The sequence below is a fragment of the Apium graveolens genome, chromosome 9, assembly GCF_009905375.1.
Source record: "Apium graveolens cultivar Ventura chromosome 9, ASM990537v1, whole genome shotgun sequence".
Lineage (NCBI taxonomy): Eukaryota > Viridiplantae > Streptophyta > Magnoliopsida > Apiales > Apiaceae > Apium > Apium graveolens.
Window position 1 is genome coordinate 187,531,243 of NC_133655.1, and position 72,089 is coordinate 187,603,331.

Below are 72,089 nucleotides of genomic sequence, written 5' to 3' on the forward strand. Positions count from 1 at the left end.
CAATGTCATCATTGAAGAGGTTGCCCTAGTGGATGGTCTCAAGCATAATTTGTTGAGCATCAGCCAGCTTTGTGATAAGGGCAATTCAGTAACCTTCAATTCAGAAGCCTGTGTTGTGACAAACAAAAGGAGCAACAAAGTGGTTCTCACTGGAGTGAGAAAAGGAAATGTGTATCTAGCTGACTTCAACTCATCTAATGCAGAATCTATCACTTGTCTTCTCAATAAAGCAAGTCTAGATGAAAGTTGGCTATGGCACAAGAAGCTATCCCATCTAAACTTCAAGACCATAAATGAGCTTGTCAAGAAAGAACTAGTTAGAGGTATTCCTCAAGTGGAGTTTACTAAGGATGGATTGTATGATGCCTGCTAGAAAGGAAAATAGATCAAAGCATCATTCAGAAAGAAGCTTGATTCAACAATTGAAGAACCTTTGTAATTGCTACACATGGATCTATTTGGACCAGTCAATGTGTTGTCCATCTCAAGGAAAAGATTTTTCCTAGTAATTGTGGATGATTTCTCAAAGTTCTCTTGGACATATTTCCTAAAGTCTAAAGATGAAGCTAGTGAAATCATCATCAATCACATAAGGCAAGTCAACAATCATCATGATTTTAAAGTAAGAAGAATTAGGAGTGACAATGGAACTGAGTTCAAGAATTCTGTGATGAGATCATTTTGTGAAGAGAATGGGATTATGCATGAGTTTTCTGTAGGAAGAACTCCACAACAAAATGGAGTAGTGGAAAGAAAGAACATATCTCTTATTGAAGCTGCAAGGATAATGCTTGAAGAATCAAAGTTACCAACATATTTTTGGGCTGAAGCTGTAAATACTGTCTGTTACACTCAGAATATTTCTTTGGTTAATCAAGCAAAGTGTATGACACCCTACCAATTGTTCAAGAATAGAAACCAACTCTAAATTTTAATCATGTCTTTGGCTATAAATGTTATATCTTGAGGAATCAAACTGATCATCATGGGAAGTTTGATGCTAAAGCAGATGAAGGAATTTTTGTTGGATATGCCGTGGGAAAGGCATATAGGGTCTACAATTTAAGAACCAACATTCTTATGGAATCAATACATGTTGTGTTTGATGACAAAAAGATTGAAGGACTGCAAGATGGAGATTGCCATGAAAGCCACAAGTTTGAAAATGTGGAGATGGTTAGTGATGACAGTGATGATGAAAGTGATCAAGAAACAGTGAATAAGGATAATGCAGAAAAATCTACAACTGATGAAGTACATAATTCAACATCTGTCGAGTTGCAAAATGCTTCATCCGTTTAGAGACAATCTGCCTTATCCATCGGGAGACAGTCAGCTTCATCCGTCGGGACACAAAGTGGATCATCCGTCGGAACATTAAGAGAAGCTGAAAGTCAGAATAGATCACCTACAGAAAGTTCCCCTTTCTCAAATCATGGATTCACAAACTCAAGGGAAGTTTCTAATAATCAAAACTCAGTCACAAATCAAGACAACAATGGGGCCTCTTCATCTAGAGCTAATCTACCTCAATAAAGAAAATGGACTAAATATCACCCTTTTGAGCTTATCATTGGTGATGCATTTTCTAGAGTTCAAACAAGGAGAGCAACTCAAGAAGAATGTCTATATAGCAGCTTCCTATCTAAGAAAGAACCAAAGAAGGTAGAAGAAGCTTTGTTGGATCCTGATTGGATTTTAGCTATGCGGGAGGAGCTAAACCAATTTAAAAGGAACAAGGTATGGAAGCTGGTACCCAAGCCAAAATGAAAGAATCCAATTGACACCAATGGGTATTCAGAAATAAGATGGATGAAAATGGCATAGTAGTAAGGAACAAAGTTAGAATGGTTGCTAAGGGCTATTGTCAACAAGAAGGAATAGATTTTGATGAAACTTTTGCTCCTGTTGCAAGACTTGAAGCCATCAGAATTTTCTTAGCCTATGTAGCTCATGCCAATTTCAAGGTCTATCAAATGGATGTCAAAAGTGCTTTTTTGAATGGAGATTTGGAGGAGGAAGTCTATGTTAGTCAGCAACCTGGTTTTGAAGATCCAAATTTCCCAAATCATGTCTACTATCTTTTGAAAGCTCTTTATGGACTGAAGCAAGCACCTAGAGCCTGGTATGACACTTTATCAAAGTTTCTTTTGGAAAACCACTTCACAAGAGGTACTGTTGATAAAATTTTATTCTTTAAAAATGTTAATGGCTCTAGTATACTTGTTCAAATTTATGTAGATGATATTATATTTGGCTCTACAGATGAAAAATGCAAAACGTTTGCCAAATTGATGCGAAGTAAGTATGAAATGAGCATGATGGGAGAACTAACTTACTTTTTTGGTTTACAAGTTAAGCAAGTTAGTGATGGAATATTCATTAGTCAAACTAAATACATTCATGATATTTTAAAGAAGTTTGATATAATGGATTGTACATCTGCAAAAACTCCCATGGCCACTGCAACTAAGCTTGAATTAAACACTACTGAAAAGTCTGTGGATATTTCAAGCTATAGAGGCATGGTTGACTCACTTCTGTACTTAACAGCTAGTAGGTCAGATATAATGTTTACCACTTATCTTTGTATTAGATTTCAGGCTGATCCTAGAGAATCTCACCTAGTAGCTATTAAGAGAATTTTCAAATATCTCAAGGGAACACCAAAACTTGGCATTTGGTACCCTAGAGATTCTGGTTTTGATCTAACTGGTTATTCAGATACAGATTGTTACATATTGAATTCTCAATAATCAGAAGAAGCTCAGGATCTGGTTGTTCGGATGTCATCAGGATCTGATATACCGTTAGGATTTGGTATGTCATCAGGATTTGTATGACATCAGTATTTGAAGATAATCAGCATTAAAGGATTTGTTCAGTTCCTTATAATATGGAACATATATCTGTTACGTCTGAGATATAGGACTTTATCTGTTTAATTTAAGATATGTATCAGTTTCAGTTAGTTTTTGATAATGCATATCTTAGATTAATCTATTGTAGCTGTGTAGTATATAAACACAATTTAGGTCATCACTTAGGGAACAACACTCGAGGATCATTCGACCTAGCAGCTCTCAAGAATATCAGTATTTCTTGAGAGGATTTTGTAACAGTTTTTATCAGATATATAAAAAGCTGTTATATTTTATTACTTGTTCGAAACATTTATGCAATTATATCCAACCCACCTTAAACAATTGTATCTTTACTGGGCAACAATTGGTGTCAGAGCACACTGATAAATTTACAATCAGAAACAATCTAAACATGTCTCTGAACAAGTATGAAAGCACTAAAATTCCCATTCTGAAAAAGAGTGAATATCCAACATGAAAGGTGAAGATGCTCATGTACTTAGAAGCTACTGATCCAGATTATCTAGACGTAATCAATGATGGACCCTTCATGCCAAAAAAACTGGTACCTGCAACTCCTACTATTGTTGAACACTATCAACTGAAGGAGAAGACAGAATGGACACCAGAAGAGAAAGTAGTTGTGCTGAAAGATGCAAATGTAAGAAACATTTTGCATAACAGTCTTGATTCTGTGATGTCAAACAGGTTCATAGCCTACAAGACTGCCAAAGAAATCTGGGATGCTCTTGAAACTTAATGTCAAGGAACCATTGCCATCAAGAAGAACAGAAGGGCTGTTCTGAATCAAGAATGTGAACACTTTGAGGCCAAGCCTGATAAAGTCTCACTGACATCTATGACAGATTTCTGACCCTGCTCACCAATTTATCTTCGGTAGGAAAGGTGTATGATCGAGAGGACTCAAACACCAAGTTTCTGAGAGCCTTGAGTGAAGAATGGGAGACTCAGACTTCAATCATATGACATCAGTATGATCTGGACATAATTACTCTTGATGAAGTCTATGGCACGCTGAGAACTCGTGATTTGGAGGTTCAGCAAAGGAGAGAGGAAAGCAACAAAGGGAAATCTGTTGCTTTGAAAGTGAATGATAAAGCTTCAAAAGAAAAGTCTGGTGGAGCTGTACGAAAGAAGAACAATTTGCCAGAATCAGATACTGATGATTCATCATCAAATCCTGATGATGATACTGATTCTAAAACTGATGAGAACATGACAGATTATGATGTCATGCAAATGGCCGCATTGCTGGTTAAGGGCTTTAGGAGAATGCAATTCAGGAAGTCTAGGAACAACATAAGCTTCAGGAAGAAGTTCACTGGAGGTGAAAAGAAGTCATCTGGGAGAAAAGATGGAAATGACTCTAAAGCTGGGAAGCTAGACATGATAAAGATCAAGTGTTACAACTGTGATGAACCTGGTCACTTTGCCTCAGAGTGTAAGAAAATAAAGCATGATAAAGGGAAGAGCAAAGCCTTGATCACTTCAAGCAAGAATTGGATGGACTCCTTAGACTCTGAAGATGAAAACACATGATATGCACTGATGGCCAGTCTTGATGATCCTGTTGCTTCCGAGCCTAAGGTACAAACTCCTTTCTTCTCTTTTGATACTGAAAATATATCTGAATTGAAATCTATTCTTAAATCTTTGTATGGTAGTTTTAAGAATAAGACCTTAGAAAATGATTGACTTATAACTGAAATTAAGATCTTGAAATCTAGGAATGATCAGTTAAAGTCTGACTTAATTCATCAGATAGATTTGAAGAAAGAATGTGAGAGAGCTAAACATACAGTTAATATTCTTGATTCTAGATACAGTATGATAGAAGAGGATCTAGAAAATGAGAGAAAAACCCTTAAAGCCTGGACTGATTCAGGCAAAAAGGTTCATGAGATGATCTCAAAGAAAAACTGGAAAGAATGCCTAGGCTATAAAGATGGAATTAAGGATGTTGACAATGAAAATAAAATTTCTCTTAAAACTCCTGTTAAGTTTATTTCATCAGAAGCTGATGAACCCAAATCCACTTTTGAAAAGGGTTCAACATCAATATCACAAGAAAAACTGATAAGTGATAAAACTCAAAGAAAGAAAAGCAAGGAAACCATTAGGTCTGTTAAGAAAGAAAAGAACATAGGACTTTTGACAATAAGACAATTGAAAAAAGATAATATCTGAGGTTACTGACAAACCTCAAGTAAAGAGTCCTAAAAGAAACGGGAATGGTAAGCAAGGTATTTCTAAGGATTCAAATTACAAGGTTGTTCCCAATGCTCCTAGGAAAACTTGTTTTAACTGTGGAAATACTAATCATCTTGCTATTGATTGCAGGAGGAATAAGAAAAAGAAAACTGCTATTCCTGAGTCTGATGTTAGGGGTAGATCAGTATTTTATAAACCACAAAATCCTTGTTTTCATTGTGGTAGTAGTTGGCATTCAATTTATACTTGTAGTTCTTATCACAAGTTGTATCACAATTACTATGAACCTTTGCCTAAGTTTAATAAAGTTGCTTGTATGATTAGTTTTGTTGATTTTACTAAACTTGCTTCTGACAAGACAAATCCTAGCAAAGAAAAGACTGTCAAGAGTACTCCTGACACACAAAGGCTTAAGTTATCCAAAAAGAGGGCCCAACAAGTGTGGGTCCTTAAAAATCCTTCTAATTAATTATTCTTCTAATTGCAGGGTAACAAGAAAAATACACTTGTCTTGGATAGTTGATGTTCAGGACACATGACTGGAAATAAATCCCCGATGTCGGAATTTGAGAAGAAGGCTGACCCGGATATATCTTTTGGAGATGGAAATGTAGGACATACTCCGGGATATGGCAATTTGATAATTAGAAATGTAGCAATAGAGAATATAGCTCTGGTGGAAGGACTGAAGCATAATCTTCTGAGCATCAGTTAAATCACTGATATAGGTTATCATGTTGTATTATATGACTCACACTGCGAAGTTGTTCAAGTCAAAGAAAATTATCTTGATAGGATACAGACATGGTAACATTTATGAAGCAAGGATACATGAAAGTCTTGAAAAAGAAGCTACTTGCCTTATCTCTAAGGCATCAGTAGATGATAGCTGGACCTGGCATAAGAAGCTCTCACATCTCAACTTCAGCTCAATCAATGAACTTGCCAAGAAGGAGCTTGTAAGAGGATTTCCAAACATGCTATACTCAAGTGATGGTCTTTGTGATGCTTGCCAAAAGTATAAACAAAGAAGAGTATCTTTCAAAAGCAAAACATAATTCTCTATCTCTGAGCCATATCACATGCTGCACCTGGACCTTTTTGGACCAGTGAACATAATGTCCATCAACAAGAAAAGGTACACACTTGTAATTGTTGATGATTTCACTAGATATACATGGGTCTATTTTCTACACAGGAAAGATGAAGCTCCAGAAATTCTTCTGGACCACATAAGGCAAATTGAAAATGGATCTACTCACAAAGTGAAAATCATGAGAAGTGATAATGGCACTGAATTCAAGAAATCAAAGATGGAGGAATTCTGCAAGTATAAAGGCATAGAACAACAATTCTCAGCTCCTGGTACACCTCAGATTAATGGTGTTGTTGAGAGGAAAAACAGAACCTTAATTGAAGCTGGAAGAACTCTGCTAGAAGAAGCAAAACTACCCACTTACTTCTGGGCTGAAGCAGTAAACACAACATGTTATACTCAGAATGTCACTCTGATAAATAGACATGGTGTTACTCCTTATCAAATGCTAAAAGAAAAGAAGCCCACTCTCAAACATCTTCATGTATTTGGATGTAAGTGCTTTGTTTTGAGAACTCATACTGATCAGCTTGGAAAGTTTGAATCAAAGGCTGATGAAGGAATCTTTGTTGGATACTCACCATCAAAATCTTACAGAGTGTTCAATCTAAGAACACACCCTGTAGTAGTCTCAATCCATGTATCTTTTGATGATAAGAAGATTCCTGGTTTTGAAGAAGACACTCATGAAAGTTTAATCTTTGCAAATGAAAAAGCATTGTAGGAATCTGGATCAAACTCTAATAAACTGTCAAATCCTGACACTCCTTTAGATTTTGAAGATAATTATTGTGCTAATGAGCCTGCACAAGTTGAGGGGGAGCAACAACAAAGGTCGGCTGATGATACTAACACTGAAGAATCATCTCAAAGTTCTTCTCAATCCAATGTTGATTCAACATCATAAGAACATGAGTCAAGTCCCAATAATTCATCAGGAAATAACCCAACAGATTTAGGGGGAGCCTCAAATGTATTTGATGAGGCATACAATTCAGGGGGAGCATCTAGTTCCAGAAGGATACTTCCCAGTGCCAGAAAATGGACTAATGATCATACTCCTGATCTGATCATTGGAAATCCTGATGATGGTGTAAAGACAAGAAGTGCAATTCAGAATGAATGTTTATATCATAATCTATTTTTAAAAGAAGAGCCAAATAAAGTAGAAGATGCACTCAAGGATGCAGATTGGGTCATGGCTATGCAAGAAGAATTGAATGAGTTCGAAAGAAATGAAGTGTGGAAGCTGGTGCCTAGGCCTAAGAATATGTCAATTGTGGGCACAAAGTGGGTCTTTAGAAATAAGACTGATTCTGATGAAACAATCATCAGAAACGAGGCAAGATTGGTGGCAAAAGGATATTCTCAACATGAAGATATTGATTATGATGAGACATTTGCTCCTGTTGCTAGATTGGAACCAATCAGAAGCTTCTTAGCATATGCTGCTCACAAGAAGTTCAAAGTCTTCCAGATGGATGTCAAGAGTGCATTTCTCAATGGAGAACTTGAAAAAGAAGTATATGTTGAACAACCACCAGGATTTGTGGATCCTAAACATCCTGTCTATGTTTACAGACTTGATAAAGCACTCTATGGACTGAAGCAAGCACCTAGAGCATGGTATGAAACCCTTGCTCATTTTCTACTTGAAAGTGGATTCAAAAGAGGTACAATAGATAAAACCCTGTTTTATCTTAATAAAGGTAAAGATTTGCTTTTAGTTCAAATTTATGTTGATAATATCATTTTTGGATCAACATAATCAAACACTGTGTAACAAGTTTTTAAAGTTGATGCAATCAAGATATCAAATGAGTATGATGGGAGAGATGAGTTACTTCCTAGGCTTGTGTTAGGGCGAAAACACGCGCTAATATTCACGCAAGTATACGCGTTCGCAAGTAATATAGAATACTTTCTAGTTCGTTCCCACAGAGACTCAGACTGAATTATTGTCTAATTAAACTCACTCACCAATGTATGATTACTTCTCAATGTTAAGACACTAACACTTAAAATTGTTGATTAAATATTAACTACAATTAACTACTTAATTAACCACTTAACTAATACTTCAATTTATCAATAATAAAACACTCATGAGATCACAACTTCATTATTACCTCCTTCTATAGCCATTGTTATTACCTTTAGCATGTGACAGTGATGATATTAATCGAATAACACGAAACTGATAAAAGCCAACTTTCATTGTACTAATACCATTCTACCAAACATCCACAATTAAGATAGAAGTTGAATAGTCATCAATTATGTTGAGTTCCTATATGTCTACAGAAATTGACAATACAACGATTTAAGCACAAGTTATTCCTTTTGATTATATAGGGCAAATAAAACTGTTAGAGTTACCCACTAATCATGCACAACATACATGAACCTATGCTAGCATGGCAAGTTCTAAATCTCAAGATCCACCGTCGCTTCACAAGAGATTAACACCCTATCTTATATGTTCGCGACGCACATAAGACGAATACGCACAACCAATACTAGATATCATACAATCATCACACACTAAAGTATTAAACAATTAACTAAAGAATTCCATAATAAATCCATTGCAACCCCATGATCACGATTAGCCCATAATAGCACTTATCGTCATCATGGGTTCATATGAAATCATGATAAACAAACACAAGAAAATAATAACTAAACTAATTATATTAAAACAGAGTACGTCACAAGAGTAAATAAGTTCAAAGCAAGAAAACTAGCATCCAACGTTACAACGAAACAAGAATCACAAGAAAATATGCTTCCTCTTCGTTGCGGTGTGCTAAATCGGTCTTCTTCCTTATCTCCTTCGCTCCTTGCGTAAAAACACAATCTTCTTCAATCCACGCTTGTGAAAACGTCTCAAATCTACTTATATAATAGTCCCATAAAACTCAGATTACATAGAAGTGGAAACCAAACAGAAGTAGAAGTCCTAAAATAAATTGTTTTTTTTCCCGACCCTGCGTGGCCGCTCAGCATAGATGAGCGGGCGCTCAGCTTGCTGCGCGGCCGCTCAGCAATGCTGAGCGGGCGCTCAGACCTTTACTGGAAAAATTCTGATTTCGCTCCGTTTCTTCGCCGTAATCTGCCCGTTTCTTTCCTCTCGCAATGGTGAACACATGCCAAGGCTTATTCTTGATGATTCCTCCCCCGAAATGCAACTAAAACCCTGAAATGCATAAACACTAGAAAAACGCATCAAATACACAAAATACTTGATTTCAAGACACCAATTTAAGCCATTTTAAGACGTTCTAAGTGGTATAAAATGCCACTTATCAGCTTGCAGATTAAACAGATTAACAATGGCATCTATATCAATCAGTCCAAGTACACAAGAAATCTACTGAAGAGATTTAATATGCAAGAAAGTGCAACTACAAGTACTCCTATGTCAACTGCTACAAAACTTGATCCAAATGAAGGTATAGTAGTTGATGTGACAACTTACAGAGGTATGTTTGGATCTCTATTTTACCTAACTACTAGCAGGCCATACAATATGTTTGCCACTTGTTTGTGTGCAAAATTTCAGGCAAATCCAAGGGAGCAACATCTTATTGCAGTAAAGAGAATTTTCAGATACTTCAAGGAGACTATTTCTCTTGGACTTTGGTATGCAAGAGAAGTTGATTTTGCATTATGTGGTTATTCAGATGCTGATTTTGCTGGATGCAAAATAGACTGGAAAAGTACATTAGGAAGTTGTCATTTCTTGGGAGGTAGATTAGTCTCATGGTTCAGCAAGAAGCAGAAATCTATTTCTACTTCAACTACTGAGGTTGAATATATTGCAACTGGGAGTTACTGTGCTCAGTTGTTATGGATGAGAAATCAGCTCATGGACTATGGATTATCATTCTAAAAAATTCCTATTAATTGTGATAATTAAAGTGCTAGTGCTATGATCCGGTGCAACACTCTCTTACAAAGTACATCAGTCTCAGATATAACTTCATACGAGAGCATGTCATGGAAGGAACCATAGAGCTTCATTTTGTTCCTACTGAACAGCAGCTGGCTGATATCTTCACAAAGCCATTACCTGAAGCAACATTTACAAAGCTTGTGAATGAACTTGGTATGGTTAATTGGGACAAGTAAATTTTTATTTTATCTATTTGATCAAATTCTGATGTATATTGATCAAATCCTGTATGTCCTAAATGCCGTGATTTTTAGATATTAAGTCATAAATATTTGATGTATTCTATTTTATATGCGTGATAAATTAAGTAAATTTATTTGTTAATTGTGCATATCCGAATAAATATATCATTGTCATCATTACACATCGGTCTAGGGAGACGCGCCTTAAAAAGAAATCTTTTGGTTAATTCATTAAGTTAACTCTTCAGTCTCTTAGTCTCTTGATATTCTCTTGGTTATTTAAATGACTGCTCATCCTTCAGTAAAAACACATTCTTTCATTTCTCTCAAACAATGGTAAACCCCAGCTGGTTTTACTGCTATGGCACAAGTACTGTGACCATTTTTCAAAATGGAATCCAGACTTTATATCCCATCAATAACATTCCATACGACATCTGGATTCAACTTCCAGACAACATCAAAAATGATCTTTTGTTTTTCTAAAGAGAATTCCATCTCCATAATCTTAAATAGCAGGAGAAAATCATTCATCTTGCTGTTCTCTTTGTTGAAAGTAGGAAGAAGAAGTAAACATCATCCATCCTTCTCTTCACCATCAGCTTTGTCAGGCTTCTTAGACCAAGGCTGTTGGTGTTCACCATCTTAGACAAGGATTATCTTGTAATCTTTTGCATGTAATCTACAAATTTCATAAAATGTACTCTTTTGATATATTAATGAAAAGTCATTTGATTGCAAGATTTAGTCTTTGTTTATCTCGTATTATGTGCATGTGAATGTTTTCATTGAATCATTGTTAATCTTTACTTCATCTACTTGAATTGTAATTCTTGATGAATGTTTTGATTAAAATTGTGGTTGCTAATAATATGTGATGCTTTGACAAACAAATGTTAAATTTGAATCGACATATCCTGAGTTAGTCAAATCCTGACAGAAGAAAGGTCTCAAATCCTGACGACAGGTTAGCACGTTCTAATTCAGATTATTAGTGTTAATCAATCTCTGAGTAAGCTTTACTGTTGCAATTAAGTGTCCCACTTAATTAATGATTAATGGTGGATGATCAGATAAATAAATTTCTACAGTCATGTCTTGATATAACTGTATGTATTTTGTATTTATTTCCACAATTTCCTCCAACATCAAAATCAATTACTCAGATATTGTTTCCTATTCGAAGTAAAATTCGCTAGGTTACCTTTTTCATACAAGTATTTTAAATATATTTCTGAATAGTGAAGCTATAAAACCAGAAGAAGTTATGTGACACAATTTATCATACACATAGTTTCACTGCACACATCTCATACTTACTCTCTCGTACAAGTTATTCATATCATGACAACTTCTGAAGTTTCACCACTCTTCAGTCAAACCACGATCATTCATGGAAACACATTTGGTACTAACAATTACTTAGCTCTGCTTACACATCAGCAACTACCATCATCTTTTCATGATATTCACGATTTTCTCCTTCTATGTCCAATTGGGCATGCTCTCACAAATCCTGTTAAGGTGTCATACAGGGCTGTCATGCAGGTATGGAACACGATAATGGTAAATTCAACACATACTGGCTATTATTTTGAGTATAAGGACCAAAGATATGAAGTTGATGATGACATTCTGCTTCAAGCCTTGAGATTGCATGCTCTTGATGGTGCTCCTGATACTCACACCAATGAATAACTGTTTGATATGCTAAGGACTTTAGGCTATCAAGGAGAAATCAAAACCATTGGAAAACTGGTCAGGACCAAACTGAAAAGAGAGTGGAACTTTTTCTTTGACTGCATCAATAGATGTTTCTTGAATAAGACAACAAACTTTGATGCTCTTCCATCCACTTCCCTGAGAATTGGGTACTCTCTTCTTAACTCTGGTAATTTTGATTATGGTAATACTATATTTTAGTTCATAATTGCTAGGATAACAGATGCTTCAGGAGTAATAGGGTATACTATATTTTTACAACTGATTTTCACTTATCTATGCCCTAATGATTTTTTTGATAATGATGAATTACTCCCTGATTTTCAAATTTTTGAGAAAGCAATCACTGATCATATCAAAAGGGATGAAAAGAATAAATTTTCAGGACCACCCTTTTTTCCTAAAGAGGTCAGACAATTTCAGTTAAGAAATAGACCCACTCCTATACAAGTGCCTGCAAATCCTGATACTGGCACCTCTGTCACAGTTCTTGATGCTAAGACTCAAGAAATCACCCATCTTGTTTCTAACCCAAGCATTTCTTCTTCCAAACAGCAAACATAACAAGCATCCAAATTAACCTCCTCTGCTGTCTCTCAAAAGACATCAGTTGTAACAAAGAAAAGGCTGTTTAGGAATCTGTCACATCTGGACAGAAAGCTAAACAAGTTTCACTGAGTGAGAGTGAGAAGAAAGAAGACTGCTTTCCAATCAGGAAAAGAAGACTGATCATTTAAGAAGATTCTGAATCAGATGATTAGATGCCAATAGGATCCTTATCTACAATCAAGAATTCCATTGATCAAAATCCTGATGACTTGATTGACACTACTGTAATCAAGGAGCTAACTACTGATGCTAGTGCTCTACTTGACAAGCTTCCAGTAATTGAAGCAACTGCTGAAAACAAGAAAACTGCAAAGAGCCAATTGAAAAGAAGAAGTGAAGAAGTAGTTGGATATATCAGAAAGAAGAAGAAGACTCAACCTCTTAACAAGGATGTTAGTACACAAGAACCTAGGTCTCAAAGGGATTTAGCAACTGCAACACATCCAGTCACACAAGAACTATCTTCTCAAAAGGAAGATGTAGACACTGAGGTTGCACAAATCATTGTTAATATTGCTCAGAGTGATCTTCTTGCAAACTCTGTTCAACTACTTCAGGAAAAGAAAATTCATCAGGAGATACTGTCACGAGTGGATGCAATCATTGATGATCCTATTTTTGAGAAGAGCATACAAAACCTTCACCAAGCATTGCTGAAATAGCTCACATGTCTCAGACTCCACAAGAACCATCAGTTCGAAGTACTGATGCTGGTCTTTCAATTTCTCCTGACAGATCAAATCCTGATGATACATCAGCTCCTACTGAGAATCATCCTTCAACTACACTAGCTACAATTGATGATCCATTACTAGTTGCTAGTTTGAAAAAGCATCCCGATGTGTTGTATGTTCCTACACTTTCATCACTTCCACTTGAGGAATCACCTTCAGGTATTGCTAACTTCTCATATATTCTCATGTTTATATGATTATAAATAGTCTCTTATTTGAGGTTACCTCTATTTATATGACAAGCATACAATTCTTCTCAGCCATCTCTTATTTTTTTGCTATATGTGTGATTGAGCTTTTCTGTGAGACTGTGTGAAAATAAAAAAAAATGAAAAATATTTTGAGTGGCAGTCTCCTGTACTGGCAAAAGGAGAGGTAGTTTTGAGACAAGAATCTTATAAGTTTTTCTTTACTTATAAAGTTTCTTCTGTGAGAATAATATTACTTTAAAAGTAATATATTGTGTGAGAAGTGATGAGATCACTTGAAAAGAACAGAGAGATTTAGGTGTTACTATGTTTCTGTTTCAGGATCACATTAGCCACATGTATCTCTTGCAAAGAATCTGGATTAAGGCAAGGCAATTCTGCCTGATTCTGCATATTTTTCTGATGGCTTGTCTGACTCTGACAATGATAGTGATGTCGATGATCCTGATACTGCTCAGCTTAAGTCTGCAATTGATGCATCTAAGAAGTCTAATGTTGGTTCTTCTTCGCACTTCACTGAAAATCCTTCTTATTACAATCCCGATGCTGAGTATTTCAGACAGACAAAATGGGATTATAAATGGAGACTCGCAAAATCTTCTATCTCATCTGCTGTTGGCCTGCAAAATATTCATCTTGCCTATGATGAAATTCAAACTCCTGATCTGAAGTTGCATCTTAAGGCCTCAACCATTTATGTTAAAGGAATTCACTCTGAACTTGATGAAATGAAGAAGTCTCATGCCGGTGTCAAAGAGAAAATTGATGGATTTTTGCTTCACACACCTAACTCAGCTGAAATCAAAAGTGTGAAAAATACCATCAAAGATGGTATTAAATCTCAAGACAGCATGGCCTCTAGACTTTCCTCCTTGGAAGACAAGGTTTCTTCTATAAGTGACAAACTGGATGCTCTATTTTCTCTTCTTTCAAATACTGATGCCAAAAAGGGGGAGAAGATAGCTGCTACAAAATGTACACCGGATTCTATTCAGACAAAGGATAAAGATATTGATGATGGCGGTGATAAGAATAATCCAGTTACAGATGTTCAAATTGCTTCTACTGCTCAACAACTTCAACATTCCAAGAAGAATGATTCTTCAGGACAAAGGAAGTCTACTGGTGCTTATAAGGCCAAGCATAAGACAACTGCTGGTGCTCCTGAGGATAATGATATTATAATCTCAAATTTAGCAGAAGCTAAATGGATGTTCTTTCCTTACAGACATAAGAAAACAGGTGAAGAGATTGTCTTGTACTACAAAGACAAGAAGTTTGAGCAAAAGAATGCTAGGAGTGCTCTTGGGTATATAACTGAAGAATTTCCTGATCTAACATCTGAAGAAGCAGTTATACAACAAAAGGAGCTTTTGGCTCAAATTGAAGCTGAAGCTAAGACTTCTAAAGGAAGAGGAAGAAGAGGTGGTAGATCTGCGAGAGCAAGAGGAAGAGGAAGAGGAAGAGGTGGAAGAACTTCTGAATCAAGGCAAGTGACTGCATTCAACTCTACTTTTCTGAATATTCTATCCAGAGAAGGTTATGTTCCTGTACAAGGAAATGAAGAAGATAAAGAAGTTCAGAAGCTAGAAGAGTTGATTATACCAAGGAAGAAAAGATCAACCACTGACATTGTTCAAGCTGATATAGAAAATCAGAATGTAACTCCTGATGCAGACACAAATCCTGAGGTAAAAATAGATCCTGATGCTGTGAACCTGATAACTGATTTTAACTCTGATGAAAAGGTAATCAAAGCATTAAATGAGTCAGCCTTTTCTCTGGTAATCACTCCTCATATTTCAGAGGCTGATGAAAAAGAAAAGATTAATATAAGGGAAGCTGATCAAGCATGCAAAGAATATTTGCAGAAAGTTTTAAAATCAAAGAGGGAGTTATGGCATAAAGCAGAAGAGAAGACTGATGATTTATCTTCAAATGATGCTCCTTTCGGCAAGAAGAATATAAGATGGAAAGACATCCATGTATTCAATTATTCTAAATGATTCAAGCATGTTAAATTTGTGTCAGCTGGGTTAAGAGATTCTATCTCAAAATAGGAAGATGTTGATAAGTCCATCAAGAAGCCTTCTTGGGTGGTATACAATGAAAAACTGAAACTTATCAAATCTCGAACCAGAGGAGGCATTGGTCATTCCAGTATGGAGATCTTGGAATCTGATCTGCTGGATACAGATACTCTGACAGAAAATCTTGGTGAAAGAATTTCTCCTTCGCATCTTGAGAAAGTTGAAGATGTGAAGATTGTTCATAGAAAGATTAATGATAATGATGTCAGAGAAGAGATTCTGTACTTCTTCAGAGATGGTAAAGTAAAAAGCTTTACGTTGCAGCAACTCGTAATGAAGACTGTGACATAATTGAAATACATTTACTATCTTCTTATAGTTGAGAACAAAGTCACCAGAAACTGGTCTTCTATGATACTTGAAATGATCAGAAGAAGAGTCATGACAAAAGATGATAAATATAATGGTGATTATATTCCTGAGTACAGAACTTATACTGGTCAAGAAATGCGGATAAAAAGGGAGCTGCAGTGCTACAAGTTTTTCTCAACAGTCCCCAGTTATCCTTCAGTCCTGATCATGAAGATGTCAGTTTAAGCTTCATGTTGATTGATAATCTTGAGATAAGCAAAAGTTCAATTTCTAAGTTAAGATCAACTATCTATCAGCTTGGAGAAGACACTGAAGAGAATAGAGAGTTGAAGAAAAAGCTTGTTAAAGTCCTTCGAGACAAGGAGGAAGAAAGATTAAATAACTTTCTTGGAACAACTGTCCGTTATCTGAAGATACTGAAGATACTGAAGTAAACTTTACTCCTTGTACATTTTATAGAATGGTTTTGGCATAATTGAGAATGTAATTTATGTTTCATTGCATTAAGCATACATTGAGGGAGATTGTTACATATTAAATTCTCAATGATCAGAAGAAGCTCAGGATCTGGCTGTTCGGATGTCATCAGGATCTGATGTACAGTCAGGATTTGGTATGTCATCAAGATTTGTATGATATCAGTATTTGAAGAAAGTCAACATTAGATGATTTGTTCTGTTCCTTATAATGTGGAGCAGATATCTATTACGTCTGAGATATAGGACTTTATCTGTTTAGTTTAAGATATGGATCAGTTCAGTAAGTTTTTAATAATGCATATCTTAGATTAATCTGTTGTCGTTGTGTAGTATATAAACACAGTTTAGGTCATCACTTAGGGAACAACACTCGAGGATCATTCGACCTAGCAGCTCTCAAGAACATCAGTATTTCTTGAGAGGATTTTGTAACAGTTTTTATCAGATATATAAAAAGCTGTTATATTTTATTACTTGTTCGAAACATTTATACAATTGTATCCAACCCCCCTTAAATAATTGTATCTTTACTGGGCAACACAGATTATGCAGGTTGTAGAATAGACAGAAAAAATACAACGGGAACCTGTCAGTTTCTAGGGAACAAGCTTGTGTCCTGGTTCAGTAAAAAGCAAAATTCAGTTTCTACTTCTACAGCTGAAGCTGAATATATTGTTTTTAGTAGTTGCTCTGCACAGATTTTGTGGATGAAAAACCAATTGTTGGACTATGGTCTACAAGTGGATAGAATTTCCATTTTCTGTGATAACACAAGTGCAATTTTCATCACTGAAAATCCAGTGCAGCATTCAAGAACAAAGCACATAGACATCAAGTACCACTTCATAAGGGAACATGTGATAAATGGTACTGTGGAACTGCATTTCGTTCCAAGTGAAAAATAGCTTGCAGACATATTTACCAAGACACTTGATGAATCCACATTTTTCAATGTTGGTAAGTGAGTTAGGTATGCTTAATTATTCTTGAATTATTTTAGATATTTTGCAAGTTGTAATGCAGCTAGATATTTAATTAATTTTTTAGCTTTGGATGAAATTTTGGCTAAGTCAAAATTTACATCCCGACGGATGCTCATTATCCATCGAGTTTAATCATCCGCCGGAATATTAACTGTTAATAAAAATCAATTATTTTTTGGATTATTTCATAACTCGACGGATAACTGATTTATCCTCATCCATCGAATTGTCTCAATCCTAGCCGTTAAATTTTTGAACATTATCCATCGGGTATACTTACAGTTTGTAAGCATAACACGATGGATAATTTAAGGAATTTTTACAGTTTATTTATTTGTAAATGGCTATTTTGGGCAATTTTTATTGGTCACTTTATTTTACTTTATTATTTTTGACAGTTTATTTCTGAGATAGTATAAAAGCTAAATTCATTTCTACTCTTCTCTTTTATCATTTCCAAGATTCAATTGCTCTAACTTCTTTCTTTCTCAAAAGCAAATACTTTCTCTGCAAATTTCTCAATCTCTAACAATGGCACCAGTCATCAAAATCATGTCTCAAATTTTTACATCTACGAAAAGAACAACTTCACAGCTCTAGTGAACAAGGAGATTCAACAGTCTGGAAACTACCACAAAATGATAGATTTTGTGAAAGGCTGCAAACTCAGCTATGCTATGTTGGAATCTCCCACCATCTACTGTGAGGTTGTAGAGGAGATATGGACAACTGCAGTGTACAACTCAACTGATAAGACCATCACATTCACTCTTAAAGGTAAGCAGTTTTGCATTAACAGTGATATTGTCAAAGCATGCTTTAAAATTCCTGATAATACTGTTACTGCTCCATACACAGACATTGATATTGTTAACATGCTCAACTCCATGAGCTATGCACTTACTACCTCTAAATTAAGTGAAATTAGAAGGTTGGGTCTTAGGAAAGAATGGAGTTATCTGTGTGATGTGGTAACTAAAGTGTTCTCTGGTAAAATTAGTAACTTTGATTCTATTAACATATCCATGCTTAACATGCTTTACATGCTAGTTACTGATAAGTACTTTAATTTTAGTGACCTGGTTTTGTTTGAGTTAGGATTTAAGTTAGGAGAACTCAATAAAAGAGGTAAAAGTTTCTATTATGCTAGATTTTTCATGATGCTTGCTAACCATCTCATTGAGAACATTGTGATTGAGAACCCAACCAACAAGCTAAATTGTTGGGTTCAAGAAAGAAGAATAATTGCAGATCTTAATAGAGCAGACCACCACAAAGAGGTGCCCCTCTTCTATTTTCTAGTAATGAAGGGACCTCAGGTAAGTGAGGTAATTTCTACTGTCTCCACTCTTCCAACCTCACACATTTCTTTGCCTTCAAATGTAGCAATGTCATCTGTGTCAATGACCAAATAGATGCCTACCCAAGCTACTAAATCACAAACTTCTAAATCCAAATCTAAGAAAGCCCCCTCTGGTTTCTTTCAAAAGAAACCAGTTGCAAAATCCACTAAACAAAAAGCGGGGAGTGTGAAGGTGGGTGAGAAAGGTGAGGGACATGGTGAAAATCAAAGAAACCCTAAGGATAAGGCTGGTGAGAAGAGAGTACCCAAACCTAGCCACACTACAGTTTCCCAACAAACTGTGGTTGTTAATAAGGAAATAAGCTCATTACTAGTTTCATCCTCCCAAAAGGATATCACTATTGAAACAAGCTCTCAACCAGAAGCACAAACCAAAAGGGGTAGGGACACTAGCTCACCACAAACTTATGTTAGAAAGAAAAGATCAAAAACCCTTGGGGATGCACAGTACACACACAGTGCAAACTGGTGCTAAAGACCCAGTCACTGCACCATCTCAAAGTCAGATTGATGTGGCTCCAATAAATGTGGAGTCACAGCCAAAATCTCTCATAATTGAAGAATCTGATACACCAAACTCTCCCACACACTCACTAGATGTTGACATGATAAACACATCACTTCCAAATTATCCATCTTTAACTCTCTTGGAGAAGCAAAAAATCCAAGCAAGTGAGCATCATCTTTTAGATGATTTGTTGGCTCACTTGCCATTTCTTTCTGAGTCTGTTGAGACATCTGTGCTAAAATTTTCATCAATCTGCACAGAGTCTAAAATAGTCTCCACTCCAAACTCATTCATTTCTTCTATCCCGATGGATATTCATCATCCATCGAGTAGTGATTATATCCCGACGGATAAGCCTAACAGCAGTCATCCGTCGGATAGCCAACATACTATCCCGATGGATATTCCTCATCCGTCGGATGTTTCTGCACAACTTAAAATGTCTTCAATTCTCACAAGTGCAGAAGATTTAGTATTAATACAATCACTCTTAGGAATGAGGGAAGGGAGTGAATTGAGTGAGAGTCTGGGTTGCTCCCAGGAAAAAGGAGAGAAAAAGAGTGAACTAATACAGTCCAATTCTTCAGGCCATTCTCAAGTTGTAGAGAATCTCGTTAGCTTCACGTGGGCAGTTGAATCACCTAATTCTGACGAGCAAAACTCAAGATACGGCCAAAAGAAGAAGAGCAATATGAAGACCTAGAAGAGCACAAGACGGCTACGGAGAAGAAGACTTTTATTTTCTTTAATATAGTTGATACTTGGATGCTTGTTTTCGATTTGTCTTTGAACCCTAGTACTCTTATATTATTTTATATCATGTTTTCATTGGAACCCATGGTGACGATGAGTTCTATTATGAACTAATCGTTATCGCGGGGTTCTAACAGATTTACTTATGGATTTCTATAGTTAATTTGTTTCAATATCTTGGTGTGTGGTGATTGATTGATATCCTAGTATTGGTTGTGCTTATTCGTCTTATGTGGGTAGTTAACATATAAGATAACGTGTTAATCTCTATTGAATCGAAAGTGAATATAGAGATTTAGAACTTGACATGCTAGCATAGGTTCATGTATAATTATTATGCAAGATTCGTAGGTAATTTTAACCATCTTACTTATCCTATGTAATCACAATAGATAACTTGTTCATTAAACCTTTATGTTGTCAAATTCTATAGACATATAGAGTTTCAACATAATTGGTTTCTATTCAGCTTCTATCCCTTTTGTGGATGTCTGGTAGTAGGGTATTCGTACAACGAAAGTTGGTGTTTACTAGTTTCATGTTATCTGATTAGTTGTCATCACCATTGCATGCTAAGGTTAAGAACAATGACTTTGAATGAAGTACTTAATGAAGAAAGAATCCAATGTTTGTCTCATATAATTAATTCAATCACTTTTATTCTTAGTTAATTGCATGTTAGTATAATCTTAGTTATAAATATCTCAATTTGTTGTTGTCTTAACATTGAGCAATAACCATACCATTGTTGCATAGATGCATAATCTTAAGTTAACTAAAAAGAGTCTTTGTGGGAACGAATCTGATTTATATCTTATACTACTTGCGAACGCGTATACTTGCGTGTAATTTTAGCGCGTGTTTTTTCCCTAACAAGTTTTTGGCGCTGCTGCCGGGGATTTCTGTTTAATTTTTAGTTTATGTGCTTGACATCAGTGGTCGTTAAAGTTCACTGACTCAGACTCTCTTACTTACAAGGTTTACTTTAGTCGTGTGTTATAGGTACTCTAGTTATCATTGCAATGGGAGAACCAGTAGCAAATCTGAAAGCTTTGATGGATTATTCTCAACCGAAAATCAATGACATTCAGTCTAGCATTGTCAGACCAGCCAACGTGGTTAATACTTTTGAAATCAAGGCTAGCATGATTCAGATGGTACATAATTCAGTCCAGTTTGAGGGTTCTCCAACGGAAGATTCCAATATGCATATTAGGGATTTCATCGATATTTGTGACACCTTCAAGTTCAATAATGTTTCTGAAGATGCTGTGAAACTGAGACTGTTTCCATTCTCTCTTAGGGACAAGGCTAAGAGCTGGTTACACTCTCTACCAGCTGGTTCTATCACTACTTGGGAGGATTTTGCTCAGAAGTTTCTTGCTAAATTCTTCCCTATGGCGAAGACAGCTGCACTCAGGAATGCTCTTACTCAATTTGCGCAGCAATCGGGAGAAACTCTATGTGAAGCTGGGGAGCGCTATAAGGAGATGCTTAGTAAGTGTCCACATCATGACATGCCTGATTGGATGATCATAAATTGCTTCTATAACGGTTTGGGAGCACAGTCAAGACCCATGCTCGATGCAGCATCAGGTGGAGCATTATGGGCAAAGAGCTATGGGGAAGCTTATGATCTAATTGAACTGATGGCTGCTAATGAATATCAGTATCCAACCCAGAGATTGCCACAGGGCAAGGTAGCAGAAGTTCTTGAAGTGGATACAGCTACGGCTATCACTGCTCAACTAAAGGCGTTGTCTATGAAGATCGATTCTCTGGCTAACTATGGAGTTCATCAGAGGACAAGTGTTTGTGAGCTTTGTGCAGGTTCGCATGCGACGGAGCAATACGTTATATCTAGTGAATCAGCTCAGTTTTTGAGCAACTTTCAGAGATCGCAGCAACCAGTTCCAGACACTTATCATCTTGACAATTGGAATTATCTTAATTTCAGCTGGAGCAACAATCAGAATGCGATACAATAGCCTTATCAACAGTTTGGATCAAGGCAATTCAACCTTCATGGTTTTCAACAACCGCAATATGCACTAAGATAACAACTCCAACAACTACCGCATGGAAGTACAAGTCAATCTAATGAAAAATCTGAATTGGAGGAGTTGAGGCTCATGTGCAAGAGCCAAGCGGTTTCTATCAAGACTCTGGAGAATCAAATTGGGCAGATTGCCACTGCTTTGTTAAATCGACAACCTGGTACACTTCCTAGTGATACAGAAGCCAATCCAGGAAGGAGGGAAGTTAAAGAATAGGTTAACGCCATCACCTTGAGGTCTGGAAAGGTTGTAAACCCCCAAATTCAGTAAGACAAAGAGTCTGAAAATTCTGTCAAGAATGCAGGTGCGTCTGCACCCTTGCCAATTCCAGAAAATGAGATTGTAGCAGAAAAAGTTATGCAAAAGGAAGAAGAAGTGGAATCAAGGAAGAAAACTGTGGAACACACTCCTCCTGAGGGTAATATAGGGCAGAAACAGGTCTATCCTTCACCTCCTTTTCCTAAGAGGCTGCAAAAGCAAAAGTTGGATAAGCAATTTGCTAAGTTTCTGGAGGTGTTCAAGAAACTTCATATCAACATACCTTTCACAGAAGCTCTTAAACAAATGCCAAGCTATGCGAAGTTTATGAAATGTATTCTCTCAAGGAAAGTGAAGCTTGATGACTTAGAGACCGTTGCGCTAACGGAGGAATGCAACGCTGTGCTGTAACAAAAATTGCCTCTCAAGCTTAAAGATCCTGGAAGCTTCACTATTCCTTGCACTATTGGAAACTTGTCGTTCGACAAGTGTTTGCGTGACTTGGGAGCTAGCATCAATCTGATGCTCTTATCTGTCTTCAAGAAACTTGGTTTGCCTGAGCCAAAGCCGACAAACATGTCCTTCTAGTTGACCGATCGTTCTATGACATATCCACGAGGCACTGTGGAGGATGTCTTGGTCAAGGTGGACAAACTTATCTTTTCTGCTAACTTTATAATTTTAATTTTGAGGAAGATAAAAAGATTCCCATAATCTTGAGAAGACCATGCTTGGTTACAGGCTTAACTATGATCGATGTACAAAAAGGAGAGCTTACGATGAAGGTTCAAGATCAAAAGGTCACTTTTAATGTGTTCAAGGAAATAAAGTTACCCACAACTAAAGATGATTGCTTTAAAGTAGAGTGGGTCGACTCTGTTATGAATTCGGAGCTTGAGCAATTGCCAAAGTCAGATATCTTAGAGAGATCCTTAATAGTTGAATCAGTTATTGAATATGAAGAAGGAGCAGAGCAACTGCAGGTTTTGAATGCACCTCCGTGGAAGAAGAAGTTGGATATGCCATTCGATTCTCTTGGGTTAGCAGAGCTAAAAATTTCTCAGGAGCGTCTCGATCCGTCTATTGAAGAAGCTCCCACACTTGAGCTTAACCCACTGCCAGATCATTTGAGTTATTCATTTTTAGGTGCACCCCCTGACAAGGGGTTGGAATGTATCTATGATAATCTAAAGGGTGATCGGCCGGTTCCTCCTGTGCCTACAGAAGGTTTCTCTTGTGCACCATAGACAGTTGATAGGTTTAGTCTTGGTGATACGCAGTATAGAAGGTTGATTCGGCGTATTGAGGCCATGCACGACATTCACAGTCATTTTGCTACAGATTTGACACAGGCTTTGGGCACTGTTTTCCGAGACACTGGTGTCGAGGTTGATTGGTCACCTGATCCTTCACCTGAGGAGGGTGATCCTCCTGACAACTAGGTATGCCTGAAATCCTTATTATTACCTTCAATGAGGACATTGAAAATTTTAACTTTGGGGGTGATAATGTAAGGATTAGTTTGTGTGTGTCCATACAGATTTATATAGATTCATGTTGCATGTTTAGTTGTATTTTATTCATACTTTGCATGATTGTTCATATAGGACATATTTGTTCGTGTTATTATGTCAGTTCATATAGTTGCATGTGCATGCATTTAACATGATCCCTTAGATTGAGCTATTTCTGTCTGATAAGTTGATGTTAATTTGAGTGTAGTGATGGCGAATAGAGGGTTGTTTAAGTCTTAATGAATTGATTTGCATGCCAGAAATAATTTTTTTTTCACTAAGTCTTATAGATTGCTGTGGAGCTAGATCATGATCATACTTGTTTATTTGTTGAATTTAATCACTTGATTATATTTAAAATTTTTGCTATTCTTGTAATGACAAAAGAACACTGAATTTTAATTTAGAGAAAAACTTGGATTTTATTGCTAGTTATGAATAAAGCTAGGCGTCAAATAGCTAGCAGCCGGCTCATATTTACATGAGTAGTTTAGGGTTGAGTGAGATGGAGCGAAACACACTCATTTAGAAATCATTGAAAAAAGGGAAAAAAAGAAAAAAAAGACAAGGAAAAAGTATGTGTTTATGCATAATTGCTCAAGAGTGAGCTCTTTAATACTCGAGTTATTAAGTTCTTAGGGGACTTTATGCCTAGTGACCTAAGACTTTTCATAGTCTGGGATTCGCTAACCTAACGCTCGCTACATGAGTATCATTGTATAAGTCTTTTGGGACTTCATTCATTGCACGATCAAATAAGCATTTTTGTTATGTGTTATGTGTTCAATAATAGCATGAATCCTTGTATAACTATAGTAAAATGAAGGTGTTGTGAATCATTATGCGTTTAACGTCTATTCTAGTTATAAACTTGTGATTGTTTTGATGATAGATAAGTTATGATTATTGATCTAATATCGAGAGTATTTCTGTTAAGCATTCCACACATCGCACATTTCTGGTTTGTAAGTTGGTTTGTGGGATTTATTCGAGCTCTATTTTGAGTCATTGCATTCTTAAAGGGATCTGCTTATTCATTTGGTTATGGTTATTCTAAGGGGATCGTTGCATTATCATTTAGTTGCATTCACGTAGTTTCATTCATGCATTAGGTTTGTTTTATAGATTTGAGTCTGTTTATGCTTGAGGACAAACATCGATTTAAGTTTGGGGGTGTGATAAGTGGATTTTATATCTACTTGGAACGCTTCATTACAAGCTTAAGTTGGTGTTTTGGACTCAAGTTGGTATTTTTGATATGTTTTTGTGTTATTGTATTTCAGGCATTAGTTAAATGAAGAAGGATCTTTTCAAGGAAATATGCTGAAAAGAGTTAATAATTGGAAGCCTAGGCCATTCTCAAGTTGTAGAGAATCTCATTAGCTTCGCGTGGGCAGTTGAATCACCTAATTCTGACGAGCAGAACTCAGGATACGGCCAAAAGAAGAATTAGCAGAAATATTCGGAAACCAAGCGCGACCGCCCCCAAAACCAGCGCGGCCGCCCCTCCTTTCTGCCAAAAAACCAGCGCGCCCACGCTGATTTGAGCGCGGCCGCCCCACCTTTTTTGCCCCAGAACCCTGATTTTAGTAGAATTTGATGATTTTGAGGGTCCAGGTCCACTAGGGGCTTATATATAGTGATAAAAAGACGTTTTTAACAACAAGAAGACAAGGGAGAGCAATATGAAGACCTATAAGAGCACAAGACGGCTACGGAGAAGGAGACTTTTGTTTTCTTTAATATAGTTGATACTTGGATGCTTGTTTTCGATTTGTCTTTGAACCCTAGTATTCTTATATTATTTTATATCATGATTTCATTGAAACCCATGGTAACGATGAGTTCGGTTATGAACTAATCGTTATCGTAGGGTTCTAGCGGATTTACTTATGGATTTCTATAGTTAATTTGTTTCAATATCTTGGTGTGTGGTGATTGATTGATATCCTAGTATTGGTTGTCCTTATTCGACTTATGTGCGTAGTTAACATATAAGATAACGTGTTAATCTCTATTGAAGCGAAAGTGAATATAGAGATTTAGAACTTGTCATGCTAGCATATGTTCATGTATAATTATTATGCATGATTCGTAGGTAATTTTAACCATCTTACTTGCCCTATGTAATCACAATAGATAATTTGTTCATTAAACCTTTATGTTGTCAAATTCTATAGACATATAGGGTCTCAACATAATTGGTGTTTATTCAGCTTCTATCTCTTTTGTGGATGTCTGGTAATAGGGTATTCGTATAATGAAATTTGGCGTTTACTAGTTTCGTGTTATTTGATTTGTTGTCATCACCATTGCATGCTAAGGTTAAGAACAATGGCTTTTAATGAAGTATTTAATGAAGTTAAAATCCCATGTTTGTCTCATATAGTTAATTCAATCACTTTGATTCTTAGTTAATTGCATGTTAGTATAATCTTAGTTATAAACTTCTCAATTTGTTATTGTCTTAGCATTGAGCGATAGTCATAACATTGTTGCATAGGTGCATAATCTTAAGTTAACTAAAAAGGGTCTATGTGGGTACGAATCTGATTTATATCTTATACTACTTGCGAACGCGTATACTTACGTGTAATTTTAGCGCGTATTTTCGCCATAACAAGTTTTCGCAAATGTTCAAGCGCATCCTTGCCTCCGACGAGGATAACACACCAGACTACAGGACAGGTGATTTCAAGCGTATAAGTGCAAAGTGCCAGATTTCCCCAAAGTCTCCCAGCAAGGACAACCCGATGAATATAGAGACATGGCTCACCACATGAATTTTTTTTGTGTTTTTTAATTATATATATGTCTAAAATTTAGTCAAAATTTTGTGTAATCACGGCTAAAATAAAACCAGTATATTAAAACCGGTTAACAATAAAAATGATCGATAAAAAGTACTAATTATAAATATTTTTGAAAAATTATTTTTTTTGATAACTATTAATTTATTTAATATAATTGAATAAATATTGAAAATGTGACCGTTAACAAAATAAGTGGGGAGGAGAAGTAGTAATATATTATGAAACAACACTTTTTTCTTTCATTCAACACAAATAGCCATTCTCTAGAAAAACATATATCATATTATAATATACTGCCCATTATTTTCCGATCTATTATATCGATTATTTCAAATAATTCTTCCTAATAATTCACACAATTTTTTTAATTATTAATAAGAAATTTGATTAAAAAAATAAAAACCGCCCTAGACAGGCAAAAAATCCAGTATATAGTGTCCTAATCAATATTTTCTTGACGGAAGTGTCCTAAACTCAATTGAGTTGGGGGTTTAGGGGGTTTTGTCTCTCCTTTGTCATAGAACACTTCCTCTCATCCAACAATGAAAAACCTAAATGCTTTCAGAGCCTTGAAGCCTTTACGAATTTTGCCGCAGATATTCAGACTGCACACGGCTGAAACATTCATGCATGCAAAAACACCAAATTATACGGCGTCAGTACTGCATGTTCCATTATCGTTTTTAGTACCCAATAGGAGATATTCTTATGGGTTAATTAGTCTGGACCCGAAGAGAGAGCTTGCTACAGAATGTGGACGATTAAGTTTAGAGGAGATAAAATCTTTAGTAGATGATTTAATGAAGAAACAAGAGTGGTCAGAGATTAAAAATAAGTTTGAAAAATGGGTGAGTTGGACTCATGAAAGTTGCAGGACCAGAAATATGCCCGATCTTTCGTTGGTGAATTATTATATGAGGTCTCGTTCAATGCTGGGTAGTTCGTTGAAAGATATGTTTGTTTTGTTGGAGGAAGTCCAAAAAGACTATCATTTTACACCTGATACACTCTCCTATAATATCATTTTAGATTCTGCCTATCGATCCCATGGGGGGGTAGATGCTGCTGTCAAAATATTTAACTGGTATGTAATCTTGCTATAATTTTATAGCAAGATATAAAATAATGACTATTTTTTTGACTCATATGCTTATATTGAGTGTCTATTCTTTCTCTCGGAGTAACATATGACTTAGAGGATAAACTCTTGACCACTTGAGCTTGAGCTACCCAATTGTATAAATAATGAGTATTTTAGGGGCACTTTTTTTTTTCTTATAAGTAAAAGAATTTAACAAACCTTGTTTTTCTGATAGTTCATTTTTTCAGGGCAAGCCTTGTTTGTAGTAGCCCCTCTTGATATCTTGAGGTTTTATGAGAGCTTGCAACTTAACAAACCTTTGCCTATCTTGTTTGCTTTAGTTCTTGTTGCATTGTTGTGGAACTTACAGATGTTACAGTTTTTCATAAGATAACATAGAGTTTGTTATATCATTTTGTAGGATGGTCGGGGAACAGTTACCCAAGGAGGAATCTTACACCCTAGTAGTCGACATGCTACTGCAACATAATGATTTCCAATCTGCCATGAAGTATGTCAAGTTAGCCAGACAACTCGCATACAATAACCCCATGGAAATTCTTGTCAACGCCGTTGTCAATTTTGGCCACAATGCAAAAGCAATCAAACAGAGGACGAGGATAAAAGCAAAGATATCCAAGTCCCTCGTCTCAATTTTTGGGAGCTACAAGGTATAGTTTGTATACAAATTTATTTATATAGGTTGCACACAAAGATTGGATGTCCCATTAATAGAACTGTAGACTTTAGGATGTAAATTATGAGCTGCTGCAATTTTAAAAGTTTTGATGTAGTAAAATGTCATTAGTTTGATTTTTTTTTCTTTTGGCAGAGTCATCTAATTTTGCTGAATTCTAGCAATGATGCATTATATGTGATTTTGTCTATGTTGACATGCGTAATATATGGTTGTGTATAAGTAGTAATTCATGTAATAAGTTATATGTTCCATAAAGTTAGTAGTACTAGATGAATTTGTGGTAGTTCGGTGTATTAAGACAAAGTTATTGTTTTCTGATCAAGTCAAGCACATCTCCTGTTTTAGAACCGAAGTATCAAAATTCGATTTCTTATTTATGTAGCAGTTTGCACAGTAATGAATGCAATTTGATTCCAGTGTTGAACCTGGTTGAAGAATTTGTTTGGATAAATGGTTGGAGAGAAGGTTAGAATTGCTTGTGGCACATCCTAAACAAAACGTGTCAGTTCATGCATACTGAAAACTGCAGTGATCTAAAAGTGACAAGCAAATTGAAGATTTACTATCATTTGTTTGTTTTTTAGTTAGAAATGACTGTGATTAAACTTTCTTGATTAGGTCTTGTTTATCTTTAAATTTTTTGTGTTGCAGAGAATTTATCAGCATTTATGTGCTTTTAGTAATGTCTAGTAATTGTGACATTTACACTTCTAATTGTTTATATATTCCTATGATGCAGGAATATGGGATAATATTTTGTCCAAAGTGGACCTTGTCTGATGATTTGCTTCAACTTGCCATTGAATCTAGTAACTTAAAACTTGCCCGATATGCATTGGAATTCATAATTGAACTTAAATGTCAAGATGAGGCATGCTCAGAACCACTTCATTTGTGTGTTAGCGAAGACCATATCAATAATCTTTTTGTAATTCTTAAAGGGAGTCCCAATGATGTGCTGTCAAATGAAGTGCTCCTTGCTTGCTCACAACTTCGTGATCTATCGTTGGGTAAACATGTGCCTAAGGCAATTACTTTCCTTTCAGAGATTCATGCATGGGCTCATTTCAAGAAACTTGATATGGCATTTGAAGCATTGGTTAAATATGAAACCTCACATGGAGAATCTGTTGATAAAACACTGTTCTGTCCGTTCTCTCAGCTTAAACCACTTGTCTTGGCGTGCCGGTCATGCTCGACAGGGAAGATCTCCGAAATATTAAATCATGTATGTCTTCTCACCTACTTGCATTATTTTTCAACTAGCTGCACTACATGAAACAAGAAACAGGGTCTTAAACACCTATCCTAAACTGACTGCATTCATAAGGGTCAAGTGTCAACCGGTAAAGCTTACCAAAAAAGTCGCATTTGCATAAAATGCCAACCAAGATGGCTGGTTTCTAATAGAGATGAGCGTGGTGCGGTTTAATACTTTTACATAAATAGCTTGGCTGATGATGTGGCCCTTATCCCATCCACGTGGACCAACATGTCATCTGAGTGGGTCTTGAAAGTTGAGAGTAGTCGCGCCAACATGGTTCGTAAATGGTACTTGCGACCAGATAGTACTAAAATGAGCAGGTCAAGTTAACCGACAATATAGCGTTCAGAAGTTTTAGAACCTACCATTTCAAGGTTTAATCCAACTGACTCGATGGTCAATTAAGGCTTTCTTTCTTGGAGTTATGCCGCTCTTCTATAGAAATTCGGTAACTGTAGTACAATTTTTTTTTGTCAGTTTTTTAGAAAATATTTGTTATGCAAATAATAAACTCTTGAGTAGGCATGTATAGGTTAAAATAAATAATGGTAATAAATTATCTGAAACTATTTACTAATGGTAATATTTTTAGTTCACAATTTTTTTGAAAATAACGTACTTGCGTTGCTTGAAAACGATCAGAAACTGATACCTGATTAATAAAATCAGGTTGAATAACAATCTATTCCCCTAGGCCTGATGTTGAATGTGCAGCTTTTGCTAGCAAATGCGCCACACTATTCGCAGAGCTATGAAAACAAGCACATGGTCAAAGTGCTTAATCAACTCAATGTAATCTAAGACAATAGTATCAAAGTAGGACTTCTCTTGTTTCCCAAACACGCTTCAGCAAGGTCTTTTGTGTCCGTCTCAAAGATGCAGTGGGTAAAGTTTAGACTCTGAACCCAAGATAACGATTAGTTTAGACTAATAGCCCTGCTTCCCTCGGTTGCCAAGAATCCTCAAGAAGTTGTTGTTTTAACTCTCAGAAATTTTCCATATGATCCCTGTACAACGGTCCCGACCCTGTTGTGCTCATCCTGGAATATAGCTGCATCTACATTTATTTTGTTCTGTGTGTCCTAATGGCGGCTTACTCTAGTGTCTGGTACAGCTTGTGTCATGCTGTAAACTTCTTGGATCCTCCACAGCTTGATCTTTTATTAATTCATTAACAAGTTTATGGCCGCAGCTTTAACCCAAATGCAGAACCGTTAGTTTTAGCTCCACCTGTACCCATTTGTTCCAGCCATAGGCTCCACCGCTCCAGCATTACATACCATGAGTACACTCTGTTCTTTTGTTCATATGATGAAAGCTCGAGCCATAACATCAAGAACAGTGTCATTTAGTAAAACCGCACGGAGGTTTTCTAGCACTGGCAGCCAGCTAGACTTCACAAATTCACACTCAAATAAAGCCTGTTTATCTCTCTCACTTTCTTTCTGGCACCAATACATAATTCGAATGCTTAAAATCCTCTGCAACTTTCTGACCCTACACAAGGTACAGTCCTTAGGTTTGAAAGTATTATCTGTGATGGGCTTGGATATAGGCGTTACTAGCCTGAATCTTTCCCAGCCTATCAAGTAGCTCATGTCACTTGCAGTTGCATGGTTCAGAGAAATAACTCAGAAAATCACAAACAAATAATAAGTACGTAATTACATGAATGGAATATAATAGTGTACGTGAACATTTTCTTTTGGTATTTACGTTCCTTATGTTTTACTGATGCAAATTTTAAAAATTAAACAGCTGGAGGCTTTGAGGAAAGATAACCCGGACCACAAGTTTCTTGCTGCCCTTAATTGTTTGATTTTAGTGTATGCAAAGATGGGGGATGATTTTGAAGCTACGAGGACATTCAAGGCAATAAGCAGTTCTTTCGGATTGACACATGATATCAATTCGTACAATGCTATTATTTACCCATATGTATATCGCAAGCAGGTAAAAAGTAATCTCCAGTTAGTTCCGATGTGTGCTTGTTTATCAATGTGATAATTGTTTTGTCCCGTATTTTAGAGGAACGCAGCTATAGCATTGTTCAAAGACTTGGTACATGTTGGCATTGAACCAAACGCAATAACGGAGAGGCTTATGTTCAAAGCTATTGTAATTCAAGGACTAGAATATGCAATACTAGTGATGGAGAAGGTAAATTTGTTTACAGCTAATTAATTAACCAATCCTCATCTTATAACTAGTTTGATTAATAAATGAATTCATTGTTTTAGGTAACATCTCTCCAGTCAACCCCAGAAGTCATTCGCAAAGCTCGTACGAAGATCTCATATCACGTAAATAAGGGTTGTATTTGGCCCTGAGTACTAAAGAAGAGACGACGTTTATGGGATTTGATCCAGATGATATCAGATTTAAAAAAATTCTGAACTCTGCACATATCCACAGAGTAACAGGGGATAAGTGATCTCCAAATAGTCATGTTATGTGCTTGTTTATTATAGTGATAATTTCAGGGGATTAGCTATAGCATTTTTCAAGGAATTGGTTCATGTAGAATTGAAAAGCTGCTGCCTTACGGTCAGATCTTTTTGTATTGAAATGATGGGACGTGGGAGGAATAGGTTCTGCAGTTTTCATACTGTAAATATAATTTCAGCTAATTAATTACCCTTCCTTTGACTTGGTTACTTGGAGAAGGATTAACGCTCATCTTTGCATAACAAATAGATTGAAATGAGGGTTATGAAAGGGCATTTGTTATTAAGTAAAACTACGTGAAAAAACGGCGTGGTTTGGCATAACGATTTTGATAAGTTGCTCAAAAATATAGAAAAATAATATACATTAATCTATATTATTATATTGAAGTTGAAAAATATTAAAAATTACATCAATATTTTAGTATTTTAGTCGCATGTAATTTGATCATTCAAATCCTATTAATTGTTTGATTTTTAAATCAAATTGATGAGAATATTTAAATATACTACTTAAAATTATTGTATATAAATTTATAAATATTATAAATATAACACTTGACATATTTACTTGGACCAGATCTATATATATTATTGAAAATCTAGTTACTTTTTTACATAAAATTATTTATTCCTACTTTTGAATATGAAGTGATTGTCCTTAATTTCATAAAAACAACTAAAACCCGGAAATAATTTGAGAAACTCACAGTGTAGCTGGTATGTTTATTATTTTTTTTAACTTTTAATTAGAATGGTTATTTTTTTTCCGGAAAAAAATAGAAGTCATTTAGAACATTGATTATAAATATTATTGTATTTAAATTTTTTCAAGAAAATTATAAATAGCTGATTAGACAGAGATATAAGGCATTGTCCTTTGACTAACCTTTAAAAATCTTCTACTCATTTCCTAGCCTAAATTTTTATGTTATCAAATTTTATACATAGTATAATTTATCATATAGGGTTTGCAAGGCCATTAAGAGACATGTATGTTAAATTTTGACTTATAATATGATTGCAATATGATGTCCAGAGTCAATGATCCACTAAATATGATACTCTTATGACAAAAATAATAGCATAAAAATATGATTCAATACAATAGAAATACCCACTAAATTTATTTATTGGATATATGTTATATCTTAATCTATTTATATTTTTCATATAATGACATTCTTTATATGTTAAATATTGATTAAAATTATTATCTTAATTGCAACTTTAATTGTTTAGACATATATAGATAATTAAATCAATATATAAAAAAACAAGGCAAAAAGTGTTATTTTAGGAATTACAATAGAAAATGAAAATTTTACTTTTTAGCAACACTCGTATATTAAGTGTTTGATTAAAAATATAAAAGACATATTAGTATATTGGTATTATAGTGTGAGAACTATTGGTAGACTGTGATTCAATTCCTACAAATAACAGTTTTCACCTATAATAGGGGCAAATCCGTTATTTCACTGAAAATAAAAAATCTCATATTTATCTCTTGACGAGAATCTTATATTTATATAAAGGTGTTAGGAATATGTTGTGTACTTGATGATAAACTAAACAAAATAACTTAGTACATTTAACTTAGTGAATTTTGTAGCACCAGACGGATGATCAATTATAGTCCCGACGGATGATTCAATATAGTCCCGACGGATGACTAATTGATATCCATCGGGTGAGTAGCTTATGTAACAATAAGTCATGTAGCACATTTCTGCAAACAACTTGTAAAGATTCTGTAGTAGCTCATGAATCATGTAGACTGCTAGTAGATGTGCAAAATAGGTTGATTAAATGTAAATATAAGATGTCTTGTAATTCTACACAAATGAAATGGAGTCAAGTGATAAATGGCTACCCGGCAGATGATCAACAAAGCTACCCGACGGATGATCAATAAGGCTACCCGACAGATAACAAGTATGTACCCGACGAATGATCAATTCAAATATCTGTTGACAGTGACAACACAGTCACATGCGTTGGGTGTTTGCAAAAAGGAATGTGGTAACCTGTTTAGCAGGGTTTTGAGAACAAAGAAGTATTACCATTTTCATGCTATTTTGAAGATATTCAAAGATGGTAGAATAGAGTAGTGAAGCAGTATGGTATTAGACTTGATATGTTTTATTTTATTATCCTGTCTTATTATCATGTAAACTTGGTAATATATAAATCAAGTGTAGCTAGTAGAACAACTGACTAACAAACATCTAAGCAAACACATTCTTAGCAGAGAAACATTTGTAAGCTATATTCTGTAGAATTTCTCTGTAGTTTGTTTGTTCACTTGTAAAGCAGCTATGAGCTATTCAAACCTCACAGGGTTCTCTTGATATATATATATATATATATATATATATATATATATATATATATATATATATATATCTGGTGGATACATTCAAATCCACCAGAAAGTTTTAAAGACTTGTGTTTTTATTACTTGTGTTTTGATTTATATAATTCTTTCATTCCGCACTTTGCAGATCAAATACATATATATTATTGAGTTAGAACCATTTTTCATAAATCTAAAAAAGAAGCCAGAATTACATTCAACCCCCCTTCTGTAATTCTTGTTGTATTGTTAGGGAATAAAAAAAGGAAAATCTCGGGAGAATCTCAGAAATATGACGTGGCATGCTTCTGACTCATCATTTTGCTTTTCCTGATTTCTAAGGCTACCCCAGAAATAATAGGTAAAATATAGGAAGAAAAAGTAACTGCGCATTTAATATCCAGAGAAATTCAAAAGACATGTTAAGACATGTTGATTTCTATTTGTAACTCCAAACTTTTTGCCTCCTAGTAACGTATTTCCAATAGTATAAAAGCAAGCAAATGTTACTAGGCTCTGCCCAACCTCGCCTCTTCATCACATAATATCACATAATATCAGGTTCACATAATTTGTTGTAGTTGACATACTATAAAGTCCGCATAATTTGTTATAGTTAAGTTATAAGATATCATCTTGCACTGTTATTTATTTTATCCTTTTGGCCATGAATTAGTTGCACATAATGTAATATGTATTTAGAAGCATGTTCTGACAACTAACAATTTATTTTATATAATGGTCAATCTTAGTTTTCAGGTGCTCATTTAATTATTTTATTTTTCAGATGCTACATATATTAGATTAGTAGCTAAATATGAATTTGAAAGATCGATTATAGAAATATGGAGATGAGATCTGTTTATTGTGAATTTGTGATAAATTTGTCCCCAACGACTTAAATACTTGAGGACATTGACGGTGCTAAAGTGGTTTTGATGCTTTCGAAGTATATTTCTTGCAAATACATAACTAATTCATTATAGTTTTATACTACTTTGTTTTATTTTGCTAATTACGGTTTATACAATCTACAATTACGAGACATCTATAGAGACATCTATAACTTCTCGTTACCCTTACATATTTAATCTTATGAAATTTTATTTCTTTTTGCTAAGTCATTTGAATAACCATTTTATCTGTATTTCTACTATATGGAATAAATCATCGTATTTTTTATTGTTAAAAAATCGAGATCAATCATTTTCATATTTTTGTGTTATTATCTCCGTCATAAGATTATCATATTTAGTGGGTATTTCTATTGTATTGAATAAATTATCGTAATTTTGACAACTGAAAATTCAAGATCATCATTTCATATTTTTATGCTATTATCTTTGTCATAAGAGTATCATATTTAGTGGAACATTGACTCTGGACATCATATTGCAATCATATTATGAGTCAAAACTAGGTAGAGCAACCGCGCTTCGCGCGGTGGGGGAATTTTTTTTAAGTAATTTGTGAAGAAAGTTTTCAAAAGGTGTTTGAAGGCATGGTTTCCTGAACTTTTCAATTCATGTAGCCAGTATACTTTGTATAGGAGATGGTCGTGTAGCTACTTTGGCTACAATAACATAAAAATAGAGGTCAAGAAATGTATGAGAATAAAAAATAAAAGAATCCTGTAGTTTCAGTAAGATAATAAACCAGAGTATCCACGATGTTAGATTGCTAGTGTGGTTGTACCTGAAACTTGTTCAGCATCAAAAAATATGACAGAACAGTGCATCTAAGCAGCGATAGAAAATACAAATGCAGAAGTTTTTTTTTATATTTACACATTAAAATTAAAAAATTCCACCTTAGCAAACTACCTGAATAACTAACCTATAAAAAGATGTTCAAAACTTTTCTGAGAGTGGGAAGATGATGACCTAAAACCCATATAGAATTGTTTTTTTATATGAGGAGCTAGATGTTCAGCACCAAGCAAATATCAGGATCATCTAGAAGGATGTTTCTCAGGTCATCCATTTACATCTGCATCCAAAAAGCATCTAAATACATGCACATGTTCATATCGAGCAATTAGTTAAAATAGTTACTTTGTTGAACGACACAAATAAATTGAACAATCATATCAAGTAACCAACCATATACCTTTAAATATAAATATAAAAGCTGGGTCCATAAATAGATCCAACAAGATGTTAGTTACACAAAGTGTGAAGATGTGACTTAAAGGATATTGAACATGACAGGGCGATCAGAGATTACAATGGGCAAATAATATATACAGATTGTATAACCTTCAAAATTAAAGGTTACCACATTGATGCAGCAAGGAACAATAAGAAAGAACTTAAGCTTAAAATGATCAACACTTTGTGTCTGATTGTTGAGTAGATAAGCAATATGCTCTATTCATTTTTCTTACTTTTTATTTGTATATAAATTGCCCTTATATGTTGCATATTACTATATTAGTCTGATCTTGCGAGTAAGAACATATTAAAGATATTAGTTAGGAACCCAATACTTGATCATAACCAAACTGGTTGTCTTTTGATTTTTTACTTGATAAAAATTTTTGAAATTGAGTTTTCACTGACATTCAGGGGTCATATTCTCTACTTTTAGACTTAGTATATACAAATAACATGCACACTCTATGTTGTACATTTTATACAATTATTAATTCTCTGCTGCTGAAAATTACAGTACATGATTAGTTTACTTATGATTTGGTTTAAGTGAACTCCGTCGGAGTAGTATTTCTCCATCCAATAATTTGCAGTAACTGGTCATCCGATGTTACTTCTCTAACTACTATTACAGGATATATATATATCCTGTGTTTAATTTCAGAGATTAAGAAGCAGAAAGAGAGATTTAGAGAGAGATGAGGACAGAGATTTAGAGAGAGATGAGGACAGAAATTTAGAGAGAGATTTAATAGAGAGTTGGGACGAGAAAAACAGAGTTTTGTTATTAAATTTCACATAACCTCTAAATGAATTACATGCTCCTCTTTATAGAAGGAGTACTAAACTCCCCTAACACTAACCAATAATTTGATTGAACTCTATTAATATATGTTTGTGCATACTTAGTCAATCTGTTGATGGAATGACCAGAAACCCTGTCTAGCACGACTTTAAATTATCTGGTACTAAACAAAGTGCGTCAGCACAGTTTAGGCTGTAAATGTGGCACCTTAACCAAAAACTGTAAGGCTGGAAGCTGGGGCAAGTTGGTAGAATTTAGTGCTAGCTCAAATTAGTGTGACGTTGATACACAGAATTTGGAAATCCCTATTTCAGGAAAATGTATTATGGATGATAAAAAGATCATAAAAGCTGATATTATCTGTGTGCGGCACATGAAAGATTACAAGAAGGTATTTGTGATATGTACACATGCATCTGAGGATTGATATAAAACTCACTGAAGAGTCTGGAAATGGAAAAACAAAGAACCGATATACAACAATGGTGTGAAGACTTTGGCACTACAAAAATATAGATAAAAGGAAAGTTCATGGCTTGCAATTGGGATCTCGCAAAAAAAGAACACAGTAGGATAATTATCAGAAGACAACACAAAAGGTTCAGAACTACAACTACAACAGAGGTTTATGCTAAAAAACTTTAATTATCAGACAGGGGTTTTTTACCCGTTGGTGGGAGTAATGAACTTGTGTTGTGGTAAATCTGCCCACCAGCACGAAACACATAAGCCCCCCTTGACTTGTTAATTAATTTATCAACCTGGACTCCCATTGATGCAACAGCAAACATGGAATCGTAAGGCCGTATATTCTGTCTGAAATTGCTACCCTGTTGCCCAGAATCGTGGCTAAGCAGATGCTTGAGCAAGGGGGTGGATCTTTCAAGAGTGGTAGTTTCATGCGTCCTTCTTTACAACAAAAGGTGAATTGCGGATTGGAGGTATGTCTGCTCCTTTTAATCCTCTCTTCATACCATAGAGTAGCGGCACAATGTTTGCACTTGTGCTTGGGGGCCCCCAAATATGACGGGAGTGCTCGCTTAACTGTAATCATACAGGAAGTGAACAACATTTTAACAACAAAAAATGCAGATGATATGCTTGTTGTGCATGGTTGATGCGGAAAGGCTGATGTAATTAAAAAACTTGGTTTAACCAGTACCTGCAGCCCAATTTGTCGGGCTGTTGCTCGGTCCTGTATCAGTGGATGATAGTGGTCCATTTAGGGTACACTTGGCCGAGCATGTGAGCCATGGAATCCTTGGTTGCTTGGCCCTTTGCGCTGGAAGTAAAAATACCAGCAGAATCATTTAAATATAAAATAAATAGCTGGAGCCTCAGTCCTGAAAGCGTGCATTAAAATACCTAATAGAGATTGGGAAGTTCCTGGTGCTGGATGTTTGGCCGGTGTGTGATGCATTGGCAGAGAAGGTCCCGCGCCTGAAACAAGTTCACCAATGATTAATATGCATGTTTTATGCAAAAGAAGGCCAAGTTAATTTTGCAGGTAGTTCATCTAAAGTGGCCCAATTTTCTAATTTTGATTAGTTTTGAATTATGTCTGAAGATATTGTCACTTATTTCTCTAATGAGCCAGCTGCAAAATTGTATGAGTAAAAAGTACTAAGTGCCAAGATGCAAATAACTGGATTATAAGTCGTTGATTGTGTTTACAATATACAAAGCTATTTGAGCTATATAAGCCACTAACAACAGTAAAAATGCGTGATATATGCAAGTTAGTTGGATATGCATTTCTAAGAACAGAATGCCAAGTTACCTTGCAGGCTGGTGATCTCTAGTGGCCCTATGTTTAAACACCTAAACACCTGAAATGGCGCGATGCAGAGGATATGATAACATGCACCTCAAATGAGCATTACAATGACTGGTCTATACCAATAACCAGTCAATGTTACAAGCATGTTGACATTATAATTGTGATGTCAGGAAACAGTCTTCCCAGGATATAATAAACAGTGAAGTGTGCCCGTTTATGAATATAGATTAAAGTAAGGACAATACCATTCAATGGTGCTAGGTCAGTACGATGCTGCGAGATCTGTACTTGTGAGGGGAGCTGCGAGCACACTTGCATAATGTGTAGTGCTGCTAAGTAATGCAGTCCTTGGCTAGTCTGATGCTTTCTACTCAGGATAACAACCTTTCTTCTCATTCTTGCTTGTTTGGCTATTCTTTTTCTCAGCAAAGTAGTGTGAACGCTCCTATTGTGGGGGTCAGCTAGCATATGCCGTTTATGATGAATTTTCAGAATTCTTTCATGTCGGGCAAGTGAAGATACCCAGCGCTGGAAACATGTATCCTGCACGTACACAGAACCTAATCCACACAAAATATTTTGTGAACAAATGTGTGAGCACTGGAACTTGGAAGAGGAAGAGTCTATCAGCTTACAGTTACTTAAACCATGTAAATGTAATTTTTTGCAACATTTTGAGAAATCCTGCATTGTAAAAAACATGTTTAACTCTAATGTTTAATAAAAATCCAAAGAAGTTTATAGACATTATTTTATATGTAAATCAGGTCAATGGTCACCTGGATTTATTTCTAAAATTTGTTTTTTACTTGTATGCTAAATAATCCGATGCTAATATAGATACAGGAGACCTGATTCCAAATTTTAAAATTTTGCACTTCAAATTTTTAAGTTTAAAATACCATCTCAACTAATTTAGCATCTTGGTGTAAAATTATATAACCAAATGACCTAGGTGAAGGGCAACAATATTTATTTTTAAAGTGAATTTGTTAGTTATTTATATTCAAAAATATTATGCTATATGTATTTTTAAATTATTTTATATCTATGGAAATTTAACATGTTAAAATAAATTAAAATATTAATTATATACAAGTAAAAATAAAATATATTTTTTAATGGAAAAATATTGAATGTATAATTATATAATTATAATAAGACACTTATATTTTGTTACAACACATATACTTATATGTATAACAAAATTTTATATTTAAAGTATATTACATTTTATTATATTAGATTAAATTAAATTTCTCAGTATTTATATAAATATGTAATGTTTATTAAAATAATTAATAAAATTGATTAATAAAAAATCATATTTTGACACTTAATATTACATAAAGTTAAATTAATAAATATGAAATAAAAAATTTAACACATATATAATATTAAATATAAATATAATATGAATATATGTCTGTATTTATGGTTGGAGATGCTCTATGACAAAGGGCAACAAAGATTTATTATCCACCAATATTTTAAATAATGTAATTCCAATAATGAAGTTTACTAACATCTTAAATAATTTGATTCTAATGTTTTAGTTTTTAAAATAGTCTACTGCCAATAACCAATGGTATGTTTTTTGGTGCATTATTTGGGGGGTTTTAGTTTGCAGTTATATTTTTGTACATGCCTTTTTTTATCAAAGAAATGCAGCAACTTTGTGTCTTAAGAAGTAATTTATACTTTAATGGTATCCAAGTAAACAGCCAAGAAGCATAAAAATATAACTATATACTTAGAGATATGATATGAGGCTAATAATGAAGCAATTAATTACTCTCATTCTGATTTGTAAAGTTTCCAGTTTAATAATCTCATTCTGATTTGTGCCTCAAACTGAAGGCTGGAAATTGTTTGGAGAGTCAAAATTTGACAATAAAAATCATCTTCAGAAATTGCAGGTTTAGAAAAATAAGAAGGAAGAAATGGTAAATTGTCTAAAAAATCACAAGCACCTTTCACAGCACAAAAACTCCTAAAACCACCAAGTCTATATCTATCTGATGTAACTTCCCGGGTGTCCCTGAACATCTGAGCTACAAGAATGTTGAATCTGTACAAAGGTGTGAAAAATCTCAACCTAATATTATAATTCCCACAAACTCAGGTAAGGATAAGAACATTTCCAGCTGAGTGGGGAAAAGAGGCACAACATTTGCAAAGATATATAACCCTCTAAAAAATAATCACACGGGTTAAAGTTCAAAACATACAAGCCCGTATTCATCCTCCAAAAGCATATCTACTTAACATAAAGGCATCACCATATACTTGTAATGGGAACCTAATATGATACAGTTTAGTCCATTTTAAATATAAGAAAAGCTAAACAAATTACGACCCTACTTAAATATGGTAAATAACCAATATCTGTACTCCATCACCAACCTACTTTTCTTCGGATGACAATTTAAGTTCTAGCTCGCTAACTGACATTCATTAATATTATCACTCGCAGTTTCATACTACAAATCATAATCAAAACCAACACAAATCTTCAAGTAATTCAAAGAACCCAAAATGATATTATTTAAATTAAGTTAACTTTATATCCGAGCAAAACATTACAACAAACGCATAGCCTGCACGAATTGTAAAATCAGAGTAACGTACTTAAACACAAGAAATTACCTTTTATTATGGACTTTTATCAAACATATGAGTTGAACTTGAGCCCCGCATATATGATAAGAAGATTACTATTTAAGTAGACCATTGAAGTGCAAGTTAATGGTAACCGGACACTCGCAGATGCACCCTAGCTCTGCATCGGCGGATAAGAGAGAATATGAATGCAGAACAATAAAATAGCGAGCTAAAAATAATTATTTTCATTAGCAACCATTTTCTACTGTATTATGCATTAATAAGAAATAGGCACACGGCTATACCACCAAGGTGCCCCCAGAATTGATTTGGGCTCTTAGAATTCATTTCACCCTAAGTGCTATGAACTTGGTATACACCCTAAATAAAGTATTATGTTCTAAATGCATTTTATTTCTGAAAGCCTAACGTGAATAAATGTTAAGGAAAGTTTATATCCATGTAAGGCTTGTTTCAAATGTGAAAATATTCAAGTAAAAATGGGCAACACAATATCCAGGGAAGTGTCAAGCTTGATTTCAATTCAAATTATGAAATAATGAGCAAACCAATTTTGTTCTATTGCCTGCGTCTGTGGATTATAAAAAGTTCATACCACTACAAGACGAAATTTAACATTTGTGAGCAACCATTTATTCGAAAAGCTAAAGCATAACTTATTTTAATGTTATGCTGATGCAACAAGTATATTGGAGCTTGGCCTAAGAGGCACCATTATTGCCTCCGGGTGCAGCTTCAACATCTTCCGCAACAGGGGATAGCTTCCTCTTCCGGTCATTGCCGCCTCCCGGAACAGATCCAGCTGAAGAGCCCACAATATCAGGTGTAGCCTACAGCAGAGGACAATAAGAAACACATTGTTTGTATTATATAGAAGGGTGGTTTAAGGCAGAATTTAAGCACATGATGACCTACCTGTGCTTTAGCATTCTTTTCATAAGCAATCTCTAGCTCATCTACTAGGACGAAAATTGCTGATACACCATAGTCCTGCAGCCCTTCAACCAAATTATACTTCTTCAATTTCAACTTGTAGACAAATTCCCTACCCACAAGGGCTTGCGGCTCCGGGAGCACAGAAGTATCTCCTGCATGCATTTTATTAATCAGTTTATTGGCTGAGGTGTCAAGCAAACGCTCGGCAGTAGAATTGAGCAGAACAACAGTTGTAGTCCCGGTGCGATCTTCCACCTGTAGATTAATGCAAAACCTGAAAGGAAAAGCAAATTCAATGCTGACAATTCTTAGCATGTGCAAAAATTATGTACCAAGATAACTGTGTGCAACTAACATTTGCTCGCAAATAGAAACGAAAACTCTAACCTAGAAAATCCCTCACAAACCATGGTCCACTGTAAACCATAATACCCACTTTATATGCTCAGCCTATACTTTATATGCGATAACCAAAACAAAACTCTAAAAGTTGAATCTAGCCGACTGACTAATAACACACATTTCAACCTACATGGCTAGAGGGAGGGTAACTGGCTTCTTGCAAGAATTGCACACAAAAATCCCATCCCGAAGAGTGCACCTCTTCACACATGACTTGCACGATATATAGTACCATCCAAAGCGATTATTTATGGCAGTTATGTTTGCCTTCAAGGTCACAACATCAACCTGCCACATGTTAAGGGCAAAAATGTTTGAGAAGATATGAAGTAATTTTTAAATTTTGGGGGATCTCACCCGTGGGCTGGAATATACCTTCACTGTTGGGTTCCGAAGGCATAAAACGCAGCGAATAAACGTAAATAAAACAAAAATTCGAAACCCAAAAACAGGATCCATGTATTATTATGGGCAGATTATGGAGATAACGAATCATACCTTTCAAGAGATTAACTTTTACGAACTCAACGGAGATCCTAGCTATCACGCTTTGTGTCTACCTCTCGGAGAAACACCTCTATGGTATCCACACGAGCACCTTCAAGAACGTCTCACGAACTTGACTACGGAATGGATGTACTAGCCTCCTTCTTGACGATCTGAATTGCCTCTGCCTCTCTTTGCTGCTAGGGTTTTCTTAAAAAACGTTCAAGCCTCTTTAACCTCTCATTATCTATTTATAATGACTGATTAAAAAGGCCCATAATAGCAAAGCCCAACCCTAGTAGGTATTGGATTAAATAATAAAAACGAATTTCTATTATTTAATTAATAACTAAGTCATACTTAATTATTATGGGCAAAAACATTCCTTTTAATTCGAATTTATATTATCTCAATTAAGTCTTACTTAATTATAATAAAATTCAAATAATCATCAATTAATTTAAATCCATAATTTAAATTAACTATTCCATTAAGTGCTCTATTTGTGCGACCCTATAGGCTATTATTTAATTGGCAATAATTTTATTCTCTAATAAAATTATAAACAATGAGCGGTATCTAGTAATACATCATTGTTACCCAATTAAACAATAATTAAATCGTGATTAGATAAAACCTTTCGTGATTAATGTTTTTTCGTGTAATATAATCCCTTTAACCATACATATTATAGATTAAACTCGAGGCATGTATTTAGTCATCCTCTTCAACATTTAATCTGGGTTTACTTGATGCATGAGTAGATTATTGAAACAAATCATTATTTGAGCATGGCCATGCTTTTATAATCTCACTCAATCAAGAGGCCAATAATATCTCTCCTAATTATAGGAGGGTTAAATCCTTTATCTATCATTCATATTTCTCATACGACTCATGATATACCCGATGTCCACTTTTATCATCACCCGATCAAAAATAACTTTTAATGTAGTCAAAGTATATTAATCCTCGTATAGAAATATAATGATTTCAAGTCAAAGGATCGTTACACCATTATCACTGTGAGTCTTTCTTATGACTTTATTAAACATGAAGAATCTCACTGTGGGTCTGTCCAGTACCATGTACTCTCACATGTACCTATGTATTGACTTCAGTATCCCCATACTTATAACCAATGAGATGTGGTTATCTTGTCAAACAACATACTAGTCTATCTATGTATTATTATTGTCCTATATAATAATACTCGACTAGGGACCTTTAAGAATATGATATATTATATAATCTCAAGTTCAAGTCGTGTACTTAAACTATACAATTTGTATCATGATTCTAAGGACATTTATTATGCTAACAAAATATCGCAGTAATTAAGGTCATAATAAATAAATTTATTGAATGATCAACTGACATAAAGATAAAAGAATAATGTATTGCCTCTAGGGCACCTACACTAACAATCTCCCACTTGCACTAGAGCCAATCACCCATATATCTAATACCCATGGAACTAGTGTGACCATCGTGCTTCTGCTGCGACAAGCCTTTGGTCAGTGGGTCTGCAATGTTATCATTTGTGTGCACTTTACATATGTGTATATCACCCCTTTCATTAATCTCTCGAATAAGGTGAAATCTCCTGAGTATATGTTTAGCCCGGGAGTGTGATCTAGGTTCTTTAGCCTGTGCAATGGCTCCATTATTATCGCAGTATAGATCAATGGGATCTGCGATCGATGGAACCACTCCCAAAACAGAAATGAACTTTCGAATCCAAACGGCCTCCTTAGCTGCTTCACAAGCTGCAATGTACTCAGCCTCCATTGTAGAATCAGCTACTGTTTCTTGCTTTGAACTCTTCCAGCTTACAGCACCTCCGTTTAGACAAAACACAAAACCAGACTGTGATACAGTATCATCTCTGTCTGTTTGGAAACTTGCATCGGTGTAACCTTTTACAACGAGTTTCTCTTCTCCTCCATACACCAAGAATGAATCTTTAGTTCTTTTCAGGTACTTAAGAATATTCTTAACTGCCGTCCAGTGACCTTCACCCGGATTAGACTGGTATCTGCTCGTCATGCTCAAAGCATACGAGACATCTGGGCGAGTACATACCATTGCATACATGATAGATCCAATTGCTGAAGCATATGGAACTTTATTCATGTGGTCCTTCTCATCTAATGATTTCGGACATTGGTCCTTAGAGATCGTTATCCCTTGAGACACAGGGACATATCCCCTTTTTGCATTTTACATTCCAAAACGATGCAAAACCTTATCAATGTATGTGCTCTGACTTAGACCGATCATCCTTCTAGATCTTTCTCTATAGATCCTCATTCCTAGAATGTAGGATGCCTCTCCTAAGTCTTTAATGGAGAAATTGCTCCCTAACCACGTCTTAACAGCCTTTAGAGAAGGTATGTCATTCCCCATTAGTAGTATATCATCAACATATAGTACTATGAATGCCACATAGCTCCCATTAACCTTCTTGTAAACACACGGTTCATCTTCGTTTTGAACAAAGCCATACTCTATGACTATTTCATCAAAACGGATATTCCATCTCCTAGAGGATTGCTTCAATCCATAAATGGATTGACGCAATTTACATACCTTGCCAGCATTCCTTGGATCGACAAAACCCTCAGGTTGTGTCATGTACACATCCTCTTCAAGGCTTCCATTAAGGAAGGCTGTTTTGACATCCATTTGCCAGATTTCATAATCATGGAATGCTGCAATGGCAAGTAAAATCCTTATAGACTTGACCATAGCCACTGGTGAGAAAGTTTCATCATAGTCAATACCATGAATTTGTTTGAAACCTTTTGCAACCAGCCTAGCTTTATAGGTCTGAACATTTCCATCCATGCCCTTTTTCTTCTTAAAAACCCATTTGCACCCTATGGGTTTTACCCCTTCAGGTGGATCAACCAAAGTCCATACTTGGTTTTCGTACATGGAATCTATCTCGGATTTCATGGCTTCAAGCCATCTCTTAGAGTCTGGACTGTTCATAGCATCTTGGTATGTGAGAGGCTCATCTTCATCTATGAGCATCAAATCACCACACTGAGTCATGAGAAATCCATATCTCTCTGGCTCATGGCGAAATCTACCAGATCTACGAACAACCTGTGTTTGTTGAGCATTATCATTATTCTGCTCTTGTTCCACTTCAGGTTCAATGCTATTTTGCGGTTCTCGATCTTCATCGAGATCTATAGTTCTCCCACTGTTTCTTTTGGAAACAAAATCTCTTTCCATGAAGACAGCATCTCGAGCAATAAACACTTTCTGCTCAGAAGGACTATAAAAATAATACGCCTTTGTTTCATTAGGGTATCCTACAAAAATGCACTCTTCGGATTTAGGTCCAAGCTTGTCAGATTCTTGACGTTTCACAAATGCCTTACATCCCCAAACTTTCATAAAGTTCATGCCTGACCGTTTCTCTTTCCATATCTCATATGGAGTCTTTTGAACCTTCTTAGTAGGAACACGGTTAAGTGTGAAAGCCGCTGTTTCTAGAGCGTAACCCCAGAAACTAATTGGAAGATCTGCATGACTCATCATCGATCGCACCATGTCCAACAAGGTGCGATTTCTCCTCTCTGAAACTCCATTCCATTGAGGTGTTCCTGGCGGAGTGAGTTGCGATACAATACCACACTCTTTCAAATACTCTCTAAATTCGGTGCTTAAGTATTCACCCCCACGATCGGATCGTAAGATCTTAATACTTGCATCTCCGCCAATTTGCTTCTCTACTTCAACCTTGTATTCTTTAAATTTTTCAAAAGAATCGGATTTGTTCTTCATAAGATATACATATCCATATCTACTGAAATCATCAGTAAATGTTATGAAGTAGTAGTAGCCTCCTCTAGCCATTACACGCATTGGGCCACATACATCACTATGTATTAGCTCCAGACGTTTAGTGGCCCTTTGACCCTTACCAGTGAAAGGGGCTTTAGTCATCTTACCAAGCAAACAAGATTCGCATTCTTGGTATGATTCAAAATCAAACTTATCCAAGTATCCATCCTTATGTAATTTGGATATGCGTTTCTCATTTATGTGGCCTAGACGACAATGCCAGAGGTATGTTTGATTTGAGTCATTTATTTTAAGTCGTTTGTTTTCTATATTACAGACAGGGTTATCTAAATCAAGAACATATAAACCATTAAATAAACGTGCAACACCATAGGTTAAATCATTCAAAGCAAAAGAGCAACTGTTGTTCTTTATTGTAAACGAAAAACCTTTCTTGTCCAAACAAGAAACAGAAATAATGTTTCTGCGAATCGCAGGCACGTAAAAACAGTCTTCTAGTTCTAAAACAAGCCCAGAGGGCATAGATAAATAATAAGTCCCTACAGCTAAAGCAGCAACTTTTGCTCCATTGCCTACTCTTAGGTCCACTTCTCCCTTAGCCAGAGTTCTACTTCTCTGCAGGCCCTGCACATTTATACAAATGTGAGAAGCACATCCAGTATCAAATACCCAGGATGTAGAAATAGACAAATTGACTTCTATAACATAAATACCTGATCCAGAAATCTGAACTGCTTTCTTTTTCTTCAGATCCTCCAAGTAAATTGGACAGTTTCTCTTCCAGTGACCATCTTTCTTACAGTAGTGACATTCACCCTTGGCCACACCACCTTTAGGCTTTAAAGCCTGTTTGGGACCTGACTTTGGCTTGGTTGTAGAATCAGATCCAATCTTCTTCTTACCCTTCCATTTTCCCTTCCCTTTGGCCTTACCTTTATTTCCCACCATCAGTATGGGAGCAGGTTCAGCTGTCTTCATGTTGGTCTCATATGTTCTCAACATATGCAACAATTCAGTAGGTGTTTTGTCAAATTCATTCATATTGTAGTTCACAACAAACTGAGTGAATTTGTTGTTCAAAGAATTCATGATTAGGTCAATACCAGTTTCCGGACCAATCGGGAAACCCAAAGTTTCAAGGTACTCAATGTAACCAATCATCTTCAGAACATGTGGGCCAACTGGTTCACTCGCCCCTTGTTTGCAATTAAAAAGTGACTTACTCGTGTTGAACCTTTCTTGACGAGTTTGGCTTGCAAACATGCTTTGCAAGTGCTCATTGATAGTATATGCATCCATATGCACATGTTGTCTTTGAAGCTCAGCACTCATAGTTGCCAACATAAGACATGCAACATCATTTGCATCATTCTCATCCTTTGTGCGTGCTGCTCGTTCATCAGCAGTAGCACCCTCAGGAAGGGGGCCTGGAGGAGGAATATCAATGACATGAAGCTTGCGCTCCTGCCTGAGGACAATCCTCAAATTCCTCTGCCAGTCTAGGAAGTTGTTTCCTCCTGTCAGCTTGTCCTTCTCAAGGACTGAACGTACGGATAGTGTGTTTGTGTTGTTTGCCATTACTCAGTATCTACAATAATAAAAGCGCAAAATAAACATTAGATTGTCTGAGTTAAAATTTTATGTTCATATGATTATGATATATTCGTAATATATCTCCCACTATTTTTTTTATCAAATTAATAGCCCTAACTATTAATTCGGAAAGTATATCCCATAAATCTTTCTAGTGAGCCAAGATCCATATTTCGTCATGTTCTAAGTCAACCACTGGTATCCTTAAAACATGATTATTTAGGTAGACAACAGTTGTCAATTATATCATATATAATTCTTGGATAATTTGGTGAACAATAATTGATCTTATCTATCTAATAGATTTTTAACCAAACTCTATGCTTCTAAGTTCATAATAGTTGAATATAACCGTTTATATTCACCTTATTATGATGACTCAGTTAAGTTAGACCCAATGATACAACGTCCGAATATAACCGTTTATATTCGTCGCATTTCACCATGATAGATAGGAGTCCCCTGCCACTGACAGCCCTTCCCCTTATCGATCTAGGATTTAATGAGTGTTCATTCATTGGAAAGCATCTGATTAAAACTTAATATTTTTACTTAGGGATTTTAATTTAGAACGATCATGATCCCATCATAAAGAGATTCCCAATTTTTCCTTGAATAAAATACTTCAAATCAATACTCGTCAATGGTTTGATTTCCAGGTAGTGGAGGAGTCACATCGGTCTCGCTTAAAACCCACAGCCTTACAAGTTCTATGAACCCGTTGTTGACAAAATCGCCCCATGTCAGAAATAAAGAAAATTCGTATTTTATTCCGTGTTTCATAAACACGAGAATCTCATGATCGTTTGTTAATTTTAAATCTTGAGTCGTTACAGATTTTATCTTGTTTAAAGGCATGGCATGGGTGATGTATCTAATACATACATACATCATTAATCTAATTAAAACATGCATTTTTCTACTCTACACATACTATTTATACATCATATGAAAAGTACGTAAAGTAAACGTGCAATAGTTATGGCCCAATCCTATGTGATCTTTTCAGGCTAATGAAAAGATCAAGGTCAATCTATGGTGTAAAAATAACTATTACATATGTCTTCTCTATTGCTTCCATTGTCTCCTTGGCCTCCATAGGATGCCTCCTCTTTCCCTTGTCCTTCTAGGATGTTACATTAAGAATTATACTAATGAACTTACAAAAGAACTCGAGTTACATTCGAGATAAAACAACTACAAATAGAAAACGACATGCAAGTCGTATTTATTACAAACCAAAAGAATAAACCATTACAACTAAGGTCTTAAGGCCATAACTATGCACCATGCTCAGTAACCATTAAAGAACATGATAGATCATATAAAGATGACATACTATTTATCACTTATCATGATCCAATCAAGAATAATAAATAAGTAAAGCATATGTCATAAGCACAAATTAAAAACGAAACCCTAACCACGCGGTTCGACCTCCGCGGTGAGGTCGCTGGGGGGGTTCGGGGGGGCAGCGAGCCCCCCGATGGCGGAAATTTTTGCAAAATCAAGTATCAGAATACTAGAAAAACATGTATCAGAATACTATTCCAGAAGCATGTATCAGTATACACACGATCCATATCCCAGTTACCAAAAACGTGTATCAGTATACATATTTTAAGAGATCGCATACATATGAGTTATGGCAGATCTTAAACATACTAGTATCATCATATAGATCATTAACAGATTCATCATATCATTCATATAACATAACTGTTATCATGGCAGACTCATATAACATAACTGTTATCATGGCAGACTCATCACACATGCATACTTGTAAAAATACAGTAAACACGTAACCAAATCAGCCCCTTATACACGTAGCTCTGATGCCATTGTTGGGTTCCGAAGGCATAAAACGCAGCGGATAAACGTAAATAAAACAAAAATTCGAAACCCAAAAACAGGATCCATGTATTATTATGGGCAGATTATGGAGATAACGAATCATACCTTTCAAGAGATTAACTTTTACGAACTCAACGGAGATCCTAGCTATCACGCTTTGTGTCTACCTCTCGGAGAAACACCTCTATGGTATCCACACGAGCACCTTCAAGAACGTCTCACGAACTTGACTACGGAATGGATGTACTAGCCTCCTTCTTGACGATCTGAATTGCCTCTGCCTCTCTTTGCTGCTAGGGTTTTCTTAAAAAACGTTCAAGCCTCTTTAACCTCTCATTATCTATTTATAATGACTGATTAAAAAGGCCCATAATAGCAAAGCCCAACCCTAGTAGGTATTGGATTAAATAATAAAAACGAATTTCTATTATTTAATTAATAACTAAGTCATACTTAATTATTATGGGCAAAAACATTCCTTTTAATTCGAATTTATATTATCTCAATTAAGTCTTACTTAATTATAATAAAATTCAAATAATCATCAATTAATTTAAATCCATAATTTAAATTAACTATTCCATTAAGTGCTCTATTTGTGCGACCCTATAGGCTATTATTTAATTGGCAATAATTTTATTCTCTAATAAAATTATAAACAATGAGCGGTATCTAGTAATACATCATTGTTACCCAATTAAACAATAATTAAATCGTGATTAGATAAAACCTTTCGTGATTAATGTTTTTTCGTGTAATATAATCCCTTTAACCATACATATTATAGATTAAACTCGAGGCATGTATTTAGTCATCCTCTTCAACATTTAATCTGGGTTTACTTGATGCATGAGTAGATTATTGAAACAAATCATTATTTGAGCATGGCCATGCTTTTATAATCTCACTCAATCAAGAGGCCAATAATATCTCTCCTAATTATAGGAGGGTTAAATCCTTTATCTATCATTCATATTTCTCATACGACTCATGATATACCCGATGTCCACTTTTATCATCACCCGATCAAAAGTAACTTTTAATGTAGTCAAAGTATATTAATCCTCGTATAGAAATATAATGATTTCAAGTCAAAGGATCGTTACACCATTATCACTGTGAGTCTTTCTTATGACTTTATTAAACATGAAGAATCTCACTGTGGGTCTGTCCAGTACCATGTACTCTCACATGTACCTATGTATTGACTTCAGTATCCCCATACTTATAACCAATGAGATGTGGTTATCTTGTCAAACAACATACTAGTCTATCTATGTATTATTATTGTCCTATATAATAATACTCGACTAGGGACCTTTAAGAATATGATATATTATATAATCTCAAGTTCAAGTCGTGTACTTAAACTATACAATTTGTATCATGATTCTAAGGACATTTATTATGCTAACAAAATATCGCAGTAATTAAGGTCATAATAAATAAATTTATTGAATGATCAACTGACATAAAGATAAAAGAATAATGTATTGCCTCTAGGGCACCTACACTAACATTCACTTCACCATCACATGTAGCCCTAACCAGGGATTCCACGGTCATCCTATTAACAAACATCGCTTCTTCGGGAGGTAGCCTGGCAGAAGCGGAACCTTCTATAGCCACCACCCTTGGCGGCAAGGCTGAGAACCTCTCCCTTATAGAAGAGACATGTTCCACATCTGGGTTAGCATAAATTTTGCTAGCGCTAGTTGTAGCAAAAGTCAGAGCACCTACATGACATAGTTGGTAATTATAGTTATTGCAGAACTATCTAAAAATGTCATATAAAATATTAAAAGAAATATTGTTTATGACTTGAAGATGTTTTTTTACTACGAAGGAGCATAACACTAACGTTGAAAGGTCTTCACTGTAACAGATGAGACAACAATATCGTAGGGTGCGCTTTCTCCAATATATAGTGTGGGGTCAAACATCTCGCCCAGTTTCCCCCACAAAGTGACCGTGCTAGTGATAGAGCTAATGTAATAGTAAGGAGTTAAACATGGCAGCATGAATATATTGTCAAATAACCAAACCAAAATTTCAGTCAGTAATTCCCACTTACTAATCTGAAAAAATTTTAATATCCCTTTTTTTGTAGCCAGCCCCGACAACCTCAACTTCGCCATAACCACAGAAGCAGCCCACAATATCTTCAATAAGAAAAAGGTTTCAATGTCATTCAAAGTTTGGGAAAAACAAAAAAGGTTTTACAAATGATATCAACCATCAAGTGGTTGAACAATTAGCTATTTGAAGCTTAAATGACACCAGCACAACCATTTATAAATATTAGAAGGAAAATTAACATATACGAACTTAGGCTTATAACAAATGAAAAAGTATAATCACCATATAGGGGTAACCCCCAAAAACGAAAAAGCATATGGAAACTATATATGAACAAAAAAACATAAAAGCATTACAAATTAAACTTATAACAACACTTGACCAAACACTCTAAAATGAAGAAGCATATATAAACAAATTAACATAAACGAACAAAAAAGGAGAACAGGAGTATAAATTAGATCAACAACAATAATTGATAATCAAGAATGGATGGGATATTAAATATACAAAACCTCTGCAGTTATTTGTATATCAGGGAATAAGGCTAAAATAAGCAAACAGTGGTTCATCAACTTCAATTTCACTGTATATATGAAACATAACCAACTTAAATTGAACCACTCCAAGTAACATTTATATAAGTGGATTGTAAGATTACAAGCCTAAATACCAGGCTATATAATTTGATCTTATAGAGCATGCCTTAAGATTAAGTACCAACAAATTAATATATTAACAATAAGCAAAAGGTTTCTACTTCGCCATAACCACAGAAGCAGCCCACAATATCTGCAATAAGAAAAAGGTTTCAATTCCATTCAAAGTTTGAGTAATTGATGCCTGGGAAAACTAAGAAAATGCCAGCTAAAACAAAAAAGGTTTTACAAATGATATCAGCCATCAAGTGGCTGAACAATTAGCTATTTTCAAGCTTAAATGACACCAGCATAACCATTTATAAATATGAGAAGGAAGGGTCTATTATACCCCACATAATCAAGAAAGGATGGGATATATATTAAATATACAAAACCTCTGCAATTATTTATATATCAGGGAAAAAGGCTAAAATAAGCAAATAGTGGTTCATCAACTTCAATTTTAGTGTATATATGAAACATAACCAACTTAAATTTGAACCACACCAAATAACATTTATATAAGTGGCTTGTAAGATTGCAAGCCTAAATACCAGGCAACATAATTTGATCATATATAGCATGCCTTAAGATTAAGTACCAACAAATCACAATATTAACAATAAGTAAAAGGTTTTAATTCCATTACAGTTAAATCGAACTACACCATGTAATATCTATATAATTTTATATTGTTCTTATACTACTCAGGTCTGAGAGGAGTTATTATAATATTTATGTCGGTAACCACTCTTTTATCTCAAACCATGATAGCACAAAACTAATTAATTTTTCAGCAAATCTAACTTCAATCCAGAGTTAAAACAAAAATAGAAGCTTATTCCAAGAGATTTACCCGAGAGAGTGGTCACGTCGTCAGCGCGTTCTTGAAGCTTGGGCAAATTAACAAACTGAAAGCCGAACCTGGGGATGCTAATAACACCCTCGTCTAGCTGGACAATCTCGGTTGTTGGCAGGAAAAACAGCTTTTGATTGCTAGCCAGGGGCCTGTATTGTAAGGTATTCACCGCAATTTTGACATTTCTGAGGCTGTAGACCAGGCCCTCGCTCACACGGTGCTTGAACCGAGACACCAAATGCTTACGGATAGCAGCATGCATAAGATTCTCCTATAATCAAAAGGGAAGCTGATGTAACAAATAAAAGATCAAAAGTATGAGGCTAGTGAAAGAAATTAACACCTTTTCATCGACCAATATCATATCCACGCTAAGCAAACTGTTATCTTTTGTGTTGACAGCATCCCATAGCCTGCAAACACGAACTCTAATCAACCAGTCCTCCGCATCACCCTCAATGTTGGAAAGGTAAGAAAACTCCATAACTACATCAGTTGAGAGCATAGCTAACGTTACCACAAAGATCATCAATTACAAGGATGAAATGAAATTAACCATTAACCATATAAAATAAAGTATAAAGTAGCCGAGCACAAAATTAGGCTTATAACAAATGACAAAGTATAATCACCATACTCCATAACTACATCAGTTCAGAGCATAGCTAATGTTACCACAAAGATTATCAATTACAAGGATGTTAACCATTAACCATACAAAATAAAGTATAAAGTAGTCGAGCGCAAAATTAGGCTTGTAACAAATGACAAAGTATAATCACCATACAGGGGAAACCCTTAAAAATGATAAAGCATATGACAAAAATTTATGTCAAATTATATATGAACTAAAAAGTAGGAAAGATAAAACCTACCAACACTTGATCAGACACTCAAAAATGAAGAAGCGTATAAAAAAAATTAACATATACGAACTTAGGCTTATAACAAATGAAAAAGTATAATCACCATATAGGTATAAAGTAGTCGAGCGCAAAATTAGGCTTGTAACAAATGACAAAGTATAATCACCATACACGGGTAACCCTTAAAAATGAAAAAGCATATGACAACAATTTATGTCAAACTATATATGAACTAAAAAGTAGGAAAGATTAAACCTATACCAACACTTGATTAGACACTCAAAATGAAGAAGCATATAAAAAAAATTAACATATGCGAACTTAGGCTTATAACAAATGAAAAAGTATAATCACCATATATGGGTAACCCCCAAAAACGAAAAAGCATATGTAAACTATATATGAACAGATTAACAAAAAAGCAGCACAAATTAAACCTATAACAACACCTGACCAAACACTATAAAATGAAGAAGCATATATAAACAAATTAACATATACCAACAAGAAAAAGGAGAATAGGAGTATAAATTAGACCAACAACAATAATTGATAAATCAGAATAGGAGCACAAATTAGAGCTATAAAAAGCATATATGAACAAATTAGCATATATAAACATATAAGGAGAATGGCAATATAAATTAGACCGCTAACATCAATTAACTGATAAATGAACAACATCATCAATTAGATTAGATTCACAAACAAATAAACAACAATAAGAATAAAAATAGATGAAGTAATAATCAAAATATTACCTCTGTGATAAACCTATCCCGTGAAATAACCCAGTGAAGACCAAACACTAGCATGGCGACACCATTTATATACCGACCCGCGGGCAAATGCGGGCAAATGAAGAGTTGTAACTGGAGATAGCTTTTAATTCCGGGAGGCAGGAAGGTGTATGTATTATTGCTCTACCTAGTTTTGACTCATAATATGATTGCAATATGATGTCTAGAGTCAATGTTCCACTAAATATGATACTCTTATGACAAAGATAATAGCATAAAAAAATAAAATGATGATCTTGAATTTTCAGTTGTCAAAATTACGATAATTTATTCAATACAATAGAAATACCCACTAAATATGATAATCTTATGACAGAGATAATAACACAAAAATATGAAAATGATTGATCTCGATTTTTTAACAAAAAAAAATACGATGATTTATTCCATATAGTAGAAATACATATAAAATGGTTATTCAAATGACTTAGCAAAAAGAAATAAAATTTCATAAGATTAAATATGTAAGGGTAACGAGAAGTTATAGATGTCTCTATAGATGTCTCATAATTGTAGATTGTATAAACCATAATTAGCAAAATAAAACAAAGTAGTATAAAACTATAATGAATTAGTTATGTATTTGCCGGAAATATACTTGGAAAGCATCAAAACCACTTTAGCACCGTCAATGTCCTCAAGTATTTAAGTCGTTGGGGACAAATTTATCACAAATTCACAATAAACAGACCTCATCTCCATATTTCTATAATCGATCTTTCAAATCCATATTTAGCTACTAATCTAATATATGTAGCATCTGAAAAATAAAATAATTAAATGAGCACCTGAAAACTAAGATTGACAATTATATAAAATAAATTGTTAGTTGTCAGAACATGCTTCTAAATACATATTACATTATGTGCAACTAATTCATGGCCAAAAGGATAAAATAAATAACAGTGCAAGATGATATCTTATAACTTAACTATAACAAATTATGCGAACTTTATAGTATGTCAACTACAACAAATTATGTGAACCTGATATTATGTGATATTATGTGATGAAGAGGCGAGGTTGGGCAGAGCCTAGTAACATTTGCTTGCTTTTATACTATTGGAAATACGTTACTAGGAGGCAAAAAGTTTGGAGTTACAAATAGAAATCAACATGTCTTAACATGTCTTTTGAATTTCTCTGGTTATTAAATGCGTAGTTACTTTTTCTTCCTATATTTTACCTATTATTTCTGGGGTAGCCTTAGAAATCAGGAAAAGCAAAATGATGAGTCAGAAGCATGCCACGTCATATATATTATTTCTCAATAATATATATGTGTTTGATCTGCAAAGTGCGGAATGAAAGAATTATATAAATCAAAACACAAGTAATAAAAACACAAGTCTTTAAAACTTTCTGGTGGATTTGAATATATCCACCAGATATATATATATATATATATATATATATATCAAGAGAACCCTGTGAGGTTTGAATAGCTCACAGCTTCTTTACAAGTGAACAAACAAACTACAGAGAAATTCTACAGAATATAGCTTACAAATGTTTCTCTGCTAAGAATGTGTTTACTTAGATGTTTGTTAGTCAGTTTGTTCTACTAGCTACACTTGGTTTATATATTACCAAGTTTACATGATAATAAGACAGGATAATAAAACAAAACCTATCAAGTCTAATACCATACTGCTTCACTACTCTATTCTACCATCTTTGAATATCTTCAAAATAGCATGGAAATAGTAATACTTCTTTGTTCTCAAAACCCTACTAAACAGGCTACCACATTCCTTTTTGCAAACACCCAACGCATGTGACTGTGTTGTCACTGTCAACAGATATTTGAATGGATCATTCGTCGGGTACATACTTGTTATCCGTCGGGTAGCCTTATTAATCATCCGTCGGGTAGCTTTGTTGATCATCTGCCGGGTAGCCATTTATCACTTGACTCCATTTCATTTGTGCAGAATTACAAGACATCTTATATTTACATTTAATCAACCTATTTTGCACATATATTAGCAGTCTACATGATTCATGAGCTACTACAGAATCTTACAAGTTGTTTGCAGAAATGTGCTACATGACTTATTATTACATAAGCTACTCACCCGATGGATATCAATTAGTCATCCGTCGGGACTATATTGAATCATCCGTCGGGACTATAATTGATCATCCGTCGGGTGCTACAAAATTCACTAAGTTAAATCTACTAAGGTGTTTTGTTTAGTTTATCATCAAGTACACAACATATTCCTAACACCTTTATATAAATATAAGATTCTCGTCAAGAGATAAATATGAGATTTTTTATTTTCAGTAAAATAACGGATTTGCCCCTATTATAGGTGAAAACTGTTATTTGTAGGAATTGAATCACAGTCTACCAATAGTTCTCACACTATAATACCAATATACTACTATGTCTTTTATATTTTTAATCAAACACTTAATATACGAGTGTCGCTAAAAAGTAAAATTTTCATTTTCTATTGTAATTCCTAAAATAACACTTTTTGCCTTGTTTTTTTATATATTGATTTAATTATCTATATATGTCTAAACAATTAAAGTTGCAATTAAGATAATAATTTTAATCAATATTTAACATATAAAGAATGCCATTATATGAAAAATATAAATAGATTAAGACATAACATATATCCAATAAATAAATTTAGTGGGTATTTCTATTGTATTGAATCATATTTTTATGCTATTATTTTTGTCATAAGAGTATCATATTTAGTGGATCATTGACTCTGGACATCATATTGCAATCATATTATGAGTCAAAATTTAACATACATGTCTCTTAATGGCCATGCAAAACCTATATGATAAATTATACTACGTATAAAATTTGATAACATAAAAATTTAGGCTACAGAAATGAGCAGAAGATTTTTAGAGGTTAGTCAAAGGACAATGCCTTATATCTCTGTCTAATCAGCTATTTATAATTTTCTTGAACAAATTTAAATACAATAATATTTATAATCAATGTTCTAAATGACTTCTATTTTTTTCCGGAAAAAAAATAACCATTCTAATTAAAAGTTAAAAAAAATAATAAACATACCAGCTACACTGTGAGTTTCTTAAATTATTGCCCCCCACTTAAGCTGTGATGGAATGCAGCAATATCGCTTCCAGGATAAAATATCAACAGATCAATCTAGCCACAGAACCAACAATGATCAATGGCGACTCGCACCTCAGTTTGCCAAAAAACCTATGCAACTCATATATGTTTGCGAGGTAGGCACCGAGACTTGTGTCATTTTAATCTCAAGTATACCTCTCAATATATAGGCATCTCAAGTTGCTCTTCTTCTATTTTACTCGATGTGGTACACCAAGTAACAAAATAGAAAAAGTGAACAAAATGGGGTTTCCTTATTATTTATATTATATCCTGATTAATTAATATTAATATTATAAATTATATTTAGAGTATGATTAAAATAATCCTTACTCAATATATTTTATATTAATAATTAAATAATCAATATAAATAATTAAACTTGTAATAGAAAAGAAAAATATAAGAGTTCCCACTAGCACTAGGCCACACAAGCATTCCACTTATGCTAGTAGTTGTAAACAACACTAACACAAGATGCTATATAAACTCAATTTCTTTCTTTTACAATACCAATGTGGGACAAAATCCCCATAACCCATTTTAAACAAGCAACTTTGTCACAATATATTCATGGATTCCACTAAGAAAATGTCTTAAATCCAATATGAAAGTTTAAGTCCTCATGTCAAGTAACAACCTCCAAGTGTTAGTTTCCGGAAATCATATCAAGAACATATATAAAATATGACTCAAACTTTCCATTTTCTAACAATCCCCCACAAATCCATAATTAAATTGCATACCAGATTTTATCATGACTTGCTTTTCAGAGTCGGTACCCTCCTGGGTTTGAACCCTCCTAAGTCCTCTACTTCGATGGCTACTGGATACAGATGGAATGTTTCACCTTGAATCTTTATCCGTTGGGTGTAACCACACTCCATAGATGACGAAAAGTCAAAGGCTATGGTGCCAATCTACGGCTTTGAGACGTTAATGGTCATGTCTCGATCCTGTTCGTCGAATATTTCGAGGAATAACCCTTTCCTCTAATTGCGACCACATAATTACATTCGCTTAGCTGGGCATCTCCAGAGATGTACTGCTATCATCTCGTCAAATGACTTGACCCCATTCAGAGTTCAAATAACTCTTGCTAACTAGCAGTTCAAGTACCTCTTAAGGTTTATAGGGGATAGACTCAGATACATAAGTATCTAAATATATATGATAGAGGTACTACCAATTCATCCTTACAACTTGTTATTACCACATTGAATACACTTCGAGGGATCTCCTCTCAGATGTATTGGGTTCCCGCCGTTGATGAATTATGATGGGTTAGCAGTCTCATCCCCAACCTCGACTTAAGGACTATAGCATGCTCAATCCCTTTAGTCAGCGGATCAGCTATATTATCCTGAGTTCCTATGAACTCTATAGCAATAATCCTATCAGACACAAGACCCCTTATAGACTTTAGTCTAACTTGGATGTGTCTCTTTGTTTTAGCATTATACTTTACACTTCTGACTTTGTCGATAGTTGTACGGCTATCACAATGAACAGAAATGGCAGGAAGCGGCTTGCTTACTACAGGTAACATACTCATGAGTCCATGTAACCATTCAGCCTCCGTCCCCGTGGCATCAAGTGCACACAACTCAGCCTCAAAAGTAGACCAGGTAATCAAAGTCTGTCTAGAAGACTTTCAGGACACTGCTCCACCCGCAAGGGTAAACACATATCCAGTCACTCCATTGGAACCATATTTCTTAGCTATCCAACTTGCATCACTGTACCCCCGGAAATCTCCGGTAATGCAAGCCAAGGGAAATAGTTCCCTTCAGATATCTAAGAACTCTATCCAGTGCCTCCCAATGAGTCTTGTTTGGATAGCTTGTATATCTAGCCAACTTAGACACAGAATAAGAAATATCTGGCCTAGTCACATTAGCAAGATATTGCAAACTCCCAATAATCTAAGAATACCTTAACTGAGACACAGGAACTCCTGAACTATTCTTGACTAAGGCAACTTTTGAATCATATGGTGTACTGGCGATTCTACAATTTGAATAACCATACTTCTCACATATATATTTCTCTATATAATGAGACCGTGACAAAGTTATTCCATCAGTTAACTGAGTCAACCTGATCCCAAGAATCACACTAGCTTCACCCATATCCTTCATCTCAAATTACATCTTCAAGAAACTCTTTGTCTCGTTAATAATCTCAATATTGGTTCCAAACAACAAGATATAATCTACATACAAGCACACGATCACACAATCATTACCTCTAACCTTATAGTAGACACACTTGTCACTTTCATTAACTAAAAAATTCGAAGTCTAAAATAGTTTCATCAAACTTTTTATGCCAGTCTATAGGTGCTTGTTTAAGGTCATAGATGGACTTGACTAGTCTACATACTTTCCTCTCATTACCAGAAGCAACAAATCCCTCAGGCTGATCCATATAAATCTCTTCTTCAAGGTCACCATGAAGAAAAGCTCTCTTTACATCCATTTGATGGATGATAAGACCATGTACAGAAGCCAATGCAATAAGCATTCTGATTGTTGTCATTTGGGCAACTGGAGAATATGTATCAAAATAATCAATGCCTTCCCTTTGCCTAAAGCCCTTAGCAACTAGCCTAGCCTTGTACTTATTTATTGAGCCATCAGGGTTTAGCTTCCTCTTGAAGATCCTTTTACATCCAATAGTAGAACACCTTGGAGGGAGATCAACTAACTCCCATGTTCCGTTTGAAATAATTGAGTCAATTTCACTCTTTACCGCGCCTTTCCAATGCCTTGACTCCGAAGAATCCTTGGCTTGACGGAAAGTTAAAGGCTCATCCTCGACATTGTAAGTGATAAAGTCACTTCTAAAGTCCTTGACTACCTTTGCACGGTTACTCCTTCTAGGTTCCTCTACTTTGTTAGGAGTAGAGCTACTACCAGGATCCACCCCCACATTTGTCATCTTTTCCACATGATCAGGAATATAACTTGATGTGTGAGTGGGATCATCCTCAGAACTACCCAAAGATATACCAGTCTTCATTGCAAATACTTCCTCAAAGAAAGTTGCATCACGAAACTCAACTATCGTATTCGCCACAATACCATATATGTCAGATTTTAATACTAAAAATCTCATAGCAGTTGTGGTTTCAAGATAGCCTAGAAAGATACAATCAACAGTTTTTGGACCCAGTTTCTTTCTCTTGTGTTCAGGGAAAAACACCTTAGCAAGGCACCCCCACACACGAAGATAACTCAAACTTGTCCTACACTTTCTCCATAATTCATATGGTGTCTTGTCCATATATTTCAGAGGGACTCTATTCAGAATATGGCAAACCGTATTCAGAGCCTCTCCCCACATGTACTTAGGCAACCCAGAAATAATTAGCATACTGTTAATCATGTATTTAAATGTTCTGTTCTTTCATTCTGCCACCCCATTAGACTGAGGTGTGTATGGTGGAGTAACCTTAGAACTATACCATTGTTTGCGCAAAATTCATTAAACAAGGTACTCGTATACTCACCACCTTTATCAGACCTCAAACGTTTAAGTATTTTGCCAATTTATGTTTCAGCTTCATTTTTATACATAATGAATTTATCTAGTGCTTCATTCTTATGTTTAAGCAAATAAACATAACAATATCTACTACAATCATCTATAAAGGTAATGAAATACCTACAGTGATCCTTGGTCAATACACCACCAAATTCACATATGTCTGAGTGCACTAAATCTAACAAGTTTGAATCCCTACCAACATTATGAAAAGGTTTCCTTGTTTGTTCAGCAGTTACACACACTTGACACTTAGATTTCTTATCAATGGCGTACTTTGGAATCAAATTCTAAATTCATCATATTCTTTAGAGCACCAAAATTTAAATGACCAAGTCGTAAGTGCCACAAATCAGATGATTCTACACAATTAACAGAAGGTGCAACACTATCATTAATAAAACCACCCAAAACAGGTTCAACATTTATTAAAAATAAACCATCAGACAAGTAACCCTTGCCAAAGAATGTACCAGTATGAGTAATAACTACTTTATTACATTTTAAAGAAAGTTCAAAGCCGTTCTTAACTAAACAACTTCCACTTATAATATTTCTACGAATAGAGGGAACATGATGCACTCTAGTGAGAGATAAAATCCGCCCAGAAGCAAACTTCAGGTCCACGTTTCCTATTCCAAGCACTTATACAACACTAGCATTCCCGATCGTCACTGTCACTCCATGACTCTGTTAATAAGATACAAACAAGCTAATATCAGCACAAATATGTACATTGGCTCTAGTATCAATCAACCACTCATGTGACAGATAAGTGGAAAGTAGTACAGGGTTGTAAGTAACATACCCGTCATCGGTTCCAGAGGCAACAACCTCACCAATCATGACCATGTTAGCTACTGGCCCACTCATGGTTCCAAGTCCAAGCACAGTATTTGCTTGAGCTACCACTCTATCTTTCTTAGCTTTCTTACTTGGACAGTCCTTGCTCCAATGACCAACCCGTCCATAAGACCAACATGGTTTGTTCATCTTTGGTTTCTTAGCCTTGTTCTTGTCAAGTTTAGTGTTAGCCTTCTTAGTGACTACCTTTCTTTTCTGTCCTACAGTCACTACATTCACCTTCGAGCTCCTATGTTCCACAGGCAACACATGTCCCTGTTTGGACTTGTGCTGCTCCTGTACTGAGATGTCCAACATCAAGTTAGTCCATGTGATCTCTCCTTTCTGTCTTTTTAGGGAGAGAGCAAACTCTTCCCAAGACTTAGGGAGCTTTTCAATCACAGACATCACTCCAAACTTCTCAAGCAAGACCATACCGGACTCACCCAAATCATGAACTAACATCTCAAACTCATGAACCTGTTCAGTCATGGATTTTCCATCCACCAGCTTAAAATAAAGAAACCTAGCCACATAATACTTCTCAAATCCTTGAGAATCAGTATTATGGGTTTGGTCCAGCTTATCCCATAAGACTTTAGCAGTATAGGAATCTGATGAATAAACATCGAACAAGGTGTTCTCCAAGGATGCCAAAATAGCTGCCCTGGCCACCCTTTCCTTCTTAGCCCATAAAGCATAAACCTTAACAGATTCAGCTTTCTCTTGATCCAACCCAGAAGGATCATACTGTACCACTAACCATAGACCCTTAACCGTTAATCAGAGCTCATTTTTTTTCTACTAACGAGAAAAAGAAGCTCCACCACTGAATTTATTAGGCATACCCTATAAATCAATTGGATGGGGAAAATGATACGTGGTCCAGTCAATGGTAGTAGTACCACCAGAACCAAAACCAGTCTCAATAAATTTAGGAACTTCAGCAGTTTCCTCGACATTATAAGTGATAAAGTCACTTCCAAAGTCCTTGACTACCTTTGCACGCTTACTCCTTCTAGGTTCCTCTACTTCGTTAGGAGTAGAGCTATTACCAGGATCCACCCCCACATTTGTCATCTTTTCCACATGATCAGGAATATAAGTCGATGTGTGAGTGGGATCATCCTCAGAACTACCCAAAGGTATACTAGTCTTCATAAGGAATACTTCCTCAAAGAAAGTTGCATCACGAAACTCAACTATCGTATTCGCCACAATACCATCTATGTTAGATTTTAATACTAAAAATCTCATAGCAGTTGTGGTTTCAAGATAGCCCAGAAAGATACAATCAACAGTTTTCGGATCCAGTTTCTTTCTTTTGTGTTCAGGGATAAGCACCTTAGCAAGGCACCCCCACACACGAAGATAACTCAAACTTGTCCTACGCTTTCTTCATAATTTATATGATGTCTTGTCCATATGTTTCAGAGGGACTCTATTCAGAATATGGCAAGCCGTATTCAGAGCCTCTCCCCAGATGTACTTAGGCAACCCAGAAATAATTAACATACTGTTAATCATGTATTTAAAAGTTCTGTTCTTTCGTTCTGCCACCCATTGAGACTGGTTTTGGTTCTGGTGGTACTACTACCATTGACTGGACCACGTATCGTTTTCCCCATCCAATTGATTTATCGGGTATGCCTAATAAATTCAGTGGTGGAGCTTCTTTTTCTCGTTGGCAGAAAAAAAAATGAAGCTCTGATTAACGGTTAAGGGTCTATTGTTAGTGGTACAGTATGATCCTCCTGGGTTAGATCAAGAGAAAGCTGAATCTGTTAAGGTTTATGCTTTATGGGCTGAGAAGGATGGGGTGGCTAGGTCAGCCAATTTTGGCATCCTTGGAGAACACCTTGTTCGATGTTTATTCCTCAGATGCCTATACTGCTAAAGTCTTATGGGATAAGCTGGACCAAACCCATAATACTGATTCTCAAGGATTTGAGAAGTATTCTGTGGCTAGGTTTCTTGATTTTAAGCCGGTGGATGGAAAATCCATGACTGAACAGGTTCATAAGTTTGAGATGTTAGTTCTTGATTTGGGTGAGTCCGGTATGGTCTTGCTTGAGAAGTTTCGAGTGATGTCTGTGATTGAAAAGCTCCCTAAGTCATGGGAAGAGTTTGCTCTCTCCCTGAAAAGACAGAAATGAGAGATCACATGGACTAACTTGATGTTGGACATCTCAGTACGGGAGCAGCACAAGTCCAAATAGGGACATGTGTTGCCTGTGGAATATGGGAGCTCGAAGGTGAATGTAGTGACTGTAGGACATAAAAGAAAGAAAGTCACTAACAAGGCTAACACTAAACCTGACAAGAACAAGGCTAAGAAACCAAAGGCGAACAAACCATGTTGGTCTTGTGGACAGGTTGGTCATTGGAGCAAGGACTGTCTAAGTAAGAAAGCTAAGAAAGCTGGAGTGGTAGCTCAAGCAAATACCGTGCTTGGACTTGGAACCACGAGTGGGCCAGTAGCTAAAATGGTCATGGGTGAGGTTGTTGCCTCTGGAACCGATGACGGGTATGTTACTTACCACCCTGTACTACTTTCCACTTATCTGTCACATGAGTGGTTGATTCATACTGGAGCTAATGTACATATTTGTGCTGATATTAGCTTGTTTGTATCTTATCAATAATCATGGAGTGACAGTGACGATGGGGAATGCTAGTGCTGCACAAGTGCTTGGAATAGGAAACGTGGACCTGAAGTTTACTTCTGGGTGGATTCTATCTCTCACTAGAGTGCATCATGTTCCCTCTATTCGTAGAAATATTATAAGTGGAAGTTGTTTAGTTAAAAACGGCTTTGAACTTTCTTTGAAGTGTAATAAAGTAGTTATTACTCATACTGGTACATTCTTTGGCAAGGGTTACTTGTCTAGATTTGTTTTTAATAAATGTTGAACCCGTTTTGGGTGGTTTTATTAATGATAGTGTTGCACCTTCTGTTAATTGTGTAGAATCATCTGATTTGTGGCACTTACGACTTGGTCATTTAAAATCTTGGTGCTCTAAAGAATATGTTGAATTTAGAGTTGATTCCAAAGTACGCCATTGATAAGAAATCTAAGTGTCAAGTGTGTGTAACAGCTAAACAAATAAGGAAACCTTTTCATAATGTTGTTAGGGATTCAGACTTGTTAGATTTAGTACACTCAGACATATGTGAATTTGGTGGTGTGTTGACTAAGGATCACTGTAGATATTTCATTACCTTTATAGATGATTGTAGTAGATATTGTTATGTTTATTTGCTTAAACATAAGTATGAAGCACTAGATAAATTCATTATGTATAAAAATGAAGCTGAAACATAAATTGGCAAAGTACTTAAACGTTTGAGGTCTGATAGAGGTGGTGAGTATACGAGTTTAATAAATTTTGCGCAAACAATGGTATAGTTCATGATGTTACTCGACCATACACACCTGAGTCTAATGGGTGGCAGAACGAAAGAACGAAACTTTTAAAGACATGATTGACAATATGCTAATTAATTCTGGGTTGCCTAAGTACATGTGGGGAGAGGCTCTAAATACGGCTTGCCATATTCTAAATAGAGTCCCTCTGAAACATATGGACAAGACACCATATGAATTATGGAGAAAGCGTAGGACAAGTTTGAGTTATCTTCGTGTGTGGGGGTGCCTTGCTAAGGTGTTTTTCCCTGAACACAAGAGAAAGAAACTGGGTCCAAAAACTGTTGATTGTATCTTTATGGGCTATCTTGAAACCACAAATGCTATGAGATTTTTAGTATTAAAATCTGACATAGATGGTATTGTGGCGAATACGATAGTTGAGTTTCGTGATGCAACTTTCTTTGAGGAAGTATTCCCAATGAAGACTAGTATATCTTTGGGTAGTTCTGAGGATGATCCCACTCACACATCAAGTTCTATTCCTGATCATGTGGAAAAGATGACAAATGTGGGGGTGGATCCTGGTAGTAGCTCTACTCCTAACAAAGTAGAGGAACCTAGAAGGAGTAAGCGTGCAAAGGTAGTCAAGGACTTTGGAAGTGACTTTATCACTTACAATGTCGAGGATGAGCCTTTAACTTTCCGTCAAGCCAAGGATTCTTCGGAGTCAAGGCATTGGAAAGGCGCTGTAAAGAGTGAAATTGACTCAATTATTTCAAACAGAACATGGGAGTTAGTTTATCTCCCTCCAGGGTGTTCTACTATTGGATGTAAATGGATCTTCAAGAGGAAGCTAAACCCTGATGGCTCAATAAATAAGTACAAGGCTAGGCTAGTTGCTAAGGGCTTTAGGCAAAGAGAAGGCATTGATTATTTGATATATATTCTCCAGTTGCCCGAATGACAACAATCACAATGCTTATTGCATTGGCTTCTGTACATGGTCTTATCATCCATCAAATGGATGTAAAGACAACTTTTCTTCATGGTGACCTTGAAGAAGAGATTTATATGGATCAACCTGAGGGATTTGCTGCTTCTGGTAATGAGAGGAAAGTATGTAGACTAGTCAAGTCCATCTATGGCCTTAAACAAGCACCTATAGACTGGCATAAAAGTTTGATGAAACTATTTTAGACTTCAAATTTTTTAATTAATGAAAGTGACAAGTGTGTCTAATATAAGGTTAGAGGTAATGATTGTGTGATCGTGTGCTTGTATGTAGATGATATCTTGTTGTTTGGAACCAATATTGAGATTATTAACGAGACAAAGAGTTTCTTGAAGATGCACTTTGAGATGAAGGATATGGGTGAAGCTAGTGTGATTCTTGGGATCAAGTTGACTCAGTCAACTGATGGAATAACTTTGTCACAGTCTCATTATATAGAGAAATCTATACTTGAGAAGTATGGTTATTTAAATTGTAGAATCGCTAGTACACCATATGATTCAAAAGTTGCCTTAGTCAAGAATAGTTCAGGAGTTCCTGTGTCTCAATTAAGGTATTCTTAGATTATTGGGAGTTTGCAATATCTTGCTAATGTGACTAGGCCATATATTTCTTATTCTGTATCTAAGTTGGCTAGATATACAAGCTATCTAAACAAGACTCATTGGGAGGCACTGGATAGAGTTCTTAGATATCTGAAGGGAACTATTTCCCTTGGCTTGCATTACCGGAGATTTCCGGGGGTACTCGAGGGGTACAGTGATGCAAGTTGGATAGCTAAGAAATATGGTTCCAATGGAGTGACTGGATATGTGTTTACCCTTGCGGGTGGAGTAGTGTCCTCAAAGTCTTCTAGACACACTTTGATTACTCGGTCTACTTTTGAGGCTGAGTTGTGTGCACTTGATTCCACGGGGACGAAGGCTGAATGGTTACATGGACTCATGAGTATGTTACCTGTAGTAAGCAAGCCGCTTCCTGCCATTTCTGTTCATTGTGATAGCCGTACAACTATCGACAAAGTCAGAAGTGTAAAGTATAATGCTAAAACAAAGAGACACATCCAAGTTAGACTAAAGTCTATAAGGGGTCTTGTGTCTGATAGGATTATTGCTATAGAGTTCGTAGGAACTCAGGATAATATAGCTGATCCGCTGACTAAAGGGATTGAGCATGCTATAGTCCTTAAGTCGAGATTGGGGATGAGACTGGTAACCTATCATAATTCATCAACAGCGGGAACCCAATACACCTGAGAGGAGATCCCTCGAAGTGTATTCAATGTGGTAATAACAAGTTGTAAGGATGAATTGGTAGTACCTCTACCATATACATTTAGATACTTATGTATCTGAGTCTATCCCCTATAAACCTTAAGAGGTACTTGAACTGCTAGTTAGCAAGAGTTATTTGAACTCTGAATGGGGTCAAGTCGTTTGACGAGATGATAGCAGTACATCTCTGGAGATGCCCAGCTAAGCGAATGTAATTGTGTGGTCGCAATTAGAGGAAAAGGTTATTCCTCAAAACATTCGATGAACAGGATCGAGACATGACCATTAACATCTCAAAGTCGTAGATTGGCACCATAGCCTTTGACTTGTCATCGTCTATGGAGTGTGGTTACACCCAACGGATAAAGATTCAAGGTGAAACATTCCATCTGTATCCAGTAGCCATCGAAGTAGAGGACTTAGGAGGGTTCAAACCCGGGAGGGTACCGACTCTGAAAAGCAAGTCATGATAAAATCTGGTATGCAATTTAATTATGGATTTGTGGGGGATTGTTAGAAAATGGAAAGTTTGAGTTATATTTTATATATGTTCTTGATATGATTTCCGGAAACTAACACTTGGAGGTTATTCCTTGACATGAGGACTTAAACTTTCATATTTGGATCTAAGACATTTTCTTAAAGGAATCCATGAATATATTGTGACAAAGTTGCTTGTTTGAAATGGGTTATGGGGATTTTATCCCATATTGGTATTGTAAAAGAAAGATATTGAGTTTATATAGCATCTTGTGTTAGTGTTGTTTACAACTACTAGCATAAGTGGAATGCTTGTGTGGCCTAGTGCTAGTGGGAACTCTTATATTTTTCTTTTCTATTACAAGTTTAATTACTTATATTGATTATTTAATTATTAATATAAAATATATTGAGTAAGGATTATTTTAATCATACTCTGAATATATTTTATAATATTAATATTAATTAATCAGGATATAATATAAATAATAAGGAAACCCCATTTTGTTCACTTTTTCTGTTTTGTTACTTGGTGTACCACATCGAGTAAAATAGAAGAAGAGCAACTTGAGATGCCTATATATTGAGAGGTATACTTGAGATTAAAATGACACAAGTCTCGGTGCCTACCTCGCAAACATATATGAGTTGCATAGGTTTTTTTTGGCAAACTGAGGTGCGAGTCGCCGTTGATCATTGCTGGTTCTGTGGCTAGATTGATCTGTTGCTGTTTTATCCTGGAAGCGATATTACTGCATTCCATCACAGCTTAAGTGGGGGGCAATAATCTCTTCAAGAACAGTCAAGTCCTCTGGAAGGGTTTGGCGACACAGCTGTTGTGTTCTTCTTCTTATCAGAATTTGGAAAGCGATAAGAGATAAGTTTTCTTTACTTTCTTTGTCAAATACAGTCTTTATAGTTTGTTATTGTCTTCGGGTTTTGTTTCGTTAGTTGGTTATTTGCCATGTTCTTGTTATTATATATATAACTGCCCATTGTTGCTGTGTAGTTAGAATTATACCCAACATATCCAAGCCCAACACAGATAATACTTTCAAACCTAAGGACTGTACCTTGTGTAGGGTCTGAAAGTTGCAGAGGATTTTAAGCATTCGAATTATGTATTGGTGCCAGAAAGAAAGTGAGAGAGATAAACAGGCTTTATTTGAGTGTGAATTTGTGAAGTCTAGCTGGCTGCCAGTGCTAGAAAACCTCCATGCGGTTTTACTAAATGACACTGTTCTTGATGTTATGGCTCGAGCTTTCATCATATGAACAAAAGAACAGAGTGTACTCATGGTATGTAATGCTGGAGCGGTGGAGCCTATTGCTGGAACAAATGGGTACAGGTGGAGCTAAAACTAACGCTTCTGCATTTGGGTTAAAGCTGCGGCCATAAACTTGTTAATGAATTAATAAAAGATCAAGCTGTGGAGGATCCAAGAAGTTTACAGCATGACACAAGCTGTACCAGACACTAGAGTAAGCCGCCATTAGGACACACAGAACAAAATAAATGCAGATGCAGCTATATTCCAGGATGAGCACAACAGGGTCGGGACCGTTGTACAGGGTTCATATGGAAAATTTCTGAGAGTTAAAACAACAACTTCTTGAGGATTCTTGGCAACCGAGAGAAGCAGGGCTATTAGTCTAAACTAATCGTTATCTTGGGTTCAGAGTCTAAACTTTACCCACTGCATCTTTGAGACGGACACAAAAGACCTTGCTGAAGCGTGTTTGGGAAACAAGAGAAGTCCTACTTTGATACTATTATCTTAGATTACATTGAGTTGATTAAGCACTTTTACCATGTGCATGTTTTCATAGCTCTACGAATAGTGTGGCGCATTTGCTAGCAAAAGCTGCACATTCAACATCAGGCCTAGGGGAATAGATTGTTATTCAACCTAATTTTATTAATCAGGTATCAGTTTCTGATCGTTTTCAAGCAACGCAAGTACGTTATTTTCAAAAAAATTGTGAACTAAAAATATTACCATTAGTAAATAGTTCCAGATAATTTATTACCATTATTTATTTTAACCTATACATGCCTACACAAGAGTTATTATTTGCATAAAAAATATTTTCTAAAAAACTGACAAAAAAAATTGTACTACAGTTACCGAATTTCTATAGAAGAGCGGCATA

General features: G+C 35.5%; 2 protein-coding genes and 1 non-coding gene across 3 annotated transcripts; 1 reads left to right on the forward strand and 2 right to left on the reverse strand.

Annotated features, from left to right (window-relative positions):
• Nucleotides 1–21,506: 21,506 nt before the first annotated feature.
• On the reverse strand, nt 21,507–21,613 carry LOC141688470 (small nucleolar RNA R71). The gene has a single exon (XR_012561912.1). It is a non-coding gene; the product is annotated as a small nucleolar RNA R71 (small nucleolar RNA).
• Nucleotides 21,614–27,278: 5,665 nt separating this feature from the next.
• On the forward strand, nt 27,279–32,348 carry LOC141685788 (pentatricopeptide repeat-containing protein At1g26460, mitochondrial-like). The gene is made up of 8 exons (XM_074490874.1): nt 27,279–27,820; nt 28,239–28,488; nt 28,650–28,715; nt 29,257–29,745; nt 31,540–31,734; nt 31,810–31,941; nt 32,022–32,084; nt 32,265–32,348. Exons 1-8 carry the CDS (start codon nt 27,279–27,281, stop codon nt 32,346–32,348), a joined length of 1,821 nt encoding a protein of 606 aa, XP_074346975.1.
• Nucleotides 32,349–42,528: 10,180 nt separating this feature from the next.
• LOC141682798 (replication protein A 70 kDa DNA-binding subunit B-like) lies at nt 42,529–54,890 on the reverse strand. Its single transcript, XM_074487493.1, has 7 exons — nt 54,623–54,890; nt 53,121–53,208; nt 52,908–53,032; nt 52,565–52,782; nt 43,419–43,576; nt 42,866–43,160; nt 42,529–42,780 (listed from the first exon to the last, which is right to left on the reverse strand). Exons 1-7 carry the CDS (start codon nt 54,885–54,887, stop codon nt 42,652–42,654), a joined length of 1,278 nt encoding a protein of 425 aa, XP_074343594.1. The 5' UTR covers nt 54,888–54,890; the 3' UTR covers nt 42,529–42,651.
• Nucleotides 54,891–72,089: the final 17,199 nt, after the last annotated feature.

What these genes read in the sequence shown, in the direction of transcription:
- LOC141685788 (XM_074490874.1), top strand. Translation starts at nt 27,279, where the DNA reads ATGAAAAACCTAAATGCTTTCAGAGCCTTGAAGCCTTTACGAATTTTG. An exon ending in GCTGTCAAAATATTTAACTG is followed by an intron (nt 27,821 to 28,238) that starts GTATGTAATCTT and finishes ATCATTTTGTAG; the next exon opens with GATGGTCGGGGAACAGTTAC. An exon ending in CAATTTTTGGGAGCTACAAG is followed by an intron (nt 28,489 to 28,649) that starts GTATAGTTTGTA and finishes TTCTTTTGGCAG; the next exon opens with AGTCATCTAATTTTGCTGAA.
- LOC141682798 (XM_074487493.1), bottom strand. Translation starts at nt 54,887, where the DNA reads ATGCATGCTGCTATCCGTAAGCATTTGGTGTCTCGGTTCAAGCACCGT. An exon ending in ATTAAAATTTTTTCAGATTA is followed by an intron (nt 53,033 to 53,120) that starts GTAAGTGGGAAT and finishes CTATTACATTAG; the next exon opens with CTCTATCACTAGCACGGTCA. An exon ending in GTTACCCTCCCTCTAGCCAT is followed by an intron (nt 43,161 to 43,418) that starts GTAGGTTGAAAT and finishes TTTTCCTTTCAG; the next exon opens with GTTTTGCATTAATCTACAGG.